We start from the raw sequence: 72,089 nt of genomic DNA, 5'->3' as shown, positions 1-72,089 counted from the left end.
TGCAGGTGTAGGGAAACAAGGGGATCTTTCTCTGGCTTTTCCTAAACCACATAACAGCAGATTAATCAGCCTGTCTCAACCTGGTAAACAGAAAAAGAGAGAAAAAAGTTCAGGTTCCAAGGTAACAAAGAAAAAACAGTACTGCTGTCAACAAAGGGAAGGTCCATTGCATTTAAATTTATTAAGCAAAGTCAGTACAGGAGAGAAAATTTGAACTATAAATGCACAAGATATCAATCAATAGTAATATAATTCAATGTTTAAATACAGTAAATCTGCAATATTGTGAAAAATTAATCCAGTTTTATTTATCATTATTATTATTATTATTATTATCCATATTTTAAAATGTAATTCATTCCTGTGATGGCTAAGCAACATTTTTGACAGCTATTACTCAAGCTTCAGGGTCACATGATCCTTCAGAAATCACTCTAATATGCGATATGCTGCTCAAAACTTTTTCTTATTATTATCAGTGTTAAAAACAGCTGCTTACTATTTTTTTGTAGAAACACTGATGCATTTTGTCAGGATCTTTTTGATGAATCCAAAGTTCAAAAGAACATAATTTATTCTATATAGACAGTGTCACCACTGATATGTTTCATATGTCAAATTTTGTTGTGTGTGACTGTATGAATGACACACAAAAAAGTTAATAACGACAATATGTGTACACTCTTAAACATTTGGCCCCTGCAACACAACAACAGTGTTTCTATTTATTTATTTTTATATTAGTCGAGTTATGTAAACTACGTCAATGCAGTTATGTGGCTGTTATTAAATCAGACATGTTGATCTACTTTAATCAATACCAATTTTTTTTTCTGAAAACAACTGCAATTCTTGTAAAATAATTAACGCAACAAAATTTTAGGTTCAAGAGCCCAACTGAAACAAACGCTGATCCCCATGATGGTGATCTCATTTTTTATGCAGTCCCACAATGCTGTGTGGTGGCTGTAAAATAATGCTTCTACTGTGTATTTACAATAATATTACAGGACTGTCCCATTATGCATTTGCATTTACATTAAGAACATGAATACAATGCATTGTTATAAAATGTATTGTAAAAATTGCATCACTTCTCACTGCTGTGTGTGTGCACTTGGATGGGTTAAAAGCAGAGCACCAATCCTGAGTATGGGTTACCATACGTGGCAAAATATGTGCTTTTTAAGTTCAAATGAACAGCCAATATGTTAATAACATGCATGCTAATAATTGACTAGTTAATAGTGAGAAAGGGTACCTATACTAAAGAGTTACCAATTAGTTTATTAAAAAATAATAATAATTAAACAGCAGTATATATGTTAATATTTCTCCATTTTAAACATAAAAATGTTATTTTGACCCATAAAAACTTCTAAAACACTTGAGTTTAATTCATAAATACTGTAGTGAGACTTTATTTTACATCACCACCGATAAATGGCAGCCAGAAACAGATGTCAGCAGATGAAGAAATCAAACCTCAGATGTCTTAAATTTTTAATGTTTACATGTCTTTTTCCATCGTAGGCGGTTTCTGCTATCTTTTGCATGTAATGAAAGGCCTACATCTCACAATCCCCTCTTGGCTTTTTCGGGCCCTAAAGTCTTTTCAGAGAGGCGCATGAGAGTGATTGTCTGCAGTGTGGTAACTGGTCCTAAACTAGTGCTCATTTGTAGGATGGCTGGCTCAGCATTGCTGATCACACTCTCACTAATGAGCAGAGCCACGCGGAAACTGTGGACTTTCTTCGCATTTTCTGTGCTGATTTGGGGGGGAAATCTGTGGGATGTATTTAAACACGGTAAAATCTGTTAAACAGCTGAGAGTATTCGACAATTTTTGCTAGCTGCAAGCATAATCAAATTAGCCAAAATTTTCATAAACAAACAGGGATGTGTAGAACTTTGTGAATGCCGACTTTCCACATCTACAGATATATTTGTGGTGTACTGCAGGCTCGCATTCCTGCGGGCCTGCTAATGAGGTACCAATCAAAGGAGAAATCCTTCAAACGGAATTTGAGCAAGTCAAATCAGACCATAACATGAAATTAAATTATTTTAATTTCAGTGAAGAGTTTCTAAAATTGAGCCCACTGGTCATCTAGTGAGGCTGGTCTTTTATTTAATGAGGTCTTGAAGGTTTACATCTTATTCAAACCACAGGTGTCATTTCACTGGATGATTGGTGATGCCATCATCATAATCATACTAATTATGCTGACTATATGTGTTAGAAATACATTTCAAATTACAAATGTATTTCAATTTAATTTAAATACATATTTGTTCATAATTTTGGAGTCAGTAATATTTATATACAGTTTTGTGTAAAACTCTTAGGCCACTAGTATTTTCGCCAAAAAATGGTTTTAAGTCAGTCATTTCTATCTTTTGCTGTAGTGTCTCAATAGAAAATATCAGTTTACAAACTTTATTCTTAACATTAAATGTAAAAATGCAGTGACATTTTTTTTTTTTTTTTTGCACAAGGAGTCTGACAGTAACCAGTGCTCCACACAGATATCTGATCTCACCATCATCCAGTCTGTCTGGAATAACACAAACAAACAGAAGAAATTGAAACAGACTCAATCCAGAAGAACTGTGCTACAGTAGTGTGCAAAGTTTTAGTCACTTGTGTAAACATACTGTAAAGTGAGGATGCCATCAAAAATAATGCCACGAAAAGATTTTATTAATTAACTTCTATTAACTTAACTAAATTAAATCAACATTTAGTGTGACCACACTATGCATTAAAAAAAGCTTTTGAAGGCTTTGCAGCTAAAGGTATCTTGAAATGTCTTGGAGATATTCCCACAGTTCTTCTGGATTTAGTCTGTCTCATTTTGTTCTGCTTCTTCATGTTATTCCAGACAGATATAAATAACTGACTTAAAACCATTTTCGTTTGTGAAAATACTAGTATATATATATATATATATATATATATATATATATGTGTGTGTGTGTGTGTGTGTGTGTGTGTGTGTGTGTGTGTGTGTGTGTGTGTGTGTGTGCATGTGTATACATTGCTGAAAGTATTTTAAAGGGGTCATATGATGCGACTTCAATTTTTCCTTTCTCTTTGGAATGTTACAAGCTCTTGGTGAATAAAGATCAGTAAAGTTGCAAAGACTAAAGTCTCAAATCCAAAGACATATTCTTTGTAAATTTTAGCCTCAACCACTCCTACCTAAAACAGCTCATTCTAACTGACCCCACATGGCTACGTCATGATGTGGGAAGATTTGCATAATGCCGCCACAATGCTCAAGCAAAGAAAGAAGCTATATTGCTGCTTTTGTGTTTGTTTCTCTTTGTTAATGTTTTGTTTTCAAAATACATTTGGCATAATGTTTGAAAAAAATTTTAAATAAAAAACCTGTAGGGTAATAATAATGAGAAATAAAGGAAAATATAGCCACTGAAGATCTTCTTCAAAATCCTCCTAGAGTGAAGCAATCTGTGCCTAATACGATTCAAGGAACAGAAAATTAATGATTTAGGTAAAGCTACTGTTCCTCTTAAGAGATTTCATCTAACATTTTATTAATGCTCATCTTTGTAAAACTTCAATGTGTTTTAGATATTAGACGTGTGCTCGAGTACAAATTACATGGGCAAGTGGTTAGTTTGTATAAAAGCATTACTGCTGAAGGTCTGTAGTCAGAGGCAGCTGCTGAAGTGCTGTGGCAAAAGAATTGCAGGGTTGAGTGCACTCTCCAACCAAAGGTTGCACCAAAGTTAATTACCATAGACTGAAGTTATTTTGTGTTCACCATGGGATTTCTTCTGAGAAAAAATAAAGCAGTAACTTGTGAATTCATGTCATTTCCTGAAGCCTTCCACCTCATTTAAAAAAAATGGGACAACCTCTAGTGAATGCTACCATAGATTTCCAGCAGTCTCTACTCCTGCTTATTGTAGCCCTATACCTGAACATTATTTTTGACTAATCCTTTTATTCTTCAGGCAAGACAAAGGCTCTGTGGGTCATCGCCCCTTGGCTCTTTTAAATCTCAGACCTGGTCCTTACCAGTTGGAAGAAGCAGAGTCCAGGCCACTTAAAAAAAATGGGGGGGTGGGGGGGTTTATGACATCCATTGGCTTTCTAAACCACCAACACCTGAAAATGCCTTCAAACGGGCTGCACTCTGGCTAAAGATTTTCTCATTTTTGCTTTGTTAATTTGAAGATGGATTTAAACATAACTCTTGGATTAATCAACTGAACAGTCTTTAAAGCTTTAAAAATGCCAAGTGCTTAAGGGTAGTCTCCAGACAGCCGGAACTGCACAAGTGTGAAAAGTGATTTTCCTGAGGGACGGAACGGAAATATCCTTATTTGCATTTAGAGAATGCATCAACTTTATGAAATGTTTAGCAACTGTGAAGCAGCTCTTGTGTTGATGTCACAGCACAATTTGGCTTTTAATAAGACCAGAGGCTTAAGCGCAGCATTACATCTTTCCTTCCTCTTGAAATTGTCACTCCGTAATCCCTTGGCAAAGAGTAATGCAGCTAGATTAGTGGGCCAACCCCAGATTTCTGAGCGATCGTCAGAGGACCCACAAAGAGATCGCAGGACCATCTAGCTTACAGTATATACGACGCTTCGTGTTTTTCCATTTGAAAGCTACAGAATGCATGCCAACGCTATACTGTATATATGTGATCTGATGAAGACGAGGGCTGTGAAATATGTTGATTTGAGTACAAAACACTTGGGGATTTAATAACCGCAAACATGCTCTGTCCATCTGGGCCAGCGAGGGGGGGCTGATTAATCCATGGCTCTGTGCAGTATGAGGGATATTAAGAATGCACAGTTGAAAAAGGACCTCTCCAAATACAATGAAAGCCGAGAGAACTGTTTTTTATTTCACATGAAACAGCTTCCAGCTCAAAATATGATTGATTTGATTATTCCTTCCACCCTTCAAATGATAATTTCCACAACCCACATGAGATGCCTTTTCAGAATATAAACAAAATTAGATTAGCTCAACACTTCATTCAAAATAAAAACGTAATCGCCCGTTAATTCACTTTTCAACAGCTTTTATCACCTGTCAGCATCTTTATCAATGCAAGACAATAAAGGGGTAATTGATGCTTATGTTACTTACAAATCAATCATATTATTAAATTAACAATGAGAATCATTTTGACTGTCATCACCACTGACTTGGCTGTTAATCGTCATTAGAACTGATTATATATTTATATTACATTGAGATGTGTAAGAAAAGAAAGAAATATGCAATGCAAATTAATTTTGTGAACTTTAGTTTACTGTTACTCTTTTAGGTAACAATTTGAAATAAGTTTTAATGTATTAACCCTTAGGGGACTAAGCCCTTTTTGGTCCGTTTTCTCTATTTTTACATTTCGGCTTATAAACCATATGTAATGAGGATGGACCACCATGTATTTGGTATCAATGGATTCAGAAGACCCTAAGCTACCATAAGCATGCATGCAATATGTCTATAAAGGAAGTATGAGTGAAAAATTGTACAATAAACTAGAGAATTTCAAAGACGAAAATTAGATTTTTGTCATTTATTACTGAAAATCCTACCTCACACAACAATAGTTAAAAGTTTTTGACCCAAAAATATATTTTTCAAACTCTTTGCTTGACAGAAATGGGTTAATGTTCAATCAAATGTGTAAAGAACAATTCAATAATTAACTTTATTTACAAACAGTCCTAGGCGTTTTTTTTTTTTTTTGGGGACTAAGCCCTTTTTGGTCTGTTTTCTCTATTTTTATATTTGGGCTTATAAATCATATGTAAAGGAGATGACACACCCTGTGTTTGGTATCTATGGATTCAGAAGACCCTAAGCTACCATAAGCATGCATGCAATATGTTTATATAAAGGAAGTATGAGTGAAACATTTTACAATAAACTAGAGAATTTCAAAAACGAAAATTAGATTTTTGTCATTTATTACTGAAAAACACACAATATAGAACAGTTTTTGAACAAAGAAAATATATTTTTTCAAACTCTTTGCTTGACAGAAATGTGTTATTGTTTAATCAAATGTGTAAAGAACAATTCAATAATTAACTTTTTTAAAAAACAGTCCTAGGCATGCCAGTGAGCAAAGCAAGGCCTCTCCAGGCCTTTCCAGTAATTGTTCCAGAGTTTGTTCTGCCGTAAATCTTTTACTGCTTGCCATTTTGATAAAACAATTCTGTAATAATGCTGTATCTCTCTCGAATTTATCTCTTTGTGCTCGCTAACACTCCGATTGCTTTCTGCTTTCTCCACGTGATGCTGATTCTCCGATCGCTCGAATTTAGCTCTTTGTGCTCGCTAATACTCCGATCGCGTTCTGCTTTCTCCACCCTGATGCTGATTCTCTGAACGCTTATTGATTATATGTCTTTTACTTTCGTCCAGCCAGCTTTTACAAGGCTACAGCAGAGCTACAGAGTCCTCTGAATCGCTAGAAGACATAACCTTCCTCTGATTGGGTTAGAAAAAGACTCCTCCCAGCGGCAATTTTTCCATTGGCTGTTGCTTGTTGAATCTGCCTAGCACAATCGTTTTCATTGGCCTGTTTACGCAGTGGTATTGCGCAATAAGGGAAGTGTTTAATATACAAACTGGACACCGCTGTTTTCAGCGAAATCTGAGGAAGACGGCAAAAAAAACCGCATCTCTCTAGCATTAATAGTTTTTGAGATAACTACACATTTGTAAAAGTATGCCATTTTGGGCGGTACCGCCCAATCCGTCCCCAGATGTTTGTTAATGCATTATGTATAATGAACTATATTCATCATTTAAAATGCTTATTGGGAAAAGTGTTCATATATTAGTATTATTTTAGAATTATTATACATTTTTATATTTTTATATATTAATATGAATATTTGTTTTGTGTTTTGATATATGTTTGTTTATAATTCATTTAAGTTATTTTATACATCTAGAAAAAGTGGAAAAATATATTAGTATGTAGAAATTAACTTAAGAAATTAAGCAACCAAAAATGCCGTAATATATTGTTAATCGTCTAATAGACTGTACACTAAAAAAGACATAGAAACAACTTAACTTAAAAAATTGTTTGTAAATTTCATAATTACTTAGAAAGATACTGCATATAACACATTGAATTAAACATGACATTTTGAAGTAGAAAGCAAATCCTTGTAAATATACACTCCAAAGCTCCTTTAAAGGGTCATATGATGTTGCTATGCATTATTTTGTGTATTTGGTGTAATGAAATGTGTTCATGTGGTATAAGGTTCAAAAAACACATTATTTTCCATATAATGTACATCATTGTAACTCTATGCTCCAGCTTTCTGAAACATGTCATTTTTTACAAAGGTTGATCTGAAAAGTGAGGTATGCTCTGATTTGCCATATCGAGTGCATTGTTATTAGCCAAATGCCCCAAACATGTGAAGGAAATGTTACACCACTCACCATCCTGTGATGGTGTGTTCCTGTCAGAACATTGGCACAACAGGACAAAAGACAATAAAACCCATTACAAACAACGCATTTGATGCATCCAGTGGGGACATAATTACTGATTATTCAATTGTTAAGTGATGGCGTAAGAAGCGCTGTTTCCGGGTCCAGGCATCAACTCGCTTCACTTGAAAATACGACCTCAGCAGCCGTTTATGAGCACAGTTTGTTCATATTAATAATTTAAGCTAAATGCTTTCAAACTTACGGTATACACTACAGTCTCCGTGCTCACAGCATCCCAATCACAAATAATTTTTATATATTTTTTTATATTTATATTTTCATTGTCTGGCTATCTGTGACTTCGTTATGGAGTTAAAGGCTAAGATTATAATTTTTTCACTAGTATTCTATTACATTATGAGTTTATACTGTATTAGCACCTTTTGGTGTTTTCTTGTGGTAACTGATAGAGCGTTTGGACACAGAAGCGCTGCTACGTGACGTCATACTTAACAAGCGAATAATGACTTATACTGTTTGTTTGTTTGTTTTTACGTGTTGCGTTGCATCGCCCCACATAAACATAAAACCATGTCAGCATTTGTGATTGGGAGAAACTACAAACAACAAGTGCTACTCTACACTGCTCAAAACTAATGTCTGAATCATCATTGGAAAATTATTTAAATATAAATAACGTACTAACAGGTAGAGGGCTAACAGGGCTAGAGTGAGTAACAGCCAGCAGCAAGAGTGAGGAACTGCCGGCAGCTAGAGTGAGGAACAGCCGGTGGGTAAAGTGTGGAACTGCCGGCGGCAAGAGTGAGGAAGAGCCGGGGGCTAGAGTTAGGGACTGCCAGCGGCAAGAGTGAGGAACAACCTGGGGCTAGAGTGAGGAACAGCCGGGGGCTAGAGTGAGGAACTACCAGCAGCAAGAGTGAGGGACAGCCGGGGGCTAGAGTGAGGAACAGCCGGCGGCTGGAGTGAGAAACAGCCGGGGACTAGAGTGAGGAACTGCTGGCGCCAAGAGTGAGGAAGAGCCGGGGGCTAGAGTTAGGGACTGCCAGCGGCAAGAGTGAGGAACAACCTGGGGCTAGAGTGAGGAACAGCCGGGGGCTAGAGTGAGGAACTACCAGCAGCAAGAGTGAGGGACAGCCGGGGGCTAGAGTGAGGAACAGCCGGCGGCTGGAGTGAGAAACAGCCGGGGACTAGAGTGAGGAACTGCCGGCGCCAAGAGTGAGGAAGAGCCGGGGGCTAGAGTTAGGGACTGCCAGCGGCAAGAGTGAGGAACAACCTGGGGCTAGAGTGAGGAACAGCCGGGGGCTAGAGTGAGGAACTACCAGCAGCAAGAGTGAGGGACAGCCGGGGGCTAGAGTGAGGAACAGCCGGCGGCTGGAGTGAGAAACAGCCGGGGACTAGAGTGAGGAACTGCCGGCGCCAAGAGTGAGGAAGAGCCGGGGGCTAAAATTAGGGACTGCCAGCGGCAAGAGTGAGGAACAACCTGGGGCTAGAGTGAGGAACAGCCGGGGGCTAGAGTGAGGAACTACCAGCAGCAAGAGTGAGGGACAGCCGGGGGCTAGAGTGAGGAACAGCCGGCGGCTGGAGTGAGAAACAGCCGGGGACTAGAGTGAGTAACTGCCGGCGCCAAGAGTGAGGAACAGCCGGGGATAAAGTGAGGAACTGCCGGCAGCTAGAGTGAGGAACAGCCAGCAGCAAGAGTGAGGAACAGAAGGGGGCTAGAGTGAGGAACTGCCGGCGGCTAGAGTGAGGAACAGCCAGCAGCAAGAGTGAGGAACTGCTGGCGGCTAGATTGAGGAACAGCCAGCGGCTAGAGTGAGGAACAGCCAGCAGCAAGAGTGAGGAACAGCCGGGGGCTAGAGTGAGGAACAGTCAGCAGCAAGAGTGAGGAACTGCCAGGGGCTAGAGTGAGGAACAGCCAGCAGCAAGAGTGAGGAACAGCCGGGGGCTAGGGTGAGGAACAGCCGGGGGCTAGAGTGAGGAACTGCCGGTGGCTATAGTGAGGAACTGCCGGCAGCTAGAGTGAGGAAGACAGGAACATGAGAGAGGAACATCCAATGAATTTAATGAAGGAGCGGCTGGGGGCTTGTGGCAACCACATTTGACGTCCCCGGGCTGGGCTTCTCTTCATCCACGGTGAAAGCCGATCCAGTGACCCACAGCTTGAAGTTTATGTATTTCCTCAGCAACCAGCATGGATCAACGCATGACGAAGCAGATATCATCCTCTTTTGGAAGGCCAACAAAGTAGTTTTGCTTTCACTTTCAAACACAGTGTCTCCACGACATGGCACTGGCAGCAACAGCGAGAATAAAAGGTACAGTACCCCTTCTTTCTTTATGAAAGTCTTCCCACGCAGTGATGTAGCCATGTGGGGGTGTTTAAATTAGCCCTTTTAGGAGGGCGCGGACAAGTCTTAACTTTCACATACAGTATAAGATCTCTTTGAATTTGAGACTTTAGTCTTTGCAACTTTACATATCCTCTTTAAGCACCAATAATTTTTTTAACTTTCTGCAGAGAAAGGAAAAATTTTAATTGCATCATATGAACACTTTAATTATTTAAAATAATAATAATAATTTGCAGTTTGTCCAACACATTAATTAATGTTAATGGATTGTACATCATTGCAAGTTGCCCTTTTTTTTTTTTTTAAACACACATGCACTTGTATGTCCTTCTAGAATTCTTTAGGCCAGTGTTTGTCTCTTTCGCTCTTGTTTCCCCATGACAGTAGCGCTAAAAATGCAACATGACAAAGTCTATTGAGAAGCACGTCTAATAAATTTCTCCCCCTGCTGTAGTGATGTTGCCCTGGGTCCTTGGGATCTGCTCTCTTGCTGAGGGTGGAAATCAAATTCCAGTGGCGGAGTTGGGTCAACCCCTGCGATTCTCCATGCTCAGCAAGAGCACTCGGGACTACTCTCTTAGGCCTCAATGACTCACATTTGGATCCTCAGGGGATAAATACTTTACAGCTCGTCTCTTAACACACCAGCTTTACAGGACATGCAAATAAGATGCCCTTGAAGTTTCCACATTCATTAAAAGAAATTCAGATATTTGCATTTGGAAACATGGAGATACGAAGACTCGGATGTGACAAGAAGTCATCAGCATAATTATGTATGTTATACAAACTGCCGTTTGCTCCATGCACTTTTTTTTTTTTTCTTTGAAATACTGAAGGCATTGCATGACATTTCTGGGCTGCTTATTATTTTACATTGCACCCATTGCTCCTTGACTCTGTCTTGGGTGGTATAAGGTATAAGCCTGAGCCAATATGCTGTTACTGATTTAAAGCGGATTATCGTTTGCTGTCCTAAGCCTCAGTGAAATCCTTTAAAATATTCATATTGGCAGACCTGGATTAGAAAACGAAACAACAGACCTCTTTTATTTATTTATTTATTTATTTATTTATTTTTACCCTTGTAGATTGGGTAAATGTGTTTATTTATATATATATATATATATATTTTTTTTTTTTTTTTTTTATCTGCAAAAAGATTATCTCAGTTTCTTTACAATCAACTTAATGCCATGTTCAGAGTTCATGTGTGATGGAGTGTGTGTTGTATCTATGCTAGATTAGATTGCGCTTAATGCAGCATAAACAAAAACATCTGCTGAGTGATTGGCTGTTAACATAAAGCATGTGTGCTATCATTCCATCCTCCGTCACCACATTTATACTCATCTTCACATTACAGCCACAATCTCTGTTAGCATGAGACTGGAGACAACAAGGAGGATAATTTTCAGTATCATGCTGGTTTATTTGTATTGCTATCAGTAATCCATATACAGTATATACTATATATGCACTTTCTTTAATGCACATGCATGTACAGCTTTATCAGTGTATGACAGGATATATGTCCTTTCCCATTTTTTTTACACATACAGTACAAGCATTTGTAGGTTTATTCACGCTGACTTGAGCAAGACTTTCTGCTTTGTCAGCAGTCAAGTGGAATGTGCATCAGCCATGTCAAAGAATACATTTAGGTCATGTCAGGATTTCATCAGTTAGAATTCAGCTGGTGTGTGTAAACGCGTTGCATTTCCAGAGTCGAGTATCATGCCTATGAGCGCTTGTCACATTCCTGGTAACTGGAATTATTAATGCAGTGTAGTTTTTTTTTTTTTTTTTTCTTTAAAGAAAAAAAATGCAAAGACAATTGTTAGAATTTGTTCTGATGTTGTGAAATGTCTCTGGGTCTTGTGAGCAAAGAAACTAAAATTTCACATCTTTCAAGTCTGCTCTTAAATGCTGAGTCATAAATCTGCTGAAACAATAACTTTATTTGGTTGGAGTTGACCGGAAGGGGGCTTGCTTCGTTAAAGTGTGACCAGGTTTCATGGGGTGTCTCTCTGATGACTGAACATGGTATGTGGCTTTTGACTTTAGGGCTTGACTTTTAATACATAGCTAACTATATAAGTTGTCATAACAAACTCAGTTCACAAGTTCTCTATAATACAGGAGTCTTAAACTAATTGTCCACTGGGCAGAATCTGATAATTATTTGTTTGTTTGTTTATTTATCCCACTGAGTATTATTGGTTTATCACTCAATACTGCCTGTGAATCATTTTTCTCTCAGAATTTAGGTTTGACACTTAATTTTGTCCAAAGATTTACTTTTTCTATATCTATAGGTTTGCTAAACAGTAGCTTATGCCTCTGATTAGATGTACACTAAAAATAAAATGTTGTTGTATTTCCTTCTTGAAAAAAAAAAGTTGTACATTTTACAGATAATTACAAAGATACAAGAAGCACTGAAATAAAACAAAATTTTGGAGTAGAAAGACGTTTCATTAATATCGGTTTTATGTATTGTTTTGAATAATTATTTTTTTATTTAATTTTATTTAATTATTTTTTACAGTGTATATACATGTTCCATAATTCATGTATAATGACTCATTTATGCAAATTTGGATATTGTCACAGTCATAAAGGCATAATTATTTAAATATTATATGAAGATATAATGCACTTTGTATGTTGATGGTGATCGTTGAGCTAAATTAGTGCTGTCAATCAATTAAAAAAAATAATAATAATCACATATTTCTTTTCTTATATTAAATTATTTGTGATTAATTTCCCACCTAACATAAAAAATAAAATAAAAACTTTTACAGTATATTGCAATAATTTCAGAATTAAAAAACAACATAACAACAGTATACTTTTAATATGTGTTTAATGGCAACTTTTTTATAACTGAAGGCATGTCTGTATGATGCCAAAACTACTGATGTCTCTAGGAATTGTTTCCACCTAATATTTAACCATTGACTATAGCCATGTAACATTACAATATAATTGAGCATAACTATATATATATATATATATATATATATATATATATATATATATATATATATATATATATATATATATATATATATTTGTCTCCTGATGCATAGCAGTATCCAGGTTGTTTGCGTTTGAGACCCCGATCTAATTCTTAATAGTGGTACTATTAAAGTAAAATGATTTGCCTTGCTGTCCATTATGGAGGGCTCAAGTGTTAAGTTTCCCCCATGGATTACATCATTTAAATTTCAGTAGAGATACAACAAAACAAAGCTGCCGGAGAACTGTTGTCACGGGAGTGAGTGAGCAGCTCTATATCCTTCTGACTGACAGGAATTGAATTGTGAAGTCTAACTTTACAGCTGCTTCCATAACCAGAGATCATACATCAGTAATTATTTTATCACTATAGTCAGAAAAGTGCTAAAGCATCATAGTGCAAAATATGCCAGGCGGGGGTCTTGAGGGGGTTTTGATTCTCAGCAGTAAAATATATGGACGGTAAAACTTCAGTAAAAATGTAGGCTTCAATGCCCACAACATCTACACAGGGTCAATGGAGTTATGACACCAAGTCAGAGTCTTTGAAAAATGAACTAAAAAGCTTGTTCTCCATCTCACATAACATGTTCAAGATCCTGAAGTCTTTCAATAACGGGATAGTTCACCCAAAAAAGAAAACCCTGTCATGTGGGCCTACTCATCCTCACGTTGTTTCAAACCTTTCTTCAGTGGAACACAAAAGGAGATGTAAAAATGACAGCTTCAGTCAATTCACTTTCACTCTATGGGAAAAAAAAATGATCAAACTGAATGATGACTAAGGCTGTCAGTCAATAATATTCTGTCTGTTCTGCATCTCATAATCTTGTACTGCAGTTATATCTGATCAAATACACATTATTATTCTTTAGCTAGGGTTAAACAAATCACATTTGCTTGGTTGGAACAGCAGCTATGCTAATTATGTCTCTATTTGTCTGTTTCTGCAACTAGGCTTTACACAAGCTTGAGTCTGGATCCAGAACACCTGTGAAGAGATGATGCCCACCCCTCAGAGGACCTCAGATTATGCTAACCCTGAAATAACATACAGAACTACCAAATTTTGTTATACGTTTGATTGCAACATAAAGTAATTGTTTTTTAATATTGTGAAGCATCTCTTTGATTATGTCTTTAATAGATTTTTCCGTACATTTCTGCCATATGTACTTTAACTGGCATAGTCACCACTGATAAGTTACTCCTAAATATATTAGCAACTGCTTTGCAACGATTTGTATCGTGAACATCACGAAACATCTCTTTTTGAGCTCTTTGGAAAAGTCGCACAAGTTTAAAATAATACGAATAGCTCTATGAGTAAATATCCGAATTAAGTAGAAATAAATAATTAAAAGCAACTTAAACTTAACGTTTGTTCGGGATTTTTTTAAAGCTGCCTCTGCCTTTTTCCTCCACGGCCAAAAATAGATTAATGATAAACTACATCAAAGTAGAGAGTTAATAGTAGTGACCCAAATCTCTGAACAGACGTGACGATATAATAGCTATAGCGCAGGCTTCATTTCCAAAACTACTTTTGCAACACTTAATATTTATGATCCCTCTCAGTCACCGCGCTGCGAGTCACAGCCAATCAGCAGCTCTGTCGCTTACACCTCAAGAGATTTGAGAGAGAGAGAGAGAGAGAGAGAGAGAGAGAGAGAGAGAGAGAGAGAGAGAGAGAGAGAGAGGGGTGATGCGGCGCACCGGGAGGGGAGAGAGAGAGACAGGGAGTACACACACTACAGTGTCTTCACAGCGCTCAGCGAATACACATCGACAGCAGGACTACTCTCGAATCCTCAGCATTGAGGTGAGTGGGGAAATTAACTAGACTTATCTACTATTCGCGTTTAATTAAACAGAAATGCACTGAATATGCGTGCGCTGTTTGACCCCTACAGACTGTGTGCTTAAGCCGTAGACTGACTTGGATGCGCGGATGGATGATGCCGGTCGAAATTGGCCCGGATACTTAAAATAATAATAATAATAATAATAATAAACCTATTAAGCTGCATACAAGTGATGTTTACCATAGAAAAATATTTGTATGGTCTTATTTCTAAGTGTTTAATGTTTATGATTCATGTAGGCAGCTTCCTGTATTTCAGAGCGCGTGAGTTTTAAAAGGCTCGTTGTTGCACTTGATAGTGTTGTTTATTCTTGTTTTTAATGCTTAACGTTATATTCGAGTTTAAAATGTTCATACTATTTCTGGAGGGAAGTTGAAGTATTATAGTTGCCGTTTAAGCTACAAAAACCTGCTGCATTTTTTTTTCCCCGTCTATCCATATAACTTGCACCAATAATAACTTTGTAATTGTTTTTTTTTTTTTTTCATGATTTTATCAGTAATTGAATTCAAAGGAGTAAAAAAGTGCGCTGTCCAGGTTATGATGTGATGAATTTACTTAATGATTTAAGGTAGCAATTAAACGTAATTTTTCAGTTTTAGTGGGCTGACATTTTATGCAGTGTGCTCACTGTCCATCTGTTGTGTGGCAAGCATGATAGAAGGTGATGTCCTTAGTTATTTACATTTCAAGGCCTTTTTTTTTATCATGTATATGCGACATCTATTTTCGGCAGTACTAATATGACCAAAACTCTCTGTGCTGCTTTGTTGAACCTTGTTATTATATTTCCACTGTATTTTAGTGTCAGGCCTGTTAAAACTGAGATGCTAACTTACATTTTTTTTTTTAAGATTTGCATATACACAGATGTGGACATGAACTGACCAGAAAATGTGAAATGTAAGAAATGTGACTATATATGGCTAGATATCACTCTTTGTGAGTGCAGACCCTTTATCATTATTTTTAAGAAAATCTTTATCCAGTAATCATGGATGACTGAAAAAGTAATGGAGAAGTCATGGAAATTCAATGATCAAAAGGTTTGGGAACATGTTCAGACTGTAGCTCTGTTTGAGTCCTTTTATGTCAGGCACCTGTAGATTTCTGGGTGGACTGATTAAAGTTGTTCTACATTATGTAAATTATTCATACATTCAGGGCTTCTCCTTCAGAATTTATTCTGAAGAAGAACCACAATAGTTGCAATTGTTTGTAAAATGGGAGATGGTATTTTAATTTGTCAAATGCTATTATTTTGTCATATGAATACAAAACAATATTAATGTTTGTTTTTTTCCAGTCTTTGTGGCGATGCAGCTTTTAATCCTATAAACTGCTGGATTTGACACACTGCAATATATCTTAGTCTTGTGAATATTGGTTGAGCAACTGTGGTCTTCAGTATATGGATTGTTTTGTAGTGTTCTGCTTGGACTTTGAATGGATTTTAGGCCATGCACGTAACAAACAGCAGACCTCTTAGATATGATCCTTTTTGATAATTCTGTTAGGAATATATATATATATATATATATAATTGTTTTTATTTTTAAATGATAAGGAAACTAATAGATGGGTTTATTCAAACTGATTTTAGTTAATAATATACTGAATGCAAAGATATTACATTTTAATTTTCAGTGTTCAGGAATAACACTTTATGTGGTTCTTTATGCATGTATAATGGATTGGGTTTTCACTAAAGGCTCAAAGCTAAAGACTCGAACCCTGATACATAATTTCTAAAGGAAGATTAGATGCAAAACATGGATTTTCAGTCGAAGGAAATGTAGCTGCCTACCACATACAACATGTATTTTTTTCCTTTTTTTTTTTTTTTAAAACAAACGTATTTAAATGTTAGCATATTGAGAAATATGTCACCTAATAATCAAAAGGTTGCAATTCTGTTTGGGTTCAGAATAGATTGTCAAAGTCTGCGTGATGTCACATGGCCACATGACCTTTGACTTGCTGAAATTCTTTGACAATAAGCCACATCACAATTGAATGGAGAATAACATACATATTTGCTGTTGTTTTTTCAAGGCCATCTGAATGAAATCTGAGAGCCTGTCTGAGAGGTTTTTATTTATAAACAAAAAAAAAGCATTTTAATGGCAGTTGGCTTAGTTGTCATGTTGCATTTAAACAGATTTTAAAATATGTTTTAGCAAACAATAGACTTTCTCTTTTTATCAAAAGTTTCACACTTTGACAGTTTTAATAGTTTGAGAGTTCTCAGATTGCGAGGATGCCTGTATGCAAATGTTTCAGTAGGCTCTGTATGATAATTAGATCAGAGCTATCTGTCACCTGACACGACAATGGCCCAGCAAAAGCTGTGTTTGCTCACAGGAGATGAAGCAGGATAACATTGATTAGCACATGCACTTGATTAATTTCACCCAAGAGTGATTTATGGAGCTCCATCATGCTTTTACCTCAGTAATGGAACCCCTCATAAATATCGCCCAAATTTAAGCACTTTCAGACAACTGAACTGCAAAATAACATGATCAAGAAAAGCGCGACTGGAGTTTAAGCCTTTTTTCCAAGATATGGGTAATTTGCTGTTCTGATGTGTAGAACACTTCCAAAATCAATAGAACAGTGTTTATCTACACCCGCTTTAGTCCAATATGAGGCGATTGATTTTCTTTACCAATTTATCGTCCGCTATCTGTTTTCAGTTTCCTGGCTTGTTCGTGTTCCTTCTTGTTGTTTACTAATTCGTAAGGATGAGGTTGGAAAGGAGGCGAACAATTGAAAGTGTCTCCAGTGAATCTTTAAATGGGCCCACAAAGGAAAATTCGTTCTCCACGGTTGCTGTCTATGATAATAAGTTTACTTCTTACAGCAGGGTGTTGTTATTTTCTTTCATCCACACATCCCTATAGGAAATAGCCTTGGTATATGAAAGCTCTGGATGTCCTCCAAGCATACTCCTCGCATCGTGCATGTGTGTAAGAGGACAGGGCAGATCACAGAGAGTTTGAGTTGGAGGAAATTTGGGGGAAAAAATAGCATTGATGATGAAAAACAAACTTGAAACGGAATTCACTATGCACAATGAATATTTCTACGATTCAGGCTGGTGCTTTAGAATAAATTAGGATCGCTTGCTCTTTTTGTGCCAAGTGCAGTGTGAAATAAGAATGCTGATGGCAGAGACACCGTGCTGGCAGTCCTGCTATGGTTGCGTCTATGTAAGATGATTTATTCAGTCAGCACATGACTGCTCTGACCTGTGACTCCCCTCCATCTTAATCACTGTGACCCTGGTGAATCAGGTAAACTTCACTTCAGCTTCAAGTCTTCTGAGCATGTACAGTTAGTCAAAAGGAAGTGGTGCGGTTTGAATCAAATGGGCATATGGTTCCTTTAGTCATTGATGGTGGGATTTTAAAACATTTGCTTTTGTGAAAGATTCACTGTAAGCAAATTTGTGAAATGGCACCATTTTATGTTATACAGAAAAAAAATTACTTTCATTTCAAAAATAAATTTCATTAATTTACTATATCAAAATATATTTTTTTAGTTAACTTTATAATATACTAGCAACCGCCTTCAGTTGTTTAAGACAAACAACATGAAATACCTTTTTCACGATTTGAGGTAAATACTAATACATATATGGTGCACCTTGTGCACTCAGTTTAACTGCTCTACATAGCATCTTTCGTCACTTTGTTGTTTTTGTGAATAAAACACTGAAACAATGATGAACATAACATTCGCAAAAACATTGATTTATTGAATAATTAAGTAAATATAATTCATAGATTTACCTTTGTAAAGAAATCTCATTGCTCTCTGCTGTCTTTACCGACGACATCTTTACCTGTGTCGGCCACCGTAGCTTCTCTAAAGGGAGGGGTGAGCGGGGGACTGAGTCGTTGGTTGCAATTCGCAACCTCACCGCAAGATGCCGCTAAAAATTACACAGTGCACCTTTAAATAAATAAATAAATAATGCAGTAATCATTAATTTACTAACATAGATTTAACATAAAACCCTAATGTACTGATACGAAACAAAGTTAGTAAAATAGTTATTTCAATTAAAAAAAAACATCAAAAGTGTCACAAACATTTTGTGCCAATTTTTACATTTTTAATTTTAAATTATAAGATTGCTTGATCTTTCTCACATCTTAAAACGTTACTTGTAAAAGTGTTTTACTGAGAAAAAAATACACAAAATTTTCCCATTTCATCTTTGACAGTTTTTCACCATACTTACTATAGAGTGATTTTTATAAAAAAAAAATTACAATAGCATATTTTGTCATTAAAATTACCTTAATTTTTAGTCTTGTCATTAGCACAGAAATGCAGCAAAAATCGGTTTTCAACAGAATGGAGAGACTTTAATCGGAAATCATCCTCAAAGTTTTTGATTCGTGTTTGAAGTTACTTTTGTTTCATGTTTGCAGCGACTTGCTCAGCTCGGCTGTCTCTGCTGGTGTGATCTGCTCTGGCTGGTACATGTCGAAGCTAAGTTCTCCACCCTTTTTATGTAGGGATACATGAGCCATCTCGATACATTTTTCATAGTCATATATAAGACATCTATAACTGTCTCCAGTTGCATGGAAATTTGCGTGTGGCTAATTATCTGGTGGCTGGTGTTTGAAATACCGCCCATTGAAATCTAGCACTCATGTATCTCCTTCAGCATAGCCTCTTGTAATAAAGTCTAGATTTGCATAACTGAGGAGCTTCCTCCCTTTGGAAGTTGAAACTGTGTCCACAATATACGGCGGCACCTAATTACTTGCCAGAGCTGGGTTGTCAAAAATTGGCTATCTGCGCAGGCAGCATCCAATCATGTAGTCCACTTTCAGGCACAATATTAGGCCTAATGTCATTAATGTTCCTCTCAGCTGTCATGCTTCTTTCAATTGATTGCTTTCTCCTATTACGTACGAGTCAGTCCAAAATGAGGCAGGATGTATTACAGCTCTACAATTTTCGAACCTGCCCTGGACGTGTGTGATATGAATTACACCAGTGCCGAAAAAGTCCATTTTGTTGAGGAATCACAGTGGTCTCAAACCTAGATTGGTCAGACAATCCAGCCTGGATATTTTCCACAGTGACATCTCGCACCGAAACTGCGATACTGATATATTTACCCTTGGAAAAACAAACTGTCATACAAGCAGCACGGCCCAAAAGCAAATAGTTATTACCTGGAAGATGACACAGTCAGAATGTGGTCGCCGAAAGGGCACAAGCCCCAAGAGCAAAGTGCAAGAAATACAAACCACATACAGATTACTGAATGGCTGCTGCATTTAATGGTAAATGAGATTCAGTCTGTTATGGAATGGGTAAACAAACTTCTTTTGTAATATAAGTACTTTCGGTATACACAGTATTTTGGTACTTAACCAGTCATCAGCTTATTTTCCTTGCATTATTATTCTTTTTATTTATTTTTATTTTTGCTAATATTGGCCTATTGTGTTTTTGTTGGATATTTAATTGTGCACGCTCATTCATGCTCATTCATGCTCATTCATCTCATTTTTTTTTTTTTTTTTTTTTTTTTTTTTTACATTTAAATTAAATTTGCTATCATCAAAGTCTCATCTTATATATTTACACACACACATATATATATACATATATATATATATATGAAAAATCCAGGGTCGATAGAGTTTCCACCGTTTTAGAGCCAAGTCCAAAGTAAGAAAATATAAAAGAAAAGAAGTCAGTTTTAATCAACAGCCTTTAACCTTTGCTCTCTGTTTGCCTTTGGCATATACAGTGGCTTTTAATATGAAGAATTTTCCATTTCCACTTACAGGGTTTATTTATTTGTGGTCACAGAGCGTTGGGATTTTCAATTGTTGCTGCGCTTGTTAATGTCAATAAATGTCATTATAGATTATTTCGGTTGATATATACGTTTTCCTTCCTTGTCATATGGGGCCTGGACTATAATATCAACAAAGAAGCAGAATCAAATGTCAGAGTTTGTTGTGATTGCAATCAAGATGACTTCGTGTGACCTTTTGAAATGGAAGCATTGTTACCTTGATTGTAAAATTCTGTCTTTAAGGCTTCTTCTATAAAAGCAAGGGTTAGAGGCATAAAACAACACAATGAATTACGACCCAAGCCAGGAACGGTTCCATTTAGATACCTTCATGTAAATCCAGGCCGTAAATTGAAACGTAGTCTGTGGGGTTAAACAACCACGCCACAGTCTGTCTGGAACTCAAGTGTTTACCAAGGTAAAGGTGCCACACTTACAAGATGTTGTGAGTCTGAGGATGAGTTAATGGCATTGTCAAGTTGTAAAAAGGCCTTCAGGGTAGAACACACAATAAATACAGTATTGTTCAAAATAATAGCAGTACAATGTGACTAACCAGAATAATCAAGGTTTTTCGTATATTTTTTTATTGCTACGTGGCAAACAAGTTACCAGTAGGTTCAGTAGATTCTCAGAAAACAAATGAGACCCAGCATTCATGATATGCACGCTCTTAAGGCTGTGCAATTGGGCAATTAGTTGAATTAGTTGAAAGGGGTGTGTTCAAAAAAATAGCAGTGTGGCATTCAATCACTGAGGTCATCAATTTTGTGAAGAAACAGGTGTAAATCAGGTGGCCCCTATTTAAGGATGAAGCCAACACTTGTTGAACATGCATTTGAAAGCTGAGGAAAATGGGTCGTTCAAGACATTGTTCAGAAGAACAGCGTACTTTGATTAAAAAGTTGATTAGAGAGGGGAAAACCTATAAAGAGGTGCAAAAAATGATAGGCTGTTCAGCTAAAATGATCTCTAATGCCTTAAAATGGAGAGCAAAACCAGAGAGACGTGGAAGAAAACGGAAGACAACCATCAAAATGGATAGAAGAATAACCAGAATGGCAAAGGCTCAGCCAATGATCACCTCCAGGATGATCAAAGACAGTCTGGAGTTACCTGTAAGTACTGTGACAGTTAGAAGACGTCTGTGTGAAGCTAATCTATTTTCAAGAATCCCCCGCAAAGTCCCTCTGTTAAAAAAAAGGCATGTGCAGAAGAGGTTACAATTTGCCAAAGAACACATCAACTGGCTTAAAGAGAAATGGAGGAACATTTTGTGGACTGATGAGAGTAAAATTGTTCTTTTTGGGTCCAAGGGCCACAGGCAGTTTGTGAGACGACCCCCAAACTCTGAATTCAAGCCACAGTACACAGTGAAGACAGTGAAGCATGGAGGTGCAAGCATCATGATATGGGCATGTTTCTCCTACTATGGTGTTGGGCCTATTTATCGCATACCAGGGATCATGGATCAGTTTGCATATGTTAAAATACTTGAAGAGGTCATGTTGCCCTATGCTGAAGAGGACATGCCCTTGAAATGGTTGTTTCAACAAGACAATGACCCAAAACACACTAGTAAACGGGCAAAGTCTTGGTTCCAAACCAACAAAATTAATGTTATGGAGTGGCCAGCCCAATCTCCAGACCTTAATCCATTTGAGAACTTGTGGGGTGATATCAAAAATGCTGTTTCTGAAGCAAAACCAAGAAATGTGAATGAATTGTGGAATGTTGTTAAAGAATCATGGAGTGGAATAACAGCTGAGAGGTGCCACAAGTTGGTTGACTCCATGCCACACAGATGTCAAGCAGTTTTAAAAAACTGTGGTCATACAACTAAATATCAGTTTAGTGATTCACAGGATTGCTAAATCCCAGAAAAAAAAAATGTTTGTACAAAATAGTTTTGAGTTTGTACAGTCAAAGGTAGACACTGCTATTTTTTTGAACACACCCCTTTCAACGAATTGCCCAATTGCACAGCCTTAAGAGCGTGCATATCATGAATGCTGGGTCTTGTTTGTTTTCTGACAATCTACTGAACCTACTGGTAACTTGTTTGCCACGTAGCAATAAAAAATATACTAAAAACCTTGATTATTCTGGTTAGTCACATTGTACTGCTATTATTTTGAACAATACTGTATCAACAATGATACGAGAAAGTCTGTTTGACTTTGTCAGTCTCTGCAAACTCTATTAGCACAGTGTTTGTGATTTGCGTATTTGTCAGTCGTGGAAGTGACAAGTAAACAACCACGCACGTAAACGCGCGCGCACAAAACAACCAGACGTGGAGACATTTGCATTGCAATGGGAGCTGCATTCCCGGGCTGAATCACAATGCTGAAGGGAGGCTGCTGTCTCGTAGGCTCCCGTGGAGCTCTTTACACAGGCCGTAAAACTGCGGTTCCCACGGCTTCTCTTGTGCCTCATGAGGGGAACCCTAAACAAACACCCCACAATGCTGTTATGGGATTACAGGGAAACCTTTCCAGCTCCACTGTAAACACTAGGAACACACTGACACAACGGTTAACAGGTGTTGTGTGCTGTCTATTTGAGCAGCCTGCACAAATCGACAAAGGAAGGGCAAGCTGCAGTCTATCACGTGGTGCTTTCTCGAGCAAATGAATGGTACGCGGCTAAATGGATATTTGAGGAACATTTGATTTTCGCAGGTTTGGCTAAATTGCTTTAATTCACCACACAGTATGGTCTGCCCTAGGCAATTTGTGCAGCAAAAACACTCGCTTTCAACGTCATTATAGCCGACCAGGAAAAGCAGATTCGAAGTCAGTGGCACAACATTGCTTCCAGATCACATTATGGCCTCTCTCGTTACGTAATTAAGAGGACCCATCTGGTACGGGCAGCGCTCCCTGACACTAATTGTGTTGGTGTGCACATGGCCGTCCCATTGAGCAAAAAAAGACCTCCAACATTTGAATCCATTATCTCCTACTGTTCAGATTAAGGCGCACATGTTGCCGGGGAGATTATGGCGGAGGGTCGAGCGACGCTTGTGTCTTGTAGGGTCGCGGCTTGAGGATTAAGTCTGTGGTTTGGTAACCCTTTTGGTTAAGTACTTCCAGCAATCTAGTCACATGCCGGGTGTGCTGTGTCTTAATAAGTGACTCCTTTTATGTGTAGAGATAGTCGGTTTGACCGATATTCATACTTTTCATACTTTACAACTTAATCATAAAGGAGTTCTTTAACACTGGGTCTATTTGGCAAGTCACTACAACTCCCAACTCACCCAACAATAGGTAATACAATTGCATGTATTATTGGAAGAATAAGAAGAAGTTAACCTAGAATTTAGCTAATAATTACAACAAACATAGCGGGAAAATATAAATTCTTAATTATAATTAATATAAGTAATACGTTTTTATTATTATTATCACCAATTTAAATAAAAAAAACTATAATGATATATATATATATATATATATATATATATATATATATATATATATATATATATATATATATAAATTATATGATAATTATATATTATATAATATTATATAATATATATTATTATATTATAATTTACATATATATATATATATATATATATATATATATATATATATATATATATATATATATATAGATATATAGATATATATATATATATAGATATAGATATAGATATAGATATATATAGATAAATTATATGAGTTATATTTTATCATATTATTATTATTATTATTAATAATAATGCAATTGTTGCTATTGTAGTTACATTACAATAATCCTTCACTATTGATCTTAAAAGTAATATATCAATCGATCGTGTGCTGTTATGTGATACTCCTGTCCGTTTGGTTGTGTCAGCTGCAAAAACAGTGCAGTATTTACCTTCTCATCACTGATTTATTTCACGTCCTAGCTTTTTGCTGTCAGGTAAATGTGTTATTGCTTTTAAACATCAAGCGATGTTTATAAATAGCCTTGGCAAAATGTAGGGTAGGACAGATATACGAAAAAACATATGTCTAAAATGAATAAATCAATCATCGCTTGCAGCCGAGCTAGAGTGTTGCAGGATAAGTGATACCTTAACATTCGAAAACCCAGCTGTCTAGACAGCCCTTTTCCCCCCAAACAGACAAATCAATATATATTGATTACCCACTATGCCCTGGGGAATAACACGGATACGCTGCTTGGCAGGCAAGTGCACTGAACGGACCGAAGAGGAACTCGAATCTGTTTAAGTGTGCCACCCTGAACGAATTTGTGTTCACCTGAGCTCGACTTTGCCTCTCATGCACTGTTGCTCAGTGGTAGGAAGAGAACCGCAATCAAACATGGCATATGTCTCCTACCATTTGCTCGAGCGAGATGAGTACTAGCTGGAGAGTTTTCTCTTAGTGTTTTCACTAAGATGTGATATAGCCAGAAGCTACTTTAGAATTTCTTAGCAGAGGCAAAAAAAATTAAATTAATAAATAAATAAGAGATTTGCACAGCTCAGAAAAATCAAACATTTATGCTATCGCTATCACAAGACACTATATCATGTACCTTGGCTATGCAAACAAGAATGACCTATTTAAGAGCCGTGGCGTCTAGTCTTTCTAGTTAATGGGTGGTGGTCCGGTGACTTATTCATTTTAATAGAGAGCCCGGAGACAGTGTGTGGCATTAGTCAGCTCTGTTTCTCTCTGCTCTGCTGGTCTGTGTTCTTGCAGCAAGACTTGTTACCTGTCGCCTCCCTCCTTGCTGCCCATGGCTGACATTCTCCTTCTCTCACTCCTAATTGCCCCTGTGGGACTTATCAGGGCTGCTGTGGCTGTCTGCAGCGTGGCAGAGCTTTCAGCGAGGGCCGCGCTCGAGGCCCCACCTCACTTGCTTTCTCTCTCTCCCGCTTCCCACCACCTGACCGACTTCCCGCGTCCTCCACAGGTGTCGCCGGTTTTCCTCGTCCTCCTTCACCTGTCAGCCCCCGCCTCGCTCGCGTTCCCCAAGGGCTTCCGAGGGGACTGTGTCTTTGAACGAAAAATAAAAACAAAGACAAATAAAAAAGAGGACATCTGATGTCTCAAGGTCAGACTGCATAGTAAATTGCCTGATCTGAAAATAATAGCAGATAACGTTCAGGCAGATGTAAGTGAGGTGCTATTGAGGTTAATGTGTTTTGTCTGTGTTTTGGATAGCAGACAACTGTGGTCCTGCTTATGGCAGGCACCCGGTGAGTTAATTACTTTACTGTTGCATTAATTGGAACATGAAAAATGTAAACATCCTAGCATAACACAGTCAGGTGATATGTGTAATTTACTCTTCAGTTTGTGGGTTGGGTTCACATAAACTCTGTGGTCTGTTGTGTTTTCAAAACATTGGTTGTTTGAGCTTCCACACCAGCCTGACACAGCAACAGTGGCTCAGCCAATGGAGTGAGTTTGGGCGGGACTTTTGACCAATCGCTGACAGGGAGAATATTTGGGAAAACGTTCATTATTTTTGCAGTTCTGTTTTAGTGATGCCTAATGACAGCAACATTATGCACTGCAGATTTAGTTAATTGTGAGGTTTCCCAATATATATAAAGCTTTCTTTGGTAAAATGCAAAGGAAAAAAATGTTGGACCCCAACAATACTTAAAATATTTTCACAATATTGAATTAATATGTGCTTCACTTGTTGAGTGTGGCGCTAATGGACAAAAATATTTTGACTCTGGAGCTTCTTTGATTTTATTAAAATGTTATAATCCCCCAAACATTCGTTTTAAAATAAAACTTTACCTAGTTTGTTTCCATTTACTGCATGCTTTGCATGGCACAGCATGGTGAAAGTAAGTGCTAAAAATATAAATTTATTTTTATTCACATTTTAAAATGAAAAAGGGGAAAATGTGAAGAACTGAAACGTAAACAAAGGAATTATGATCCATATTACAGCGTTATTGCTTCGTTGGAATAAATGTGCTTCATGAGATGTCGTTCAGTGGACCCTTACCTTTCTAACTAAACCAGGATTTACAGCTGTGGATGTGTTTATAACTCGTTATTACGACGGATCTGATATGTACTGCGTTTCTAATGTTCATGTTTTTATGTGTACTACTTACACAAATGTAGCAAATACAGTCTTTATAAGCTTTCCTTTGAAAAACAGCAATCTGTCGTCGACAGGACGAGGGCGTCGGGGTGCTGGCTAATAGGTTAATGGTGGGTGTGTAGTTTTAAGAAAAGTTGCAACAAAATCTAACACCAGTTATATTATTGAGTTTATGTTTTATTTTTGGTTTGTTTTTATGAAAAAACATGTGTATGTACTGTAAATTATATTAAAAAAAAAAATTTCATTTTCATTTGAATTATCCTTTTAAGCTACGTAATCATGGCATTCACAGCATAATACTGACATAAAGAGTCTCTAGGTTTGGATCAGCATGTATCAAAATGGCACAACAGTGAGCCTGTAAAATGAAGTGCTCTGTAGAACCATAGTGTCCCATTGAGTTCCCCTAGTTTTGTGCTTATATTTAAGAATGGCAAGGACATTTTCATCCTTCACTATCCATCTCCCTCTCAGCAGGATGGAATTGTAAATGAACGAGCAGACATTTTGTCCTGGAAACTGTGTCTGTTCACTCTGACACACCATGTAACAAAACCGCTTTAGATCCAGCTGAGTTCCCCCGGCAGGACTGTGTCAAGGGATTTGCCAGGTCACAGAGCTGAGCAAAATGGCTGCCTGAGTTTGACTAATGTGCTCCAGGAGCCCGCTCTCTTTGCCCAGGAGTTTTGGGTGGCTGAAATTCATTAAAGAGCACCATCCATAAACTACAATTGTTGGACAGAACAGGGCCCCATTTCGCTTTCCAGTTTGTACTGAAATACACAGAAAGTATCATGTGCACATTTATATTTATACATACGTAGAGCTCCCATGATAATTTCTAGCTCATTGAATTTGACAGCAAATCAATATCCTGTGTTATCTATTGTTACCTAATTAAATTAGGCCAATTCATAAAGCAGAACATAATGGAGCTAATGGAAAGCACTATTAGGGGAATAGCGGCACCATTTAAGTCACGCACAGAACTACGAAAGTCAATTCGGCATTGCAATTGTGCATTTCCATCTGAATCGCTGGCCCTCAGCCGCCGCTCTTCCTGGATGAAGGGCGATGTTGACCTGATGTGGTTTTACACTGACAGAGAGAGGTGTGCGAATGTCGCAAGCAATATTGTAAATCAAAAAACCAGAGGTACTTAAACGCAATTCATTGAGAGGCCCGCGTCTCCCCTTCGCCACTTTGCGCAATCACATTTGCAATCTGCTTGATAAAGTGCGAGAGGGAGCGAGGGCAGGCGTTCAGTTGCAGACAAAGCCACAGATTGATGTGGAAACAGGAAACGTGCTGATTGCTGATTATTATGTGGTGGCAGGATGCTTTTGTGTCTCAGACTGTCATTCCAGCAGGTCAGTTCAGAGCCAGCAGGCTATATTGCCCATGCATGCTGATAAAACCCAACACACTTTGGTTGTTGGTATTTTTTATTTTTTTGAGGGCCGGCTGAATTCAATAGCGCTGCGAGTGTTTAGATCTTTAAAGTGGGGCATTTAGAGAGCATGCGTATTGATTTATTGATTACAGATTTGCGAGAGCTCGCCCATTGGCCCGCTTTGCAGTATTTTAGTCAGAGGTTAATGGCTAGGTGAAAAAAAAGCCTTTCTGCCTTTTATAGTGATGGCTGCAGCAGTTTGAATGGCCTCTGGTTTTATACTTCATGAATGTGGGACGCCAATTATATAGATATCAGAGCTTCGGTCACAAAACTTGCAGTGGAATTGGTGTCTTATGGAGAATGTTTCAAAGATATATTTAATAAGGGGATGGTTGTCGTATGATACAGGAGCTCAAGTTGCCTTTAATTAGGAAGGGAACCATTGCCAGCAGCCTTGGGATAATACTGTGAGACTTTGCCCAATAACTGATTGTTTTTCAATTGCTCTCTCTCTCTTATTACAGGTACTGTATGGCTCGCTGGCAGCCGGAAGGACTATGAGGGTGGCTGCCGCCTGCACTGCAGAGCTCTGTAACTTTGGCAGATAGGATCATTATCCCCCTGTAAGACACCCTAAGAGCGGAAAAGATGAGGACTTGGATTGTACTTCTTCTGTGGGCATGTGCACACCAGAGTGTGAATGCAGTTGCCCTTTCAAGAGGGCCTGTTCGAAGGAAAACCAAAGAAATTGAAGGACTGCAAGACAAAGATTTGCTCAGACGTTCAAAGAGAGGATGGATGTGGAGACAGTTTTTTCTTCAAGAGGAATTCACAGGAGCGGAGCACCAGTACATTGGCAAGGTATGTGATTGTGTTTCTTTTCCAGGGAATAAAGGTGGTGTGACTAACGCTGGAGTAATGTTGATGGAGTCAATTGCAGAGATTTGGTTTCATCACTCCTGTATTCTGAGGTAAAAAACAGAGACCGATCAAAACTATGGCTATGCCATATGTAGGGATCTCCAGCATAGACCCTGCTGGATTTGACATACTGTACAGAGCAGGGTGAAATCTGACCTCACTTGTACCTCAGAGCTGCTGAGGATCAGAGATTAGAATAAAATATACCCGCTTGATACTGTTGCTTATAGCAATCTATATATAGCATAAATTATATAGCATATCTCAAACTGTGGCCCTCAGTTAGTTAGCTACACAACTCAGCATTTACAATACTACAAATATAAGGTCATCATTTTAAAATGTTATATATTATTTGTATATTACACAATATTAAGTAATAATGAATTTGAAATAGATTGTAAATTTGCAACAATATTTTTTTTCTTGTAAATGCTGTTCTGTATAAAGCCTCTGATGGAACTGATAAGAGTTTTTACAGGAATATTGATATAAATCAAAATATGACACTCTCTTTAATACACAGTCCTTAAGCTTGCACTTCAGAGAGGAGAATGTATTAGGTGGTCCTTGGATGTTCTAATTTAATCTAATTTAAGGTGATACTTGGCCTGAAAAATCGGAGAACCCCTGATTTAGAGACTCGAAGACTTTTCAAAGGATAACGGACCACTGGATTATTCATGTGGGAGGTTGTCAGCGCAGAATTCACAAAGCTCTCATTGTTGCTATGGACATTATGTGTCTGGATCATGTAGCAGTCAATGTGGAGTAGAAGCAGCGATTTCTAAAATGTTCCGAGGGAAAATCACGAAGAGCAAAAAGATCCATTGTGTTTGAATGGTCTTTTGTATTTTACCACCCCATTTTGCTATAACAAAGCGGCTCATTCAAGTGGAAAGAAATGTCAAATCATTCACTCACTCCTCTATCAGATGTCATTGTCAAAGCTAATCACTTCACACCTTCAGCTCTGAAGTGTGATGTTCCTATCAATCAATTTAGTCATTTCTTCGAACATTAGTCATTATCAAAAAAATGTAATAAAAAATAAAACAGTTCGACACATCTCTGAAAGACGAGGAGCAGAAAAGTGTGATTTACCTTATGTATATCAGACCAAATTGGTTGCACTAATAGATACCATGTTGCAGCATCACTGTTAGCAATAGACGTGCATTATAACCTTGATTGCACATTCAGCGTGTTGTACTTTCATCTGATATGCCATCGGAATTCAATTCCGCGAGGACTCATTTTCACATATTTACCATGGAGTACCTGTCTCTTGCTACATAGTATTTCTTCATTGTTTTATTCCCTCAAAATCAACGGATATTGAATACATTTCGAATTTTGAACGCAATACATATTCATGAGCCCTATCAACAGCAGAATGAGCGGAGGTGCTGATGAAATGCTTGAATTGCTTCCTCTCAACAGCTTCACTCAGATATGGATAGAGGAGATGGCACAGTGATGTACGTTCTCACAGGAGAAGGTGCGGGGACGATCTTTGTGATAGATGCCAACTCAGGAGATCTGCATGCTACCAGGAGCCTGGACAGAGAAGAGAAGCCTTTCTACACGCTCCGAGCCCAGGTTGTCAACAAGAAGACCGGCCTCCCACTGGAGCCAGAGACAGAGTTTACTGTGAAACTACACGACATCAATGACAATGAGCCCAAGTTTGACAAGGAGGTTTATACAGCGTCCGTACCTGAGAGGTCACATATTGGTAAGATTTGGCAGTTTCAAAAACCAGTTGTGAGCGAACATCAATGATGTAAATATTGTAGAATTACATGTAATACAAAACAATCTACTGCTTTATGAAGTAGTACATAATAAAATTACATCATATTTTTTAAAAATAATTAAGTCTAAAATAAACATTTTATTATTTACTCTCCCTCATGTTGTTCCCTGCTGAAAGATTTGCTAAAAGGTTAATTTGGTCCATGCAGTTCAAATAATAGTGACTTGAACCTGCAAATGTTGTCTTTTTAGACATTATTTACTAATAATCTTACCCTGGAAAGCTTATAACTGCTGCAACTGCCCTTGTAAAAAATAAATATTTGAAATACATTAATTTCATACTAAGTATACAACAACTATGTGTACATATTTATGTACTTATAAAAAATACCCTGCAGTTCTAATTTTAGTATACTAAATTGGTATGCATACTGGTATAAAGTCCACCAAACTGGAACAAATAATTTTGTACTTAATGCACTTTTATTGTGCGGAAGTATTGCTGAGATCCATCTGAAAATACAGTATATTGAGGTGTATTTATATTTGCTAAAGTGAAACTATTGCAAGTATGCTTTAGGTATCCTTTAAGTATCGTGTAAAGTATGACTGATATTAGACCAATATTTTGAAAAGATCATAAAATCCTCATCAGTAATAAAATCAAAACACATTTTAGACCTAATATTAAGATGTAGTACTCCAAATAAAGTTTAATTTAATTTATTTATTTATTTATTTATGTTAAGTCTCATTGACAATGTCAATAAAAAAGTTAATAGATTTGAACTATACTTAGTATTAAATAGATGTATTTTAAATATAATACTATTTTACTTGGATGGTTTGTTTAAAAAAAAAAAAAACAGACAGATTCGTGATTTCAATTGGATTCATTTAATTTAATTTGGAGTATTTTTTTAGCTTGACATTTTCAGTCCCGAACCATTACCCAACAAGTACATTCATATTTCCTTCTTTTGTTTTCCACTGAAGAACAAAAGTCATAACAAACATCATGTGAGTGACTGCATAATGACAGGTTTTTCGGTTTTCTAGGTGAACTCTTCCTTGAACTGATTTCTTGTTTTTCAGGCACCTATGTCACTCAGGTCACCGCCCATGATGCAGATGATGAAATGTTTGGCTACAGTGCAAAGCTGGCCTACAGCATCAGCCAGGGTCATCCATACTTCTCAGTAGAGCCAAATACAGGTCAGTTCTGTTGAACTGTTATATCATAGACAGAGATGGTGAGATAAACAGAGAGACACAGAGTGTGTATCTGTATAATTTGATATGGGGCCAGGGTTGTACTGCAACTCTGTCGTTCAAGCATTTTAGCAGAGCAAATTCGCCCAGCGAGTTTAATCATTGCTAATGTGTGTCCTGGAACATCTTCCGCAGAGGTATTTGTTTAAACAAAAGAGAAATAGAAACACAAAAGCTCCCATGACAGATTAGTGTCCAGCTTAGCACTGATATGCTTTAGCCCAGATGGGACACGAACGATGATGTCCATGAGCACACAAAATCCTAAGACCGAAAAAAGGGATATTCATTAGAGGTGGGGGTTAATCTGAGAACATTTGTGCCATTCAAAGAAGCAGCAGGGCCTGGGTTCTTCTCTACATGAATTACTGGATTTGCCTTTCGCCTTTTTTGAGTCTAACCGAGACATCAGGCGTATTCATGTTCAAAGTCAACGTGAATCACTGCTTGAAAGCCGTTTTACTTCTGTAGTGTGACGCAACAGGAATTTCAATGACAAAACATTTAGGATAGGACTGAGGGCATTACAAACCAGAAAGTGTGATTACAAAGAAACAATCCCACAATCCCATAAAATATATTTAGCTATTGGTTAACATTATCCAGTAGTTTTCTTAGAGTTTTTTACCTTAAGATTCTGACAGGACTTAAAATAATGCGCAGTGATCAAAAACATTCACAATAACAAAAGGAAGGTATAATGTTTTAAATTATTATTAATAAAAGTTAACAATTATGCCATTTTATACATATTTAAGGGTTATGATTATGTTGTTTTAAAATTGAATTTGAATTGTATTTTTTTGTTAGTTATTTGATACTTTATTTAAAATGTTTACATACCTTTACATTATATCTTGTATGATATATTTATTGTTGTAGATCAAAATTAATGGGATAGTTCACCCCCCCCCCCCCAAAAAAAAAAAAAAATTCTGTCATTAATTACTCACCCTCGTGCCGTTCCAAACCTGTAAGACCTTTGTTCAACTGTAGAACACAAATCACTATATTTTCGCAATATATCACGATATTTTAACAATATATTAAATCTGAGAGCCCTATGACCCTTCCATAGACAGCAAGGGTGCTACCACGATCAAGGCACAGAAACGCAGCAAGGACAAATTGGTCAATGTGACACCAGGTTTTTAACCATAATTTTTCGAAGCTATGAGAATACTTTTTGTGCACAAAGAAAATTCATTGAAAATTCAAGAACATGCACCATACGCATACATCTACATGAGGCCAAAGCATACGCATGTTTCATGACATTCTGTCCACAATGGCAGCGCTTGACAGCAGACAGGATTTTACAGTTTACAGTTTTACAGGATTTTACGCAAAATTATGGTTGCACCCCTGATGTCACATGGAGTATATCGATGTCCTTGCTACGTTTCTGTGCGTTGACTGTGGTAGTATCCTTGCTGTCTATGGGAGGGTCAGAGAGATCTCAAATTACAGCAATTTGTGTTCCAAAGATGAACGAATCTTTTTCCTATCTGAAGTCTTACATGTTTGCAATGAGATGAGGGTGAGTAATTAATGACAGAATTTTCATTTTTGGGTGAAAAATCCCTTTAACTTCACTTATTTTGCAAAGATTTGCTGGTCCAAATCTGCCAAGCAAGTCTAACACTGTCTTACTCTAAAATTGCTTTCTATCAAATTGGTTTAGCTTGTAAAACACCGGTGTTAATAACCCAAGTTTTTTGTTTCTTCAGAACCTGCAGCGATCTCTCAATCAGCAGCTGCTGCCTATAATAATTTCTGAGGCAAAATGTCAGTCTCAATGCATGTACACAATTAGTTCTGCACTGTTTAAACACGACCAAGACTCAGCTGCCACTGCGATCTAGTGTCGTCCATCTCCTAGAGTAAGGACACTGGGCTGGATTGGATGTTAACGAATTAAAATAAACCATCTTTCCCTCAGGTATAATCCGGACGGCTTTGGGACCTTCAGATATGGACAGGGAGCAGAGAGAGCACTACCAGGTGGTGATCGAAGCCAAGGACATGGCCGGCCAGAGGGGGGGCTTAACAGGCACCACCACAGTAAACATTAGCCTCACTGATGTCAATGATAACCCTCCTCGATTCACACAGAGTAAGAATGCATTCAAGAAATGCAAAAATATGTATGTAAAGGCAGAAATATCACCAATCTAATGTTTGCACAAGACATTTGTTCCATAATCCCAAGGATTTCTGAAAGGACTCATGCAAATAACAAGAAATACAATACAGAATCTTAAAAAATAAAAAGACAAATACACTTTTTGTTATGTTTGATTGAGGGAAAATGGTTAGTGGCAAAGCTTTAGCAACTGTGTGAGGTCTGTGTGTTAATCCTGATTAAATGGACAGAGTGGGCTCAGCTCACTTACTCTTTTGCGTTTCTCTTAATATAATCTTTTCTTTTAGCCTTTATGCAAATAGAAAATGCTTGGAATTTTTGTCTTGTTAATCAGAGAAATGCAGGGTATGAGCACAAAGCGGATTTATAGCAGGCAGCACAATCACAGTCACGTTCGCCATTTATTAAGTAAAGAGAACACCAAGACTATGCTTTTTAAAAAAAATGCTTTTATTGGCTGCAGTGTTAGGGATCCAGTTTTTGAATGTAAAAATTCCCCCGAACCCTTATTTTGGGTTCACTATAGTTGGTGTTTAAATTATAGATTTTCTCTGAAGGCAAAGAAGACTCTTGAGATTCATAGCTCCAAGCACAGCCTGACGTTAACATTATGTTCCCCAGGTATATATCAGTTCAGCGTTCCAGAGATCACCAAGGTAGGATCATCGTTTGGCAGGATCAGGGCTGTGGATGCCGACGTCGGCAGAAATGCGGAGATGGACTACACCATTGTTAGCGGAGACGGTCTAGATGTGTTCGACATTAGCACTGACAGGAACACCCAAGAAGGCATGCTCAGTCTTAAGAAGGTATAGCAGATTTTTATTTTCACTCATGCAAGTAAAAAAAAAAAAAAAAAAACGAATCTGAATGGTTTTTGGATAAAATGCAGGGGGATTTTTTGCTGAAAATTTGACGTAGAGTGGGTTGTTTATTCCTGTGAATGTGTTTTTCCATTGCAGCCTCTGGACTATGAAACGAAGAAATCATACACGCTTCAGATCCAGGTCCAAAACACACATCCAGACCCACGCTTTCTGAGCTTGGACGCTAAGGACATGGCGACCATCAGGGTCAGTGTTGAGGATGTGGATGAGCCCCCTCAATTTGAGAAAATCAGCTATATTTTGGAGGTGAAAGAGGACGCAGCTGTGGGCACCGTTATAGGATCGGTCAGCGCTGTGGATCCTGACATGCGCCGCAGTCCGGTCAAGTAAGGGCTTTGCATTAAAATCATCCCACATTGTTTCCATCATCTATATTTACAAGATTCTGGTAAATCTCTTTAAATGCACATTTCCCCACACACAATAGCTTGGCGGAAGCCTCTTAAACATCTGCCCGTTTCTTCCAGTGACCTTTCCATAATCACAAAACCCTGATTAATCTTTCTGGAGCTATGGCGATATGAGCTTAGATGGACTGCTTCCTAAGAGCATGCTTATTAAATTCACATTTAACTTGAGAGGTCCTTCAGTTGCATCATCTTTATGAGATAATTGTAATAAACTACAATTATAAGAATAAATGAGGATATTATCACTGTCCAAAGTGCCCTAATGATAAAGCTGATGCAGTAGGCTCAGGAGGACAATAAATGGATGTTTTTCCCTCCAGAGTCCACAGTAAATAAGAACACAGAATGGAAGCGCAATTAAAAAGCCCTGTGCTACAGAGAACAGGACTTCAGGGCTGGTAATTATCAGGGACATCAGAAGCACGGGCAACACTGTCGCGCTGAACATCAGGAGGCTAATTAGGAAATTGAACAATCCCACTGATTGATCGCATTTGAAAGAGCAATATTGTGATCTTCTGGTGAAAGAAGAACAAAAGGGAACTGGGCATGTGTAGGCTCAGGGCAGTGGGATTTCATGCAGTTATTGCTCTGGTGTGCATCAAGCTTTCTCAAGTGTCTCCTGCTCTAAAGGATCAGCCGTGTTAATGTTTGTGAAAACCATTGTTGTGGAAAGTTACAAGTTACAAGCTAATTAGAATTATAAATGTTCAAACTAGTCAACGCACACACTTGAAAAAGTAGTATCTTTACTGTGTAAGAAAAAAAAAACGGAATAGTTAAATGATCATAGCTGATCATAAACAGAAAATGTGTTGTCTATTTTTTTTCTTTCTTTCTTTCTTTTTTTTTCTGGTATTTCCAGGATTTCTCAGACTGTAGAAACTGAATTAACTGATTAATTTATGCTAAATGCAACAACATTTAGTTATGTTTTTGTTTAAATAAGGAAGACCTAAACAGCCACAGTGATTCATGCAAAGGGACTCAAATCAGAGAGTCACTTTGATAGAATCAGTTCATTAACATGAACCATTTGAACAAACTGATTCTTTTTACAGCTTTAATTACGTTTACAGCACTAAACAGTAGAGTGAAAGGGGCAAGTGTAGCAATCCGGATCTGATTATTACAAAGACAAAACAACAATTATGACAACACTGACTACAAAAGATTTTTCTCTCTCTCTGATTTTTTAATGATTTTAATGCTCCATTTACTCTGAGCAAATGAGACAAACCTGTTTATGACAGGTCATGTCTTAATTTAGAAGACACAATTTCAGTTCAAAATGTGTAGAAATGTTGTTTAACCTTGTAACACATGACGTGTTTTGTCATGCTAAAACGCTAGGTAAACGTAGCTAATTACTGGAAGAGTTACACATTTTGAAAATAACTTAATGTTGAAAACATGTTGAATATTGAGCTAAATGGTGTGAATTACAGGTATTCCATTGACCGGCACACAGATGTAGACCGGATTTTTGGTGTCTACGCTGGGAATGGATCTATATTCCTACAGAAGCCTCTGGATCGAGAAGAATTCTCTTGGCACAACATCTCAGTGATCGCAACCGAGTTTAGTAAGTGACTTCACGCGGCTCACAGCCGCAGTTCATTTGCAATGAATTTAGGCTGATAAGCTCAAGTCATCCAGCATTAAATTTCTCCAATAGGATTTACGCATTTTCATTTGCCATGACAGCTTATATTGACTAAATATATTAGTTTACTTTTTTAAATTAGAAATCCAGTTTCCTCCTGCGATTCCAATAATGTGAGTTTCTATCATCTCAAGTAGTCACCCATCATCTGCCACATCTTTTTAAGGACACTTAGACAACCCCGAGCAGACCAGCCGAGTGCCTGTGTACATCCGCATACTGGATGTCAACGATAACCCCCCCATGCTGGCATCCTTCTACGAGACCTTCGTCTGTGAAAACGCCAAAGCCGGTCAGGTAAAGAGCATTTTAGTATATGTTTCCCATTTTATCTGCCACATTGTCAATTTTGATGTAAGATAAGGGGGAATAAGTCCACTTCTCCTGTTCGACTGGTGGATGGATGTGTCGATTTAAAGCAGGGGCGTCTGTTAAACAGTGTGTGACCTCTACAGAACTCACACCTCCGGAGCGAGATAGAGATCAGTGATGAGTATTTCTCCTTCATGGATTAGACGGCAGAGCCTTTTTCTGTCAGGCTTGATGAGATTATGTGTCATGGTGGATGACAGGGGCTGTCACATATCACAGGCACTTCATAATAACTGTCCACCTCTCCTCCATTTCCTGACTCTTCTTGTATCCCTCGTTGTCCGTCATCACCCACCTCACTGACCCGCCCACCTCAGCTGCTGGCAGAATTGTTCAACCTGGGGTATGCCAAGGATTAGTTATTACTGGGTACAAGAAGACCGAAAACTCTTTATTAAGAACATACATTACATAGGGTAAATCCAATTTTTTTTTTTAAAAAAGAGGAAAAACAAAACATTTTCCGAAAGACATCATTAGTACACAACTATTACAGAAACAAATGCATATGCTATCAACTGCATCTATCCAAATTTATTAGTAAAAATGTCAGAACATCCTTCTCAATTTACTTGATGCAAAATTGCATAAGATAATAAGTTACTTTTAATTTTTAAGAATATATCTAACACAGTGTAGTGAGGTTATCTAAAAAGTATCTAATATATATATATATATATATATATATATATATATATATATATATATATATGTATTTATTTATTTTTTTTTATTTTTTTTTTGTCATACAGATAAGAGTAATAATTCATTAAACAATTTGTGTCTCCTATTTAAGTATGTATAGGTAAAAGAGAGTTACAAAACAGCAGACACTTATGCTGTTACTTCCATGATGAAACTAAATAATTAATCATTATTATTAGTTATAGTATTTAAGTGACGGAGTGTGAGATAAGGCTGGGATTTTGGTTCTGTTCAGCGGTTATATTCTAACAGACTGCAGTAAAGCCCAGAGGAAAGTGAAGCCAGCCAGCAACACAAGAAATCTGGCCAGTACGTAAGCCTGGTAGAGAAAAAACGCCAAGCACACAATGGATGATTACATTTTTGTCACAGTGTGTTGCCAGTGCACCCTTGAGAGATGCATTTAAACTAAAATTGCCCTTGGTGACAACTAAAGATAACCATGAGCCTCTATCACTGAGCCAACATCTTTCCTCGCTGTAAACATGCTTATAGTGTTTACATGTAAACACTTGTAAGGTCTGAAAGATGACATTGTGGATGGGTCATGCAATACCTTATCCAGTACATTTCCAGCTTTGTACCTTAAATAAAAATTAACAAGATATGAAAGTAATAGGGTATGTGTAGACCTATATGTACTGGTCAAGCACATGCATTTAAATGGTATTTATCAAGCAATTTGAGAATTAACTGGAGACCTAACTGGAAGGAAAAACATAGCAAAAATGGTAACACTTTATAATAACTGCACACTATTAATCATTAATTAAGCATTAGTAAACAGATAATTCAGAATTTATAAAGAATTAATACACAGTAATAATCAGTTTATAAATATTTATGTTTATAAATACATTTACAAGATATAAATGTTTTATTCTTGATTTAAAAGCATATCTATAATATGTAATTTCATACTTTATTCATGATCAATTTATCATTTCTCAATGAAGTATAGCATTATTTACAAACCAGTTATTTAGGTGTTGCCAGTGATTCATAAGATCACAAGAAATGTAGTAAATTCAGGTAGTTATAAAGCATTTAGTAGTGGTCAGTTAACTATTTATGTGAGCTCATCTAAAGTGAGGACTAGTTATGCTTTGTAAAGCATTTATAAAGGATATTTAAAGGCTCAGTTATCTTCTAAACAAAAAACGGAAACAAACACAACACAGTGACACAGAACATAGAAATATTAACAGCCTTTAAATCTCATTTGTAAAAGCTTTACAAGGCATAAATAGTCCTCACTTTAGATGAGCTCACAAAAATAGTTAACTAACAACTACATGAATTAACCCTGAATTACAGTAGAAATACATGTTAATAAACCATTTATTAACACTATAAGTAACTATTACTATATGTCTGAATAAAAAGATGTATCAATGCACATTTAAATAGTTTATTAATCATTTACTTACAATTTCTAAGTGATCATATGAACCACTGACAACTCCTTAATAACTGGTGTATAAATAATGCTATACTTAATTTAGAAATGATAAATTGATCATTAATAAAGTATGAAAAAACAATTATTAAATGCATTATAGATATGCTTTTAAATCAGGTATAAAGCATTTATATCTGTATTTATAAACTGCTTATAAATGTCTATTAATGCTTTATAAATGATGAATTAACTGTTTCCTAGTGCTTAACTAATGATTAATAGCATGCAGTTATTATAAAGTGTTACCCAAAAATGTAGCTTAAAGGAGAAAAAAAAACGATGGAAATTTAAATTGAAAATAATAATAATAATAATTGTTAATTAACACATTATCTCTAGAAAGACGTTGAAAATGTTTAGTTTGAACCATTTTTTTAATTGGAAATTTTTTTTATTATAATTTTTTTTTTTTTTTACTTTTTAACATTAAGGCAAGACACCCTTGGTAAAAGAGAAAAAAAAAGAGAGATCAATTTGAATGCATAAATATAAATTAACAAATAACAATCCATACTTCCCAAATAGAAGTATGGTTATTGCATTAAGATTTTGCAAACAACTTTGTTTTGAACTGTTGTTGAAATATGCAAATTAGACATCTAGTTAAATATGCACTCGTTTTCATACATTTCTAGAAAAAAAAAAGTTTCAAAATTCTTGTTTGTTGACATATTAGAATCAAATGTGTTGAGCAGATTTTTTATATAATCCCATAAATCCTGAATGATATATGATCAATCCCACTGTAAAAAAAAAAAAAAAAGTAGATAAAGTTTGTTGTATGTCAGTGCTACTGAAGTGGAGAGTTCTGGCTCAGTGCTGGAATACAAAAGCAAGTTTTGAGAAAATGGCTTATAAATACAGGGTATTTATCACAGTTGAAAAATAAAGTCCAATTTAAAAAACATAAAAAAAGTGATTTTTTTTATGTATTTTCTTTTCACTAGTCTGAAGAAGTATCTAGTTATATCTAGTCTGATATAATATAATATAATATAATATAATATAATATAATATAATATAATATAATATAAATTTATTATGGGGACATAACAAAACCTACCCAAATACCATTTGTAATGTTTGTTCTATGGACATTGTTAAGTATGCGGTTTTATTTATTTGTTTTAATGTACTTGATCATCTGCGCATGTATCCTTTTTGGTTTCGCCTGTTGTGTTGTGTTGATGATTGTTAGTTGTTACTATGTTGATTTTGTGGAATTCTGATGCCCAAATAAAAACAGATGATGATGATGATTGTCATGCATTTGCTTCTTTGCCACAGAAAATCCAGACGATAAGCGCAGTGGATCCAGATGACCCGGTCGGTGGACATCGCTTCTTGTTCTCTTTAGCTCCAGAGAGCTCAGTGCGAGCAAACTTCTCAGTCCGAGATAATGGAGGTGGGTGCCCTCTCACATTGTGTGGCCTTCTAACTAACTCACTGTCTCTCATCATGACAACACAGACCAATCAAACAGGACAAATCTTTAAGACACATGGCCTCTCCACGTCTAGCTGTTTTAACTGAGGCAGCACGTTCTGCAGCAGTCATAACTTTAGGTCAGTCTGGGCCCGCTGCGGTGTGCAGAGAGGCCAGATCTTTCATTTCTTAATAAACTAAGTGCTCAACTCTCTACAGATAACACAGCTGGGATCTTTACACAACGCAAAGGATTTGGCCGAATACACAAGAGCACCCATCTAGTGGCTGTGGTGATCCAAGACGGACACTTTCCCAGGCAGAGCAGCACGGGCACGCTCACGATTCGGGTTTGTACGTGTGACCGAGACGGCAACATGGAGATGTGCAACGCCGAGGCTCTGAGCAGCGGCACAGGGCTCAGCACGGGGGCGCTAGTGGCCATCCTGCTCTGCATCCTCATCCTGCTCTGTAAGTAGCCTTCAATTCTCTCTTTTGACTTTAACAATCAGATCACTTCTCCTACGTCCATCTGACTGATGGCCGCTTCCTCCATCTGTCTGTCTGCTGTGAATCCGACTGTTCATCTTTCAAGCCCTTTGTTAGTGGGACTATTCAGTTCATTTTCCCACCTGTCTTCCTGTCAGTTAGTGCTTTTTTCTGCGCTGCCATTTGATTAATTACAATTCCAGTGTTCTGAAGTGTGTACGCCTGATCTGCATGTAAATAATTTGCAATTATGGGGGGGGGGGGGTAAAGAAAAACAGTTTCTGACATGCTCGGATAGCTGAACTGATAAAACTCACTTGTTGGTTATTAAATCAGGAAACTGGGTAACAAGGGCTAGATTTCAATTAAACTCAATGCAGTCTTGATTTCATAAAAAAAAAAAAGAAAAGATTATCACATTTAAAATGTATGCATTTAGCAGACGCTTTTTAGACTTGATTTTTACTTAAACACTTGTGACTTCATACAACTAACATGCTTACTTAATTGATCAATTTAATGTATATATTTATTTATGTATTTATTTTTATGATGATCCATTTGAATTGCTGTTGGAAAGCTTACTTATTTGAGTTCTTCTAACTGTTAACATCAGCTAGATCTCACCTGTGATCTGTGCGCAGTGGCTCTCTTAACGACCTGACACCTACATTAGGTGTCACCCACAGGGTGAAAGTATGCATCATGTATGAAACTCTTCCTGCTCCACTACAGTGAAAGTTCACTGATAAAAGCAACCAAATGGCACTAAGTGATGGGGGGGTGGGGTACTAAAAACACATCGCGGCCCACTGAAAGTGTGGTTTATTTACACACACTGTCTGAACTACTTCTTCAAAATGCCAAAAGCATACTTGACTACACCGTACATCTGGAAATATGGCCACTTATAATGCTCTTCTTCATCATTTGATGAATATCTGCTATAACGATCAAAAGCACATTACATTTCGTTTACCACCTGCTTTCTGCGGGTGTTTTTAGCTAATGCTGTTTAGCAGCATTGAGCTGCTAATTGTATTTAATTGTATTTTTATCTCAAATGCAAACTCAGAATATTATATAAGTCTGCAATAATTGTTAAATAAGACAAATATAATTTATTAAATCCCATTTAATAAATTCAATGATCCAATTCAACCATACTAAAAAAATATAAGATTTATGTATACAATATCTATACAAGTATAAATATGTATACATACAAATATACATTTTTATATATATATACATCTATGTGTGTGTATTTATATATACATTATAGATATATACAGTACCTGCACATATAGGGTCTCATTCATGAAACATTCGTAAATATACGAGTAAATATCTGAGTGATTTGCGCGTAAAGAGAACTTCCCGAAAACTCTTCTCCTGATTCACAAAAACTTCGTAAATGTCAGATGTGATAGTGAAATGTGTGTGTGTGTTAATGAATTCCAATCAGTCGTAAATGGGACGCGCGTGCACGCTCACTCTCAATTACCATAAATCCCTCCCATTAAATCCGACTGACAACTATATATGAGCATCATATTATGACACCAAACGAAGGATTTCAACATGTCTTCTCAAAAGCAACTGAAAAACAAACATTTCTCAGCTGCAGAAATTGAAGTTTTATTATCAGAAGTTCATTCAAAACTCCATTTTATTTTCAAGCGTACATAGTGGCGTATCAGGTCCTAAAAAAGGAAGTTTGGCAGCATATTACAGATCCTATTACTGGCTCTCCTAATAAAAGTTAAAAGAAAAACCGTATGTAATTAATATATATAATATTTTTTCAAAATGCTGTGTAAATATGTACCCGATTAAGGTGAATTAAAATGCAGCCGTATTAATGAGCAAAACGTTCAGACGTTAAACGCACTATTTACGCGTGGCTGGGAGCAGGTGTAGATTTCTTTCGTACCAACTAACATTTGGAAAATACGAACGTTTTAATGAATCCGAAAATTTACGCCAAAACCACTTTACACGCGATTTACACAAAAATTTGTTCTACTCGTGTTCCATGAATGAGACCCATAAACACAACATTTTATTTTGAATGCAATTAAAATAAAATGTTTTCAAATGTAATTTATTCCTGTAATGGCAAAGCTGAATTTTCAGCAGCCATTACTCTGAGTTTTAGTGTCACATGATCCTTCAGAAATCATTCCAGTAGCCTATGCTGATTTTGAAACGTTGATGCTTTTTGTCATAATTCATTGATAAATAGAATAGTTCACAACTGCATTTATTTGAATAGTTTGTGACATTATAAATGCACTGACATGTTTGATCAATTTATATGTTTCCCTGCTAAATTAACAATAAAATCTTGACCCCAAACCTTTGATACATTAATGAGTATAAATAATATTTTACTAATCACTAATAATAAAAAATTATTTCATTCTGTAGTGATCGTGGTTCTGTTTGCTGCACTGAAACGTCAGAAGAAGAAAGAGCCCCTGATCATCTCCAAGGAGGACGTGAGGGACAATGTGGTCAGCTACAATGACGAGGGCGGTGGCGAGGAGGACACGCAGGCCTTTGACATCGGAGCGCTTCGGCATCCGGAAGTAATGGAGGAGAGCAAACTGCGGCGAGACATTCTACCCCCCGAGTCGCTCTACCCTCCGCCGCCACTGCGCAGAACCATGGTGCCATCCCGAGAGAACGCAGACGTGCGGGACTTTATCAACCAGCGCGTGCAAGAAAACGATGGCAACCCCACAGCCCCCCCTTACGACTCGCTGGCCACCTACGCGTATGAAGGTAACGGATCGGTGGCCGAGTCGCTCAGCTCGCTGGGGTCCGTGTCCTCGGAAGGGGAGCAGGACTATAACTACCTCAGCGAGTGGGGACCACGCTTCAGGAAGCTAGCAGACATGTATGGCGGCGAGGACAGCGACTGGGACTCCTAACGGACAGACTGTGGAGCCAGACTCATTTGCTGATCTGCCTCTCCATGAAGACTGGAGTGGCAGAATGAGGCAGCCTAATTTCTTTTACAAAGTGCCCTTTTATCCTTCTCTTTGTCCTACAATCAGGCAGCCGGTTTCTCTGTCCTGATTGGCTGAAGAACTTCACGCTCTGGCGAGGAGGACGTATCCATACGCCAAACTCTGAACAGAAAGATCATCTGCAGTGACATCTTCCTGCATAATCCCAAATTGTTCTGGAGGTGTCTGCAGTTTTTCATATCCGTAAACCATCGCTGAAAACCTTCCTTTGAAAAGCTGAGCATCTAATGCTGAAGCGCTCTTCAAATCCTGCTGCAACGATCAGTTTATCAGTTGACTGTGAGCCTGTGAAACACTTGAAGTGACACTTGAGCAGGCCATTGACAAAAAAAAAAAGGCCAAGGCCGAGGACTTTATGAAAGTAATGAAACCACCGCCAAACTCGAGCCTTTGAATTCACCATCAGACCTCAACATGTAGCGGGCAGCTTAGAATCAAACCGTTCAACATCATAAGAATTGTCTAATAACTGGGAGGAATTTTCAAACCCTTACTATTAACCATTTGCATATTTTTACTAATCTACTTACGCACTCAAGAAAAGATGTGTTGTCCTGTAACCCGAATCAAGACGGATTGTATGAAGCCCATCTAGAAAATGGGTCAGAAGATGTTTTACGGTTGACACTGGTTTTCATCATCCACGTGAAAAAAAGAAAGAAAAAAAAGCCAGAAGCTTAAAATTATCTGCTATGTCATTGGACCTAAATGTGTTTTGCTTCCTTTAGCAGTCTGACAAACGTTTGGTTGAATTCAGAACTGCTTAGTATGACTTTCAGACTTTCACACGGCCTCTTAATGACGTGCTGCAAAATTTACACTCCATACTGTAACCTTTAATCACTGTATGTGTGCTTTTTCCTCTCTGTCTATTCATTCAGATGAGACCTTGACAGGAACCGCAAGAGAGTCAAACAAGCCGAAATAGAATGAAACGTTAATATCCATATATAGAATTACAGCTTCGTGGACCAAGAGATCGAAACCAAAATTGTTAATTAATCAAAGTTTGAAGCTGCAGTTCTCTCCTTTCCTTTGACAACATTCTGCTTTTAATAGCGAGCGTCAAATAACCAGGGAAGTAATAAAAGCTCAACTGATTTATTCCTCAGCTGAATGTTAACTACAACAGTGTTGTATTGAGGTGTGAGTCAAATCTTAAAGTAAATCACTGCGCAATGATTGCGCCCTCTCTTCAAACTACAAAATGAGCCTGAGATTGCCTTCACCTCTTCAGTTAGGAGGGGGTAAGTCAGCTCTGAACGGCACTCTAACAGGTAAATATTTGTGTTTTCTAAGCGGAATATCCATTCTTTGTCATTGATACGCTGTAAAAAGAAAAAATGAAGAAAAAGATGGTAACTCATGCTGTAAAAACTTGGTTTAATGAACAATGCTTTGTACCAGTGGCTTGGGAGAGTAGATTATGTCCATGTACTACTTTGCTTTATATCTTGTGAAATTTTGTACCAAATATTTATATACCACAATGATGACTAAATATTCTTGAAAGATGTACATTCAGTATTATTGTTTCCGTGTTTTCAAAGTGTTAAACTGTAAATGTGAGCTGGTCGCAGTTCATTCGATGACGTGCAAATGGAATGAAACTTTCATTAAAATAAATGTTCTCTTTTGCAGAAAACCTGAGCAATTCTTTACTGAGCATTTACTGAGCTTTAACCTGAGCATTACGTTAAGCTTTTGACTTATCAGAAGCTATATGTATTTATTTATGACCGTTGGGCTGTTTTGTGAGCAAAGATAAGTTCAATCATTAACCTTAAATAAATGTATTTAATATTTATTTAAATGTACATATGTATGTCTCTGTGGAAAACTACAAAAAAAAGTATAATATATATTTATATACACACACACACACACACATACATATAGATAATATCTAATAATGTTACTTCCTGTGATGCTAGATATATGTGCATGACTTTAACATGATTCTTAGAGGCCAAATGTCATGATCGTTATTGGAAAATGTCCAGTGTCTGTCCCAGATCGTAAGCTCATTAGGCCAATCTATAATGGAGATCTCAAAGCTTGCCACTGGATTTGGAGGGAGAAGAAACAGTATTCATTTTAAATTGATTGGGGATCAGCAGTTGTGAGGCAGATGGTGACATTTCAAACAATGCCCATGTTAACTCAATCACCCTGCCACCAAGCGCTCTCTGCAAATATGTACGGAGACACTAGTCTCATCTGGTCTTTCTGTGTGTCTGTACAAGGCCATTAAGGGCTTAAATAGAAAGCATCACTCCAGGATCCAGGTGCACTAACCTCATTTAGAAGGGTCAGTATGCATGTATTGGAAAGAAGATGGAAAAATTGTGCTCCGGCAAAAGTGCTTCTAAGAGAAACTGGTTGAGGTTTATATAGACGAATACTGAAAAAGCAGAAAAAAATATACATTTGAAAACAGGGATGGGCAGTATTTCAAATACATGTATTTAAAATACAAAATACTATTTTGTATTTAAATACATTTACCGGTACATTTTTTGTAATTACAAAATACATAAGATATTTTTTGCTAATCAACCTCTTTATTAGACTGCTGCTTTTTTCTGTATCAACAGGTATACAAAAATACTAAAATCAAAAAGAAAATCAGGAAATCAGCAGTCTAATAAGGAGGTTGACCTTGTGCATTTAGAAAATTAAAAATACTCAGATTAAATGATTAAATGCAAAATACATTAGATTTTTTTGAAAGGTATTTAACACAAAATAGTATTTTGTATTTCCAATACATGTACTTGAAATACTGCCCATCCCTGTTTGAAAACTATATAAAGGATTGGTGTTTAAAAGATGAATTCATTATCAAATAAATAAATAATAATGGGAAAAAAAAGACAAACCAATTGTCCGTTGGGTATGCACGCACACACACAAAAAAAAGAAAAAAAAAGATGAGGGGAACACATGGTTACCCTGCTGTGATTTTATATTTAATTTAAAAAATAAATATTTGTATTTAAGGGACCAAAAAAGCCATGAAAGCTATATTCTAATACATTTTAAGCTAAAGCTTCTATGAAAAACAAACCCAAATGTCAGTTAATATTAAGCAGTAACTATTAATTCTGTTCTTCCCTTTCTTCTTCTTGAAGCTGTATTGTATGAAAAAAAAAAAAAAATATATAGGGGCATGTTTTTGTGACCTATCAGGACACAACTTTGTATAATGACATGGGCATGACACATAACCCATGTCCCCATTTTCAAAACGCTTATAAACCATACAGAATTAGTTTATGAGTCTGAATGACATGAAATTATATATATATATATATATATATATATATATATATATATATATATATATATATATATATATATATATATATATATAATAAAAAAATAAAAAAACCTTAAATGAGCCTGCACTAGTTGGCTGGTCTTGGTTGGATAAAGCTGGAAGTATGGTCTTATAGCATGACCAGCTAAAGGAGTGGTCGAAACACTTACAGATCCAGCCTGCAAACCAGCTATGACCAGCCAACTGATTTCAACTAGTTTTTCCAGCAGGCAATGGGTTTGTTTAACAATACATGCTCAGTCATCAGGTGCGGATTTTTCAAATAATGAAAAAGCCTGAGCAAAACAGCTTTTACCTGATGTGCATAAGACATGAAGTTTTGCTGAACTGAAATGTTGCAAACTCCCTCAAGACTTGAGTTCATTACAAGTGTATATCTCAAATCAAATACAGCTGGTAATCACAGGATAAGCCCTGAAGACAAGATTACATGAACTACGCAGTAATGAAAGCAAAGGCGGCACAAAGCAAAAGAAAAACGTACACTCAAGTGTGTTTTAATCTCTGTAACGTTAAGCTGACTAAAGGTTAGCTGTGCTTGAGGCCGGCGCTGGTTGTACGCTGAGGATCCGCCGCTCGCACAGCCGACTCTGAGAAGGAACCAGCTGAATCAAGAGCAGTCAACATGTCACCGCAGCAGTGCGGCTGCTGAGGGTTGTAACTCATCATGGCCGAGGCTTAAAACGCTGCGTCGCTTCCCATTAGCCTCGCCTGTCTCTTTAGCCTTAATCTTTAATGGGCATGTCATGTTAGGGGAAATGCTAAACACCAATCTACCTCATCTTGGGCTTTGATTTCCTTCTCTTTCTACCCAACACTTTCATGGGGTGCCGTTGCTATCATCATCGCTGACAGGCGAAGTTTTCATTGCTATCCAAAAAACCATGTACATTTTTTTTTTTATTAAACTTTACTCAAGAGAGTTCTCAAGCACTGTTCCCGCTTTCTTTTGTTCCGAAATTGATGTTTATATTCAATCTGTCAAGCTGCAAATGTTATAAAGTGCACTGAAAGGTCTGTTGTCTGTTATCTAAGAGCTCCTGATGTTGTTTTGAATGCGTCGTGTCGTGGCCTATTTTCCAGTCATTCACCGAATGAGTCTCATTCACTTGTAGACTCATTTTGGTTACTTGTTGTAGTTCTGACTCATTTAACAAGCAATAGGCTGTTTATTTGCCATACAAAAGACATTTAGCTATGGCTCAAAATAATCTCCCAAACAGCATGTTTAGTGATACGTACACCATCGTTCAACAGTTTAAGCAACAGTGACTGTTAAACTTTACGTAGACATCATTAGACTCTGATACAGTGAGCGCTTTTGATGGATTATTCTAATTAATATGGAGTCTTGCGCTTTTCTTGGAATGGCACTGATGGGAAGTCTCTTATCTCAGAGTCCAATACATCTCGTGTTTCAAAAGTGCCCAAACTTTCTGAACATCTCAGTCGAATATAGGCTTACATTGATTAAAAAAAAAAAAAAAAAGTCTCTGAGGCAAAAAATCTTGTCAGCATTAATGCAACATGATCTTTATCACCCACAGTATCCTTTTCTTTTCCTTTTTTCTCCTTTTTTTACATTAAACTGATTACATTAAAAGCTAGTGGGGAACATTACAAGAAACTGAATGTGACTGATGAATTGGTAAAAAATTAAACCATTAGAAAATGTATAATGAAAATATGACAGGTGTTGCATAGCATTTAGGCTATGAATGGCCAGCGGTGGATGAAGTAATTTTATTTAAGTGCTTTTTTCAGATATCCTTTCTTTTACTCCTTTATTACAGCATTTTCACTTTGGAAAACTTTATTCCAAAACGTATTATCTTTCTTTTGACTAATTTTGACTACATTCGTACTTTTCAACTAAGGCTCCAAGGCACGATAGCAATGTCTGAGTCATGAACAAATCACTCATGTGAGCTGATTCTTTTAGACAAATCTATTAAATTGGTACACAAATTGCAGTAAACGTTTCATTTGCAAACTGATCCAATTACATCTGTTCTCGAATCAACAACTGATTCAGTGAACTGCATGAAGCGAGTCTCTAGTCTCAACTATCCTAACTTGAGGGTGCAGATGATTTGACTGATGGTACAAAAAGACGCTAATGCCTAACCCTAACCCTAACTTAAGTAATGTTTGTTGTAAATGAAAATCATATTTTGCTTTTAACATGACTAAGGTATATGTGAAGTAAATCTGCTGTTAAGGGGAAACAACTTGGTTCATAGTTTGAAATTATTGAATGTTGACAACTACAGTGGTTTTCTAGTAAGTTTTCCATTAATTTATTTTAAAAAATCATAATAATGTCAGACTGAGAACTCATGTAAGCTCTATCATATGTGTGTGTGTCTAGGACATTAGACCCCTCTCTCCTTAGGTATTTTGCAACCCAGTCTCATAGGAAAACCTATTTAATGAGGAGGCAATTTTGTGTTAATTTTTACAATGTGAATTGTACAACTTAAAAATAAAAATAAAAATAAACCCATGAAGGTCCACCCGTAAACATAGGCGTCAATGTGGTTTGAGAAATGAAAATGAATGAGGTTGAATTAGCCACCAGTTCGACCAAAACACTAAGAAATTAAGAAATGCCACAGACCTGTGTTGGTATTTTGAGCAGTAGGCTTCACTCTAAATGAAGTCCATAGAAATACTGACAAATGGAATATGACAGAAATTCCATTTTGAATTTCTAGATGTTTTGTAGTTGATTTTTATTTACTCACATTTTGAATTATTTATTGCACCATGTTGTGTTTAAAGGGTGAAGGAAATGTCTGTAAACTTAACAGCAAGTGTACTGGCTGTAACGGAAAACCGATCTGTTTTTCTACAGATGTACGTTTACTGGAGGCTGGTTATCTGTACTTTTTGTTGTACTTCATCTACCACTGTGATTTGTAAACCAAAAGTCTTAGTACCAGAAAATGCTGTGGCATTGCACATTTCACAGAGCCTTCAATTTTTGTCCTTTCACCCTGCTTATCTGAGTACATGACATGTGCATTTGGTAATCACTGTCTGCCCATCAGAACAACACAGCGAGTTGAAGAGTGAGTAGTCTGGAAGACAGCTGATGTCAAAAAGGCCAGCAAAAATTCATTAGAGCTTGAAATATCGAACCTGTAAGGCACCAAGTAACAATCTCCCACCGGGTTTCATGTCCAGTTTTTCATGTCTGTAGTGAATGTGAAGCCATCCACAGAGGATCCAAATCTGTAAGGATACCCTTGTATATGCGCAGAAGGAGTCGCAGCGCTTTACTTTGAACTTCTGAACCTAAGCAGCCAAATTAGGCAAACTCTGTTTCCTGCTAGAAAGGAGGACACAAAGGTTCGCTTCAAAACAACCCACATCTGAGTTCTAACATCTCTCTCCAATGGGCTGGAAAATGTAGTTTTTACAGCGCACCGGTGGAAGGAAAGAAAATTTATTGGCCACACAATGTACGTCATCACGGACCAATTTGCGAAAGCAAAGATGGCATAGAATTTTTACCACAAGTCCCCATTTTCCCACAGCTTAGCGCTAACTGCCTCCAAAAAGCACGGCTATTGCTTTGTCATCAGATAGTGGATTATCGGTGGAAATGTGAAGTTGTTGTCAAATTGAGATATTCTAATATGCCTCCATCTGCCAAGTCTATGACTTTATGTTTACTCGGATTGGGGTGAGGGAGGGTCTGGAGTAGAAGAAATGAAAGTTTGTCGGGTCTGCCGCATCTCATCCACTTCTCTACATTTTATTTCACCCTCAGTATTCATTTTCCTGCCCCTAAAATGATCAGAATAATTCATGTGCTCCAGCGTTGCCTGTAGAATGCGATTTCCACTTCTCGGCCCTCTCAGCTGAACAACCCCACAGAGGCTTTGGACTTTGAGGTCACTCGGATCCAGCATAGATGATGCCCATATCTATAATTCAATGGACAGGAAAAAAGGGATGAGTACAGATCAGAGACTACTTAGAAGACATACAGTGGTGTGGAATCTCCCTCGTGTCCACAAGATTGGACCCACATTCCAATAGGGGCATCTAAAAGCAAAGTCCATTAGCAGGAACCTTTCCTTTAAAATATTCCTACCCTCTGAAATGTTTGTTTTGGCCCTTTTAACTGAACTTTTAGTTTTAGTCTATTTTAGGGTCTTGCGCATTCCTCTTTTTTTTCAAATGTAAGTGTATTTGCGTTCTCAGTTCGTTCGCCCAGATGTCACTGAATCCACTTTAGTTGCTAACACATGGCAATATGAAAATGGTTCCATTTTCTTCTTAGATGCACTTAGCTTTACCAAGTTTAAAACTCCTGTGTACTAAACAGGCTTTTTGCTCAGAAATGGGAGACATCAAAATTGCACTAGTTCAAACAGGATTACAGACCTTTTCATGTGGAGTGCTAGTCCTTTCAAGTTTGATCACAAGTGGCCATTAGGTCTTCTTGCATAGCTTCCTTCTCAAGCACTTCATTGATTGAGCTCAAGGGCCTCTCTTAACCAGTCTAGTTACCTATTAATAATCCTCGTTACGAACAAAGAACGACAAGTGCATCTGTCGAGTCTCAATGCATTGTGAAGACCTTAAATGACAGAGAAAATTAAATACTGTACTATTTAGGTACTGCCAGTCATCTCTGCCCTTGGTATAAAAATAACGCAGTTTACTGAAAAAGAGATGCCTTGATACAACTACAGTTCTTCATGTGGATCTGAAGCGAGATTGAATCCTTGATACAATCTATATGATCTATGTTTTAACAAATCAATAACAAACCAATTTTCTTCACTTTGCAACTGCATGATGCATATAAAATGGCAATGGAATGGTTAATAATGAAGCAGAATGAAGCAGTAAAAGTTTTCTTGGTCACAGTACATCCTCTAGTCGTTTTCTGGCACAATGCACCACGTTGCACATTTGTGCTCTGGAGAATTGCTCTCAGAAAAGCATTTTTATTGATATTCTACTAATTTTAATATAATATTTCTATGTAATGATTAATTTAACCACTCAAAAGTGTTTGTTACCTGCAATAAAATGCATCATTGTGCAATAACAGAGGAGTGGACGCAGCTATTTGTATTTAACTATCTATCTTTTGTATGATTTACCAACTTTTCAAAGCCGAACAAAAAAGCTGAAATGTTGACTATGGTACTGGTAAAACTGTTCAAAAAGCCAGTTCTAATTTTCTTACATTAAGATCTATGGTTAATTTTCAGTGTCAGCGATCTATCACTGGCACTCTCCAGGCTCACCTTCATTCATGATTATTTCAAATTTGAGGGCCCTCTAAACCATCCATGGTACATGGTCTGGAGGAGAGGTGTCCCTCGTCTTCTCCACACCAATCATTCTCAGAGGTGCTAAGACGCTCTCAGACATGGGGACATCATCTCCTCCCGCATCACTTCAAATGAGACGACCATTCTTTGTCTTAAGGGCTTTTAAGAAGAAAGAGAACATTTTTGCTCTGTGTTCAATGAGTGCTGACTAAAATTTATTGTTTCAAGGGGGCGACTCTAAATTATTATCTACATTTTTATCTATGTTTGTCAAATGTAATATTATATCAGTTTTTAAAAAGATGCTTTCATTTGACAGCAATGACATGGAGGATTTTAATAAAGCAGTCTGCTTCATATGCGTATCACATCCCATCGGGAAAGGCCATAAGTGGAAAATACATTGAAATTGGCTGTCATAAAGCACGGCTGTCCCACTTTCTTGGGCACATTGTATTAGGCTCTACATTTGAATTTTCAACTCTCAAAAGACACACACCTCATTAGGCATGCTGTGATGCCAAGAAATGGAATGAATGGAATAAGTCCACTAATACATGAAAAGTCCCCTGATAAAACATCGCCATTAGATAGCTTACAAAAATACTTTATTTTAGAAGACTTGTATGATTATTTAAGCAAGCAACCAGAAGTGCATTCTCACTGTTGATTTACTGATGGAAAGAACAAAAGAGCTCTGCCATCTTTATATTGATCATTTTAGTCTGGAGAACATGTACATCCAACAGGCTGGACAATCTAGCAACTGCTTCTATGTGCTGTTAACCTTGCTACCTGAAAGAAAAAAAAAGAAAAGAAAAAAAAAACATGTTCTGTTTCAGAGTGGTCCTATATCATAAATCCAGGGTAAATGATAAAATCCCAATTGTTGGTGATGTACTGAGCTGATGTACTGTTAAAAGACAGCAAAAGCCCTGACGGGGAATCAGGCTTAAATCAAGTTTACCAGTCTCCAGTTACATTAAATCGAGGACAATTCAGTGCCCTCCAGTGCCAGTTTCTCAAAAGTGCCCTCCAGGGCCTGCTCCTCAAATCTCCCTCAGCCCACCATCTATGTGGTGCATGCTCTGCGGGACTGCCATCCTCCAGCATCACTGTTGGCTCCACCATGGCTCCGAGCTCCATCCTCTTCGTCGTGGCCCTACAAGCTCCACCAGACTCTCTCATCCCTCTGGCTCTGTCAGGCTCCTTCATCCCTTCGGCTCCACCTCAGTCCTCTGTCGCTCTGGCTCCACCATGGCATCACGGATCCACATCTGCTCCACCTAGGACCACTGGATCCTTCCCGTTTCCTTGGTTCATTGGCTCCCCGTCTCCCCCTTGGACTCCTCCACCACCTGCACCACACCGTTGGTTGGCCCCCTGGAGTCTGTGGCCATTCCTCCTCCATGGCTCCTCCCTCCATCGGTTCCACTGTGGGCCTTAAATAGGCGCGTTTCCACTGTAGAGCGTAAAGCGGGTGTGTTGGTACGTGCCAGGGTCAGTCTCGTTTCCACTGTCACTTCCGGGGGTTGATCGTGCCTCGTTGGGGCTTCTTCTGAGTCAACAGCCAGGGTTTTTTGCACCGACAAAAACCTTGGGCCAAAGTGGGCCAGCTGGGGCTAGGGAAGTGGTTATGAACAAAGGCAGAGTTTCTCCGCATCTGGAGAGCGTCAGCCGCTGATCATTTCAGAAAGATAACAGCTACACCAGTATTAAAGACTTTTAAAATAAGTTGAGCTCAAAAATCACTCTTAGACAGCAGCGAGTCTTTGAAATATCTTGATCCGATGTGGATTACAATCACTAAACAATGGCAGAAATATTTATAAGTGATTTAAATGACTGTGCACGCTAAATATTAATGTTACCATAGTAAACATGGTAAATGCAACCAGGAGAAATCAGATGTCAGCTTCTTATTTTCTATCACAATCGTGAATTTATTTAGTAACATATTTTATCTGTCATAAGTCTCGTTGAGTTTAGCTCCATGTAGCATAGTCTAAGTCATCTAATGATTTTTGTTCGGGAGTTTTTATAAAAATAGAGAGCGTCTGCACTGCAGATCATTTCAGAAAGCTAACAGCTATAACACCAGCATTAAAAACTGTTTAAAATAAATTGCTCAAAACTCACTTTCAGTCAGCAGCGAGTGTTTGAAATAACACGATCCGATCCGATGTGGATTATAATCACCACACAAGTCAGAAATAGTTTAAGCGATGTAAAAGAATATGCACGCTAAACATTAACTTTAACATAGTAAACATGGTAAATATGACCGCTTGAAGAAATCATACGTAAGCTTCTTATTCTCTATCACAATTGTGTATTTATCTAGTAACTTATACCACCTGTCATAAATCTTGTCTCGAGAGTTTAGCTATTATAAAAATATAATAATGTTTTTGTTCGGGAGCTTTTATAAAAATAAAGATATGATCATTCATTCTAAATGTGACGTATAGGCTACTCTGGCTACAAACAGAGCCATATGGCTCTGGCAACAAATAAACAGAAACGGACTCGACAGGCGATTTTCATAAGCATTAAAAAAATTAAATAAAATATAAATACTTTTTTTCTGTGTGATTAATTTTGAGTTCTGATAAATTAATTAATTATGATCAATGTATCACTTATTCTATCGTAAAACATTGATGCTTTTGACTTTGAATATTTAACAAAGCAGGCAAACGAACGAACGTGTTCGTGTGTGATCGCACATATTCCAGTGATTTATTTCTTATTAGTTTTCTGATAACTTTTCTTTATTGGTGAAATGATGGGATTTCGTGGCGTTGTTCCTGAGAGGCGTGTAAAGGGCGCATGTTTTAGTGACCGTGCAGTGGAGCTTCAGGCTCGACAGTGGAAACCCTGCAATATTTTGGTCTCGGTGCTACTGGCCCGGGGCCATTAGCCCAACCTGGCCCGTTTTAAACCTTGGCTCGCACTGGCCCAACAGTGGAAATGCAGATATTATGGCTGTGGCCTGGGTCCAGCTGGGCTCCTGCTGCTCCGGGTCCCTCCTGTGTCCTCCCTCCTTCATCAACAACCCCGGTCTCTGTCTGACGGCATCCTTCCGGAGAGCCATGCTCCTCTGGAACCTCCTCCCAAGTTCCCACCCATGCCTCGCTCTGTTGTTTCTACAGTGTAAGGTTCCACCTTCCGGGAGGGGGGATAATGTCAGTATTATGGACCTGTCTGTGTGTGTGTTTTGCTCCCAGTGACCCAGTTTACTCCCTCATGTTGATTGTGTTAATTTGATTCCAGGTGTGTCTCGTCCCTCCATGATTATCCTGTGTTTAAAAGCCCCAGTCCAGTCAGTTAGTGTTTGCCGGTCCTTGAATGTCATACTTGTTCACATTGATGTGCTACGGATGTCTGCTGGCTCCTCTGTTTTTCCTCCTGTGGATTATTAAAGACAGTTCTATGTCATATACCTTGTTTCCTCATTCCTCGCTCCGATCAGTAAGCAAACCATGACAATAATATTATGCTTTAAATACATTCATTTTTTCATGCATAAAAAAATACTACTGGGAGCCATGCTAAGTGTAACACTGATGGAGTGTTTATGTCATGTCAGAAATTATTTGTTTTTTAAATCAGTTAACAAATCTGTAGATGGGCATACACATTTCTAACAAATCATGACCTTGTTGTCTGCACAGCATTTTCCTTGACAGAAGCACAAGCAGTGTTCAATTCACACACATTTTATCCTTATTAATCAGTTCTTTTATTATAGTATTAAAAATTTAGTTAATGTTTTTTTTTTTTTTTTCACTGTTACAAAAGTAAACTTTAAATAGTAGGAATGTGTGTGGTATGGTTGTAATCTGGACATATTTGTCTACAGCATCAGATGTGTCACTTGTAGACTGTGGAATTGTAAGTCCATCAGATGTAGAGTCCATCAGATGCAGATTCTGAATTGTGACTGAAGTAGTAAGACATCTAAGTACTTTTCTCCTAATGTATAATCAAAACTTTGAATTCGGCCATTGTGAATTGACTCGCTTATTTATACTTTATAGTATGGAAGTATATTTGGATGCAGCCAGAAACTCCAAATTGAATTTTTCTAACAAATCCTTCTTTGAGGGAGCTCACTGCAGCTAGTGAATCAACATGGAATGAACATTGAATCAAAGACTCACTGAAAGGAAAGCTGCACTAAGACCTGTGTAGTCAAATGACTCGCATGTTGGGAGTTACTGATCTGAAACACCAATTCACTGTTCAGCTACTGAATCAACATATATTCAATAAACTGCAATTCCCATGCCAATATAGCCGCCACAAAGAAAGCAAAAGTATTCCCTCTTTATATGCACTGTATACTTCAAAGACACATGTATTCTCATTTAATGGTTTACTAAATGTCTCCATATGGAGTGAAACAGATAACTACCTGTACACAACCTACAATTTATGAGAAGAAAAGCTTACTTTTAGGGAGCCAACCTTATGGATATTAACCATGGATTTATTGTAATAACAGTGTAGTTTTGATTACCATGTGTGACCCTGAACCACAAAACCATAGCAATGCATATTACTAATCAAATTCAGTTTTGATACATTTACGGTACGTGATTTACAAAATATATTCATGGAACATAATATTTTCTTAATATCCTAATGATGACAATTTGACCCAGACAATGTATTTTTGTCTATTGTTACAAATATATGACTGGTTTAAATGGTTTTATGACTTTGTGGTTTTGTGGCCCAGTGTCAAATTTGTATAACCTCAGTTTCACTGCAAATACAAAGGGTTAAACTATGGTTACTGTAGCAAAACCATGGTTTAATTTTTGTAAGGTCATTGCTCAAAACCACAAGTGCTTAAAAAAATAATGAATTATCATTGCTATTAGATTTTAATGTAAAAACAAACACAAAATCTTTGTTACAGTAATATACAAATTGGATATTGATATTAATATCATCCAGACTTTTACAATGCTACAATACGACTAAGATATCTGAGTGACTTAATTATGCTATGTCAAAAGACATGCATTTGTCCACTACCCCTACTTCACCGCCTACAATTCACTCCCTTCCATATAAACGTACACAGCATTGCCAGAGTTTTATTTACATCCTCGCCGGCCATCATCGAATTAAATTTGAGGTCGGATACCGGTAACGGATAGCTTAATAAACCCGTTCCTCTCCCACTGCATCGCTGCAATGGGCCCGTACGAGCAGAAAAGGGGGAAGAGGAAAAAATCCTCTCACTATTACCCCGGAGGACCACTTAAAACATCTCCTATAGTAGAGGAAATAAATGAGGACACCAATCTCTCATCTCCACAAAAGCTCAATGCACAGGCAGGGCTACGGAGCCTGGGGTAACGGGGGGGATGGGGGTTTAGTTGGCGAGGTGGAGGCACAAAGAGAGCAGAGGAGCACCTATCAATCTACTCTGACAACCTGTCCCGATTTCTTCCTTTATGCCAAGTCAGAGAGCATCCCTCATCCATGTCCACTCCACCCCAGCTCCTACAGTATACTTTTACTTCCCTCCTCTATGCCGTTCAATCTCTTTCTCTCACCCAGAAGGGATTCTGTCATCTACTATTGGCTCTGTCGTTAACGAGAAGGGAACACATCAAAGTGAGGCTGAAACCTCAGGAGGGGAGAGATCAAAGTTTGGCTCTAATCTCATCAGGAATGAGGCAGATTGATGAAGATTTGAGGATGGGTGGTGGTCTGCTCAAAGACAGGAGCGCGGTGGGAGGAGGCCGAGGAGGGGAACCCGAGATCTGTCTTTCAATCAGCCAGATGCATTATATGAACACTGAATACTGTCAGGAAACGAGACTGTGTCCTGAAGTTTTCCAGCTCTTTGATTATTTTATTACCATTTCAAAAGAATGAATGGCTGCAGGTGAACGGAGAAGCAAAAAGTCAAATTAACCCACATCACCTTTTATATCACAATCTTTATACTCCTCCAGAAGCCTCCATCTAGTTTTCCATCATCTGTGCCAAACAGTTTTGTGACATTTGTGAGGGTTAACGCAGCTCAGTTGTGACTATGCTGCTCTCTGAAAGCATTTGCATGCCTCTTTTGCTGCAATAAACTCAATGATATCTCTATATGATTGTAGCACACTCTGCTGGCTACTGCTGCAATGTGTTGACACAGGCAAATGTGAGATACAGCTTATCAGCTTTCAGCCAATTTATCAACCACTTACAAATTCAGAATATGCAGATCTTGAGCTGTATGTTTTATGATATAGGCTTAATCCTGTGGCTAACCATGATGGCATGTGACATTTAGTCTTAACGAGTCATAAATAAGCCCATGCACCTTCTCTCAAGCTGTTTAACTTCAACTTAAGAGGCGCTGAACTATAAAGAAGGGGTTAATGTAATGTCAGAGGTAAAGGGTTTGTGCCAACAGGCAAATTGAAAGGCTTCTTGTTGTCCTAGCAACCTCAAAATGCAGGACAACATGACTGACATATCTTTTCAGTGTACTCATAAAAATTCAGGAATATCAAACATGCCTTTCTAAATGAACCCTGAAGTGGTTCCTGTGCATTGTGTACAAAGAAATCTAGAAAGGAATGATGATATTGTGATCTGTGGCATTGAAATCTATTGTGCAAAAAAAGATTGCTTTTCTTCTTGGATTTTATTCCTAATGTAAATCAAATCTTAATTTGGACTTTGTATATTTTCATGGACATATTTGGTTCTGCGACTCTACTGGTAGGGCAATGTACTTGCTGGTAAATACTGGTAAAATGTACATGCTGAATGTACTGTTGGTCACTTTGGATAAAAGAGGATTTTTTAAAATTATTATTATTATTATTATTATTATTATTATTATATTTTTTTTTTCATGTTTTCAGTTCCTCAAAATGGCACCTGGTGGAAAATAAAATACAATTGCAGCATTTACAATTATTGCTAACATTCATATGACCAAATAAATATTTAAACACATTCTGAATGTTAACTTTTAGAAAATAGTATTATTGTAACTTACTGAGAATGTCAGGACAACATTCATAGAAATTGTTTTCTGGAATTCAATTTAGGGATGAACCATTTCTGTCTGATAGCCAATATCAAAATTATAGTTTACCCCCAAAATCATCATTTACTCAACAATAAAGTTTTAATGTGGATCCTCTGTTTGAATTTCTTTCTTCTGCAGAACACAGAAAAAAATATTGAAGAATACTATGGAGAAAAATAAATACAAATAACTAACAAGTAACACATTGAATAAAAAAATTACATTTTGAAAAACTGAAGTAGTTTTCTCTTTTAAAACACATTCCATTAATCGTTGTTTTATTTACATATTGGACAAATTAGTTTAACATTGTAGAGTACAATTTTTTTATATATGTATTTTTGAGATTTGCTAAGGGATACATTTAACAGTTATTATATTATTAATTATTTAAAGTTAAATCACTAGATGGCAAGGTAGATGTAAATGTAAGGTAAATTTAAAAAAGTAAGGCAATCTGAATAACAAAAAAAAAATTTGAAATACCACACAATACTCAATGATACTGACATGAATAAAATCTATATTACTGGCTGATAATACTGATGCATCCCTAATGTATTTGCCATGTCGTAGGTTCTATTCTAATTAATCTTTTGACAATCTCCCTTAACAATTACAATGAGAAACAGATCACAGACTGTCGCTGAGCCAAAAATGCAGTATGTGGCATTCATTTGTCAATTGTTGATTTGTGCACAGCCCTCAATAAAAGGCTGTTACTTCTGGGATTAGATAAAGAGGGGTGAGCATGGGTGGTCACCCAAAGATGACCACGGCAAACACAAACACCCCTTATTTCTCTCTTTTTGTACATTGCTACCTAAAATGCTGTGGCTCAAATATCCCCCTCCATCACTGTCTATTGGTCCATGACCAAAACCTTGTCCATCAGGACCCTCGCATATCTTCTACGTGGCTAAATGTGCTCTTGGCATCACGCTCACGTGTTTTTATCATCCCCGCAATCTATCATCAGCAGCCCAGCACAGTTCAGATGCCCTCTGTTCTTGTCGGGATAAAGCAAAGACCCACACGGTTTGAGTCACCCATCACCTGGATTCATGAATCCATTCCAGATTGGTGAAACAAGATAAAGCGTGTCCTTATGGATAGCCTTGAGTGACAAAACAGCATTTTTCAAAAGGAGAATTCCCATCAAATAAACATCTTGTATACCCATAAAGTGTGAAATGCCCACTCAGTGGCAGAGTTTCCCCAACACAAAAGGCAGATGTCTACAATTTCTAAACTGAGTGGTTTTGCAAATATATACTGTATATATATATATATATATATATATATATATGTATGTAACTGTTCTGCTGCAGCTTGCCACGGGTGATCCACGCAAAGGCTAAACAGATGTTTGAAAGGCCACAGCCCCTATTATCTTACCCAGGGCATTGCAGAACAATATTGCAAATATCACCACTGCCATATGGGGCATCATTCTACCGCAAGTGTGGGCTTACAAAATTCTTATTACCTCTGACATTAACATTCATCCAAAAACATTTTCCAACAACTCGACTCCTCTAGTTTCTAATAACCCCATTTATAAAAGTACGTAATTTCCATCATTTGTTTTAATGGCATTTTGACTTATGTAGGTCAGCGGCTTGGTGCGAGTCAGTCAAATTTGAACTGCAGAGTTTATGTAATCAGAAATTAGTCTTGCACATTAAAAGGGCAAATGAAGCGAAAGGAATTCATTTACCAAAGGGTGGTATTTGGATGAGAGATGAAAGCAGCTAGGGCTTCTATAGGGCACGGCGCACGCAGCCGCTTTGACTCGGGATCTTGTTCCGACATTTTGCTGCATTAGAACACTGATGGGATCTGAGTTAAAATACTTGCAGTTTGGCTGTTCGAGTACTCGAGCGGTTAATTGAACTGACCTCGCAGCTTTATTTTTTGTAATGTTTTAGAAAGTACAGGGATCATAATTAGGCCTTCATTTTAATACACTGTGCAGATATGTTTTGTGGATGAGTTCCATATTGCCTTCGCCAAATGCAGCTGAAGATTTTCATGAGTGAAAGCAGGGGTGGACCCATCTCTTTTTGTTTAACAATTTTTACAATATTAGGATACAGCAGGACAAAGGTTATTTGTCATTTGTAAGGTTGGGTCAGCAGGAAGTAAATGCAATTACATTTTTATATCAAATTTATCAAGAGGCAATGGACAGTGTTATTTAATATTATTAAAATGTATTTTATTATTACTATTATTAATTAACGTTTTATTTGTGTGTGTATATATATATATATATATATATATATATATATATATATATATATATATATGCACATACATACACACACACACAATGTCAGTATTAGTTAAGGGATTCCTTAACTAAAACTGACATTTAACTTCTATAGTTAAATGTACAGCCCAAAATTAACATTCTGTCATCATTTAATCATCCTTATGTCATTGCTAAGCTGTATGAATTTTTTTTTTTTTTTTTTGTGGAACCCAAAAGATGATACTTTGTAAAATGCTGTCTTCGCCCTCATTTCATTATATATATAAAGCAACAGTTTAAGTCATTCTTCAAAATATCTTCTACAGTTGAATATGAAATATATGCAAAATGGACTAATGCATAAGGCAGATAAACTATCTGAATCAATGTCATTTTTCATTTTATGCAAATAAAAATGCACCTGTGCTGCATAGATTTGCAGCCCATTCAATTGTTTGTCAGCAGACTGCACATCAATCTTTCACAGTCTAGTTTGATTCACATAATTTAAATATGCCGTCTATACTCTGACTATGGCCTTTAGATGGAAGTCTAGAGAGAGATGGAGATGAGAAATGTTACAGGTGTGCTATAAAGATGATGAAGGGGGCTGTTTTAAGTAGCCCTTTTCACCTTGCTGCTGAGCAGCTTTGAGAGCGGATTTTGCAGACTGAGAAATGCATTATTTATTAAAAATCATGTGTATATTTTTACCTTAAAGTTAGGTTACTTAATGTCCGTCCAATGGTTCATCTTTCATAGCAAATGTGTGAGAAAGTACTTCATTTACTATGTCTAATAAACCTAGCATGACACGGGTCACTGTGCATTTAGACTAAACTCAACAAGCCAGAAACTGAGAGAAAGAGAGAGAGTACAGTACTGATTATATTGAAATGTAAAATGATTCTTTGATTTCTTCATATTGGTGAATTTGATAATTAAATAGCATAATTGATTAATCCCCTAAAGCCTGACATAATATATATATTAGACTGGTCTGACTCAGGTTGCTATATCTTTTCTAACTGATCTGGCTTACGGTTTTTGTAAACCAGACTATCAAAACCACCTAAAACCCCATAGACTTTCATTGAGGGGGTAAAAAACTTTAAATAAAACTAAAAAAGACTCAGGGTCTATTTAAGCTGTCTATTGTTATAACAAAGCTTAGCTTGATTTTAACTGTTTTCTTACTGAATCAACCGGTTTTACCTGGATTAGCATAGTAACAACATGCAAGTAACTTGCTAGTCATGCTAGAAACATGCTAACAACATGCTATTAATATGTTAATCATGCCAGCAACATGCCAGAAACATGTAAACAACATGCAAGTTACTTTTTAATCATGTTAACAAAATGCTAGTCACTTGCTAATCATGTTGACAAAATGCTAGCGACATGATAGTCACTTGCTAATAGTGCTAACAACAAGCTAGAAACTTGTTAACAACATGCTAGTAACTTGATCATCATGCTAACGACATTCTAGTCAGTTGATAACCATGCTCGGAACATGCTAGCGACATGCTAGTCATTTGCTAGTCATGCTAGCAAAATGCTAGTCACTTGTTAATAATACTAGCAACAAGCTAGAAACTTGTTAAGGAAATGCTAGTAACTTGCTAATCATGCTATCAACATGCTAGTCGCTTGCTAGTCATGCTAGAAACATGCTAGTCACTTGCTTATCATGCTAGTAAAATGATAGTGGCATGTTAGTCACCTGTTAATCATGCTAGTAACATGTTAGTACCTTGCTAATCATGTTAGCAACATACTATAAACATACTAAAAACATGCTAGTAACGCTAGCGATATACTAACTTGTAAATCATGTGAGCAAAATACTAGTCACTTGCTATTTCTTATCTAGCTATTTATCTATCTATCTGTCTATTTATCTATCTATTTTTGAAGTATACTTGTATTGCCTTCAGAAATTTAAAACTACTTTAAATTAATTAAAACTGAAAACCCTCAAACTTTAAGCTTTTAAAACTACTTCAAACTTTCTGGCTAGGCTTTTTCAAGCCGAAACTTTAAACTTTTTTTCAAACTGAAACTTTAATTTGTATACAGTACATGTACAATATTTTATTTTTGATACAGTTTATCCACAATATGTTCAATTTTAAATATCAAAATACAACATAAAGCTACTTTACAATGTAAGTGCACTGGGAAAATGACATGTACAAAATATATTAAAAGACCTTTTACACAGGTCATCTAATAGGGCAGTGGTTCTTAAACCTCTCCATGAAGTACTCCCAGCACAGCAATTTTGTATGTCTCCATATATCTGACACACCAACTTTATGAGCTGATGAGCTGAATCAGGTGTGACAGATGAGGGAGACAAAATGTGAATGGATTGGGGTACTTCATGGAGAGGTTTGAGAACCACTGTAATAGGGCAAGTATTATACACAAGAGTGCAGAAGACATATCAATTGTACACAAAAGTTTTATGAAAGTATTATGTAAATGAGTGCCTTAGAAGCCTTAGAAATTCATGCTATTACAAATAATACATATGGTGAAGCCCTGTTTCACTTATATACCTTTTACTTTCCTGATGGATCCCCCTATTGGTCATGGGTCCATCTGCGCTGCCTAGTCAACATATTTCCCCTATACAGTATTTGCGCTTTTGAGTGCAAGCATGAGACATGCTTTAATACGTAACTTCACCTTCTCCTCAGAATGTTTCCACCTCATTGGTGCTTATCGGCTATAACTTAGTGACGGTAAATATAAAAAAGAACATTTACAGGAACTGCACATTAAAAAACCTTCTCACTATTCACTTCTTGTCTTTCAAACTAATTTTTTAAACCTTTAAACCTGGATGGTGCACTTCTTATGATCACAGAAGTCCCTTTGGCTATTGCATGAGATCCATGGTTTCCAACCAGGGGACCCTGAAGGGACTCTAGAGGGGTCACAGAGAAGATGGCATATATAAAATGTAATAAATTTACCTATTATATTCAGCTGGGTAATGGAGTCTTTGGGTTTATAAAGGTTTAAAACTTCTCCATTAGACAGATGAATAACACACAGATTGAGAGCCTTAAAAAAAAAGATAAAATATCATTGCAATATTCAATACTAGGATAGTAATCCTGTATTCTGGTCTTTTTAATAGGAAGAGCTTAGAAAGGCATACAAAGCCCCACCATCTGCTCCGCAATGGCGGGTGGCTCCGCTAGACTATAATCCACAGATCAGCTGCACACAGAAATTAGGGACATAAAGCACAGCAGAACGGACTTCTCTCTCGCTGCGTTTGATGGAAATGAAGCTGAGAGCTTATCAGCCGGAAAGAGGCGTCTTAGGTGAAGATAGCGCTGAAACAAAGCCAAGCGAAGTTCTCCAAGGAATTCAGCGGTTCACTTCCACAGTCTGTGAGAGTAGAATATTTTTAATTGGAGATGGGGAGATGGTGACCCCCCACCACGAAATCCATCGAGCCTTGACAAGATGATGAATAAAGTTCTGTGCACTCCCACTGGTGGGCTTTGAAATTCGGATGAAGTCTTGGAAGGTATTGATGATGTCATGCGTCTTCAAGAAGGCTTGAGGGATCTTCTTTGGGTTCCTGGAAACCAGCAGTGGAATTATCAGTTCTCCTGAGTCCAATAATGGCTGTCATTTGGATTGTACGGGAGTTGTAATGTCATAATGATCACCATGGGAAACCGAGCATAATCAAAAAATCAACATAATCACTTTCAGTGCTTCTGTACCTCACGCAAACTGTTCAAAAACCAGGTGTTGTTTTGAAGAGCGAGCTCCATTCTGAATCCCATCATCGTCCAGACGGTTGCTTTCAAATCCCAACAGCATTCGTAAAAGCACAGCAAGACACCAGAGCTCTGTTTAAGTGATCCGAGTGCACCATTAATAGAGCGTATTGTCGCTGCAGAGTGGTAATGTGACCACTGCCTAGCCACTGAGCGATGTCTGCTCCTCTTGTCAGTGCTCCCTGCGCCAGCCTGATAGATGCGTTCTCGCAAGGCAAGAAGAAAGCCTTATCTGCTCCGATAAAGCCTGCTTTCTCCAGGTGCTCTTAGTTTAAAGGCCACATTACATAGGCACCAGTAGTGTTTGGAGTCTACGCGGCATATCCACGGTATCTGTAAACGAGTCACAAGCATGGCAGGAGATAGCAAAGGCACCCTTTGTGGTCAGAACTGAATAGCATATTCAATATCAACCCCTTTGGTGTCAACAGAACATCATATTAGCTTATCAAGCTCGGTTGGGGGTCAGAGATGGAGAGACAGGTTTGCTACCAAAACCGTTCCTCGTAGTCAGGGAGGATGACAAAAGTGTCAGTGAAGAGGGAGGCAGAAGGGTGGGAGGTATCGGAACTCCACATCTTCCCCTCGGTCACGGATGCGCGGCCCACAGTAAGCCACCGCTATCGGGAAGGTATTCCTAGTCAGTCCTCCATAGGATGACTTTTCTGCTTATTATTCATAGAGGCTGAAGGTGGAGAGATAAAGTGTGCATTGCTGCCACTGTGTCCTGTTAGCATGGGTAGCTGCTATGAGGAAAGGCCAACTGTGGAGATGAATATGAAAGAGCAGGAGAAAAAAGGTGGACACATGCTCTCACGCTGGGTACGGCCTTCGCTGCCAAAATGCCAACTTGTTATGATACAAAATATTGAGGCGTGGCCAAAAAAAACCTGAAGAAAAAGGCTATTTTTTTTTTTTTTTTTTAAACAAGCACTAACACCCGCTGGCATGCACGCAGATGATTGATCTTATCATCTGCTTCTTAAACAGATTGGAGTGTCGAGTAAAAGGTGTGATGCCTTTGTAAACTGATGTGATACAAATAAATAAATAAATATCAAGTTCTGTGGAAAGAATGTTAAATCAGTGGTTGCATCTTTTCCCATGTGCATTGCATTCCATCTGGTCCATACAGCCGACAGATGAAAGTTCTCTCGCAGCTCAGCTTGGGCCTCACCGAGCAGATGTTTCACCCTCTGTCTAGCTATAAACACAGTTAGCCAATGCACACAGAAATGTTTTCTGTCTGGCCCACATAAACTTCTAGAATACTGAAGGCCAAGTGTAGCCTAAAGACTCTGCAGGATTGTGTCAGAGCGAGTGATGAGTAATGCACCTCAGGGAACTCTACTGCTTTCTGTTCCCTTTTACAAGGTTATTATGGTTTCGCATTTTCAATTTTGTATTCATTATTAATAGCATTTTCAGATTTAATTGTATTGTTTGTTAATCTCTGGGTTTGGATTAGTTTTAATTTGATTCGATTATGATTGTATATTTGATTTATTGTACTTGTAGTGAGGAATGCAGTAAAATTGAAATCCAATACAAATAAATCAAGAATCATCTCAATTTTTATTATTTCAAGTTTTTTTGTTTGTTAGTTTTTTGTGATAACACCTAATTTTAAGGGCCAATTCTCACTAATAACTAATTGCTTATTAGCATGCATATTAATAGCACATTGGTTGTTTATAAGGCACATATTAATGTCTTATTCTTATTTTGGATCACTTAATCCTACCTCATATATGCCCTAGTAAAAAAAAGTAATATATTTGAAATACATGTATAAATAGGTCAAATCTATTAACATATTTACTGATGTATCACTTGAGATGCACATGTCTTAATAGTAAGTGTAACGTGTTTTAATGTCACTATTGATGAGGATTGTGATCTTTCAAAAATATCAGTCGTTTTTACGTGAATTTGGTCATGCCTCAATTTTATATAAAACATAAAAAAATATGAATAACTATTTTGAGATGAAGAAAGGTGTTAAGGAGTTACATATTTTGCGAAGGCAAAAATACCTACCCGTCTGTCTGTCTGTCTGTCTATCTGTGTCTGTCTTTCTGTCTGTCGGTCTATCTAGCCCTGTGCAAAGACCGCACTGATATAGAGGCAAATTCTCAAACCAAACGAAGAGATTTGGAGTGAGTTGGACCACAGCATGGTCTCTTCTTGTGTGGTTGAACACTCCTCTGTTTGAAGCTCTGTTTGAGAGCTCATTAAAAAATATGATGGACACTGTCCTCTGCTGGTGAGAAAGTGAAAGCCTGCTTTTCCAACAAGCATACTGCACACTGGTCTGTAAATGTGCTACAAAACCACAAGTATGATCTACTGTATATCAGCTATGATAATCATGCACCTCGTCCTCAAAACCACTTGACAAATTAGTGTTAGTAATTATGTTGCCTTGGAAAACATGATGAGTTTTTAAACAGGACACAAGATTGAGATGAAATTCAGCCCTCAGATACCCATAGCTCTGAGGCAAACTTTATGACTGTCAAGTTATGAGTCTGTAACTGACAAGTGAAGAGTTTGATATAACCACCACCATCAAAGCTAAATGGATACACACACACTCTAAGATAATAGCTTTATTAAATCCAGAACAGGAGGAGTTAAAAGGGCAATGAAGGAATAAAGATTTAGATGTTCCTGAAATGAAACAACTAAGTTCCAAGTTCTTACCCTGTGGGCAAATACAACGGATCACAACAATAGATGACAAGAATAGCTGCCCTCAAATGTCTCTGTGAATCCTACCTGTACTCTTACTTTTCTCATCATCGTTTACTTTCTGCTTCTTAATATTTTTAAAGCTGACATTGGGGAAAAAAGACTACTAATAAAGCCCTGCATGTGTTTATATGGATACTAATGCAGTAAAGATATCAATCTATTTTCCCCACTGGATTTATGAGAGATTACCATCAATAGACTTGTCTATTACTGTATGTTTAAACATTTAGGCAATGCATTGATTTGTGAAGTGGTCCGGGGTGTTTTTTGAGGAATAAATGGGAATGAAATACGTGGCGGGTAGCTTCACTCCCCATTTATTTTTTTGTGTGTCATCCATCTGCTCGAAAGAAAGTCATCTAAAGCCACAAAACTATTTTATGATATCTATACAATCAAGCATAAATCACAATGACATACATATCAGGCAATTACATATTTTTCTGCATTCACCAGATTCCAGACAGGTGGCATTATCAAGCCAAAACACAAGCTACTATTTAAATCTACCCATAAAAACAGTAGTTCTTTAGATTTTTTTCCCCCAGCTGAACAGATTATTTCAGCAAGGATAGATATCAAACTGCCATGTCTTCGAGCAGCTGACTATGGGATTTCCAAATCTCTCTGCAACCAAAATATGAAAAGATCCTCTTTTGTAGTGGCATGAGATCTTCACTTGATAAAGTTGTACAGCTGAATTATTCAAGCTCTCTGGGATGTCTCCACTCCTATCTAAGCAGAAACTTGAGTAAGTACAAGCTAATACGAAAAAGATGGGGGGAAGCATTAATCTTGGCATTAGATTTCCTTTTTAACGACTAAGCACACAATAATACTGTCAAGTCTGTGTTTTATAGCATCTTGAACACAAGTGGGTAGAATATGTACCTATGTTGAAATTAAATTACCCTTTTATATAATATATTGTTGGTTTTCTGTCACACATATAAGGATAAAAGACAAAGGGCTTGAAATGATGGAGAGGAGCATAAAAACAGGAAATGTCACAAACTGAAATCAAACTAGCAGAATCTACATAAGATCAATGGACTAATCGCTACAAAATGTCTCCGACCGCACTTTTATTATTATTTTGTTTTATCCTAATACGCAGCTATACACTAAAATACATCAAAACAAATGAGCTACCCAGATAACATTACCCTCCATATACTATGGGCATGTGGGTAATGGGGTGCAAGAAGACAAATTTGACAGGACTGAGGTTACCACAGTGAAACATTCCCAAGAATCACTGTGATTACTGTGGCTTGGGAAGAGAAAAAGTGTTGAAGCCCACTTCAAAAATTCTCTTGGACTCTTGGAGCTTGGAGCCCCAACATTTGAGCAGAGTCTCGATGCTGTCTGTCGCACTCCCTCCAGTCAAACCGCCACCCACTCACCTACACTGGACTCTTTGAAACTTCAACCAATCAAGATGCCCCAGGAGGCATGTGTCCTCAGTGGTGGCGGATGTGACAGGGGCATTCATGCGATATGGGAAGAGCTGTAAAGCAGAAAATAGACAGAGGGAGAGAGACACAGAATAGAAGGAGAGGGAGAGATTGCATAAAAATAAATTGCAAAAAAGCAGTTAAAAAAGGGAGAGAGCATGACTGTGAAAGAGGGAGAGAGTGATGAAAAAGGAGGAAGGAGAAAGGGGGAGGGATGGGAGATAGACAGAGAGAAAGAATGGGAACATTCTTCTTTCAACACCTCACTGTGTTTCTAAAAATAGAACAAACCTGCAAAGATTCTAGGACCTTCTTGACATTGATAAATTTTCCCTGCTCTTCAAAAGGGCACAATTTGCCCGAGCGGTGGGCCATGATGCAGTCTGCTCCACACAAAGCCTATAGCAACATCCCATTAAAATGGACAAAATGTCTTCCGTTCATAAAATAAATCAATTGCGCTACTATTATCAGTAATATTGATGAGAACACGTAATACATACCTCTTATAATGAGCAGGCTGTGAACTACAGGGCAGGGGGTTTGCAATTAGGTGTAACAGATATGCAGGTCAGCGATTCATGGGTTAAATTCTGTTTTATAAATTCAGACTGTTGGTACTAAATGCCAGCCTGGCTGGACTTAAATTACTTTACGATACCCATGCGAGCTTCAAAGAAGAAACGAAAACCCCCAACCCAAATTCCTCCAACACACTGGAGACAAAGGAAACCTTTTTGTATAAGTTCCTTACTTTCATTTTATTATTAATATGTATTTTAATTATGTTTTTGGATTGCATAAAATGGTTAATCCTTGTTATGTGAAGAGTATAAGTTGCAAGCTCATACTTTAGGAAATGTCTCTCCTCACTTTAACCTTCTCAAAGAAAGCCATGTTTCTGCAACCCCCACTTTTGCAGGTTGTAAAAGTTACGACCACACAGGACAGGAGAGAAGCCAAGTCACTGGCTTCTTTTGAACAATGCATTCTATGGAATGTATTCATTAACTTTCTGTTTTCATGTTTTATAAATGTATTACGTATTCCCTTTTGGTACATTTAGATGTTTCCCAACATCTGCAGTGTTATCATGTGTTAAACAAATCTTTAAATGTGTAATTCGATCTAAAAATTAGATCTTTGGTCATATATATATTATGTCTAGTCTTGTTCTAATCGTCATGCTTTGACAGACCCACTTATCTAAAGTAAAGTAATGAAAAATGTATTATTCTGGAATTACGAACGTGCTAGAATATCCCTGATGAAATCGGACAAGTCCTAAATCATTAGGGTGGGTTGTTCCCAGAGACAAAGGAACTTTCCCGCCGCTTCAGATCGCGGATGTTCATTGGGTGGTTCACGCGAAAAGAGGCGTGAACATCTCAAGCTATAAGAGTCGACCGAACAAGGTCCGCCTCTCTCTTCTTGCTCTTTTTCCCGTTCTCCGTTCTCGGACACGTCGCTCCGCGCGGCCTCGGGCCGCGCT

General features: G+C 37.4%; 1 protein-coding gene across 1 annotated transcript; it reads left to right on the top strand.

Annotated features, from left to right (window-relative positions):
* Positions 1 to 14,547: 14,547 nt before the first annotated feature.
* LOC127951153 (cadherin-6-like) lies at positions 14,548 to 46,253 on the top strand. Its single transcript, XM_052548829.1, has 12 exons — positions 14,548 to 14,686; positions 28,579 to 28,915; positions 30,419 to 30,713; positions 31,832 to 31,951; positions 33,951 to 34,124; positions 34,776 to 34,963; positions 35,117 to 35,367; positions 36,900 to 37,036; positions 37,284 to 37,414; positions 40,944 to 41,061; positions 41,301 to 41,552; positions 44,004 to 46,253. The coding sequence occupies exons 2-12, from the start codon at positions 28,703 to 28,705 to the stop codon at positions 44,507 to 44,509; spliced, it is 2,385 nt and encodes a 794-aa protein (XP_052404789.1). The 5' UTR covers positions 14,548 to 14,686; positions 28,579 to 28,702; the 3' UTR covers positions 44,510 to 46,253.
* Positions 46,254 to 72,089: the final 25,836 nt, after the last annotated feature.

The sequence above is a fragment of the Carassius gibelio genome, chromosome B2, assembly GCF_023724105.1.
Source record: "Carassius gibelio isolate Cgi1373 ecotype wild population from Czech Republic chromosome B2, carGib1.2-hapl.c, whole genome shotgun sequence".
NCBI lineage: Eukaryota > Metazoa > Chordata > Actinopteri > Cypriniformes > Cyprinidae > Carassius > Carassius gibelio.
Note: the sequence above shows the minus strand (reverse complement) of the source record. Positions and strands in the feature narration are given on the sequence as shown.

Bases quoted from the DNA above. Each gene is read 5' to 3' on its own strand.
- LOC127951153 (XM_052548829.1), top strand. From the start codon at position 28,703: ATGAGGACTTGGATTGTACTTCTTCTGTGGGCATGTGCACACCAGAGT. The intron at 34,964-35,116 runs GTATAGCAGATT...TTTCCATTGCAG, and splicing joins GCATGCTCAGTCTTAAGAAG to CCTCTGGACTATGAAACGAA. The intron at 35,368-36,899 runs GTAAGGGCTTTG...TGTGAATTACAG, and splicing joins ATGCGCCGCAGTCCGGTCAA to GTATTCCATTGACCGGCACA.